This window comes from Gastrolobium bilobum, unplaced genomic scaffold (assembly GCF_033153095.1).
Source record: "Gastrolobium bilobum isolate Gb01-03AN ecotype WA unplaced genomic scaffold, APGP_CSIRO_Gbil_v1 utg15090, whole genome shotgun sequence".
NCBI classification, from domain to species: Eukaryota; Viridiplantae; Streptophyta; class Magnoliopsida; order Fabales; family Fabaceae; genus Gastrolobium; species Gastrolobium bilobum.
In genome coordinates, this window is record NW_026898506.1 from 84,872 (window position 1) to 138,268 (window position 53,397).

General features: G+C 35.4%; 2 protein-coding genes across 2 annotated transcripts; both read right to left on the reverse strand.

Annotated features, from left to right (window-relative positions):
- Positions 1-19,195: 19,195 nt before the first annotated feature.
- Positions 19,196-24,900, reverse strand: LOC133316939 (endo-1,4-beta-xylanase 1-like). Its single transcript, XM_061518735.1, has 8 exons — positions 24,791-24,900; positions 24,073-24,136; positions 23,074-23,441; positions 22,828-22,984; positions 22,236-22,588; positions 21,847-22,024; positions 21,125-21,661; positions 19,196-20,397 (listed from the first exon to the last, which is right to left on the reverse strand). Exons 3-8 carry the CDS (start codon positions 23,436-23,438, stop codon positions 19,282-19,284), a joined length of 2,706 nt encoding a protein of 901 aa, XP_061374719.1. The 5' UTR covers positions 23,439-23,441; positions 24,073-24,136; positions 24,791-24,900; the 3' UTR covers positions 19,196-19,281.
- A 2,811-nt stretch (positions 24,901-27,711) lies between these two features.
- LOC133316951 (RNA pseudouridine synthase 3, mitochondrial) lies at positions 27,712-42,957 on the reverse strand. The gene is made up of 10 exons (XM_061518752.1): positions 42,927-42,957; positions 42,423-42,747; positions 34,380-34,451; positions 34,059-34,217; positions 33,889-33,936; positions 33,721-33,801; positions 30,392-30,508; positions 30,171-30,272; positions 29,893-30,051; positions 27,712-28,336 (listed from the first exon to the last, which is right to left on the reverse strand). Exons 2-10 carry the CDS (start codon positions 42,735-42,737, stop codon positions 27,962-27,964), a joined length of 1,428 nt encoding a protein of 475 aa, XP_061374736.1. The 5' UTR covers positions 42,738-42,747; positions 42,927-42,957; the 3' UTR covers positions 27,712-27,961.
- Between the last annotated feature and the right edge of the window lie 10,440 nt (positions 42,958-53,397).

Consider the following 53,397-nt stretch of genomic DNA (forward strand, 5'->3'; position numbering starts at 1 on the left):
CAGCTGCAGCTCTCCTCGTCGACGACGTACAGTCTCTAGAGAAGTGGCCCTTCTTGCCACACTGGAAACAGATCAGCTGACCTAAAGCACAACTACCAGCATGCTCCTTTCTGCACCCCGCATATCTCGGAGTGGAAGGAGGCCTAGCTAAACTCCCCTGCTGTGAAGCAGTCCTCTTAAACTGACCAGGCGCCTGCCTAGTCGCCAACTGTTTACCTTTGCCCTTCCCAGCAAACTTCCTATCCTTCCATGAAGTAGGAGCAGGAGTGGAACTAACAGTCCCCTTGGTCTTGTCGACCTTGGCCCTCTTGGCCTTGCTCGCTATGTAGACATCCTCAATGTCCTTACACTGCTGAACCAGTGTACCAAAATCCCTCGAAGCAGCTCCAGCAATATGCTCAGCAATAACCTCACTAAGTCCTCTGCGGAACTTAGTAGCCAGAAACATCGGAGTAGGAGGAACCATCCGAAAGTGCGCAAACTTCACCAGCTCATTGAACTTGGCCAGGTACTCGTCAACAGACATCGAGCCCTGAACCAATCGATCAAACTCCCCCTGCTTCCTCTCCTGCGCATCGTAGGGAAAGTATCTGCCCAAGAAGCATTCCTCGAAGAATGGCCACGTCAAAACGCGACCCTGCTTCTCAAAAGCATGAGAGGTATTCGTCCACCACTCATGGGCATCGCCCTCCAGCATGTAAGTCGAGAACATCAGCTTCTGTGGGTCTGTACACTGCATGACCCGAAATATCTTATCCAGCGATTCCAGCCACCTCGCCGCAGCAATAGGGTCCAAAGACCCTTCAAACACAGGTGGCTTATGCTTCCTGAAAGCATTCAGCCGACGATCAATCACGTCATGATCATCCGCAGGCTCTACAAAAGTCTCCCTCGTCTCAGCGACATGAGCAGCACTGCCAATGTGACTCAGGCTCTCATCCTGAACACTAGGTGGAGGCGGCGGCAGCGGTGGCGGTGGTAACCGGCCTACAGCAGGACCAACCCTCATCTCCTCTAACATGACTCTCATCATCGTCATGTTCGCCAACCATATTTCCTCGAGGACATCCTCAGTGGTCCTCCGGTTCGCTTCACAAACCTCTTCTGCGGCTATCCGGTTCGCCTCGCGAACAACATCCATCATTGCCGCGTTGGCCAATCTAGTGGCCTCCTGATCGGCTAACCTAGCCGCCTGCATCTCAGCCAATGGAATCAGGATAGGATCGGGTTGATCCTCAGAAGTCTCTCGTGTTCTCCCGGACCTTACCGTGACTCTGCACAAGTTACACAAATTATGAGTTGATCAGGCCCACGCAATGTGATTACATATGCATTATCATAATAAAATTTGAGGGAGTAAACACACAAGACAGACACAACCAAACATCCTAATTATTGCAATACATACATGCTTTTCCCTCGAACCATTACTCTGATACCATAAATGTAACACCCCGTATATATCCGGTAATATTATCATACTATCGTATTAAGCTGCGCTTAATCAAAATTGCGGAATATCTTTTTCTTTTCAATTATGATGTTATTTTCATTACCAACTTGCTTATTAATCAATTAATAAAACATCGCCTGTATGCAATTGCAATAAAACAGCTAACTGAAATACCTCATTAATTAAGATAACATAATGTATGTCTCTAGTCGCGAAACTACAACACGTAGACCGGACCACTAGCAGTTTATACAACTCGACTCAAAAGTACTAACAACATAGTGGCATGGACAACTCCCATGCTCACCCAAATAAGGCAACAAAGCCCAACATAAGTCTCAACATCAACAACATAATAATAATGCGGAAAACATAAACAACATCCAGTCCAGTCATGCTAGCAAATAAGCAGTAATATTATAATCAGCTAAGCTCTAGCCTCCTGCCGCCAGAGGCATCAGTCACCATACTACCTGAACCTGAAATAAGCATTCCCCAAACGTGGGGTGAAATCTCTAAACAAGAAATCTTAGTAAGACAAGGGGCCCTCAAGGATCTTCCACCCCAAGCTCACTTATATGTGCAATATAAGTTTAAAAGCAGTTCATCAATATCATTTCTAAAACAGTGCAATGCAGCAGATAATCATGTCATGTGTGTCAATTCTATTCTACTGGCCAGAGAAATGCAGGATTTATATACATCTAATACCCACAAATAGTGCAAGATGCTACTTGCATCCACCCCGGATCACCGTCTTGTATGACGCCACATACTCAGGTTTACCGTCAAGATGGAATAACACATGCATATTAAAAGCCATTAACACATAAAGCTCAACAGCATTTCATATATCAAAAGCATGTAACACAGCATGCATATAACCATACCCCCATGGGACATGGCGGAACCACAACATGGCTAAACCGAGGACACGAAAGCTTACCTTGCAAGCTAAAACCCAAAGCCAAGAGTCCACAGCTCAAAGTTCAAACTCAGCAGATTCACGATCTGTTATGGACCAATAATATATCAATAGACATGCACCGCAAGCATATAATATTAAGACAACGCCTTTCCATTACGTTTTACGTCTTAAGGCTTCACACAAGTCATAAGCCCTTAATCACATGATTCTGACTCACATTAATTAATTACAGAAGTTCAACTTCCTCAAACTAGGGTCCACAAACCCATATATCCGTTCTGGATGAACAGTACGCTACTGTTCCTCACAAACCCAGAATATCCAGATATTCCTCGGGGACATATCCGGATATGCAATATCCGGATATCTCACAGGCAATATCCAGATATCCAATATCCGGATATGACTTTGTAAATATCCGGATATAAATATCCGGATATCCAGATCCCCATATCTGGATATTAATATCCGGATATTCCATAGGCAAATATCTGGATATTTCGCGACAGAATGCAGTTTATGCATTTCGCGAAGATATCCTTCCAAGGTTCCATTTTTAACACTTTCAGAAGCTTAAACATGCATCTTAAGGTTCATTGAGGTTCATATGACAGTTGGTTACTTGTTTAAATCATTAAACATGCCAAGACTTCATCTTTAAGCAACAAAACTCAATACCAAGGTTGGTACAACTTACCACAGTTAAAACTCAGCAAAATGGGTGCTCTTGGAGCTCACACTACAGCTCCAAGGTTCTGACTTCAAGGGTGCACGAGAATACTCCTCAAGCAAGGATCTTTCTTCACAAAGTTGGCTCCTTGGAGCTCCAACAACCAAGGAAGAAGCTCACACCCTCACACAAGGCCACTCAGCCCACAAACTGACTTCAAATAGCCCCTTAACTCAGTATCAAAGCTCTCTACACACTCTCAAAGGCCACTCACACAAGGCTCAAGTGTTTGGAGATGAAGAAACCAAGCAAAAGTGACACTTGATCTCCAAAATGGTGAAGAAAACTCAATGAAACAGTAGCAAGAACAGACCAGCCACCCAACTCACGTAGAGAAACTGAATGCCTAGGGTTTTGTGCCTTAACAAGCCTATTTATAGCCACTTAACCAATTAACACACAGTATTAACTTTAATTGCTACACTTAGCATTTTAATCCCAAACTTTGGATTCGTAACCTACTCAATTTTACAAGAATTACCATATTTTTCTTATAATTTTCGGAGCACCTTTCCGGTACGCGCTTTTCATAGCCAGTATCAGTTTCTGGCACCAGTTCTCATTATTTTGACCTGAAACTCGTTTTACAAGTCCTACATATTATTCTAGTAATTATCATGCACTTATAATAATTTTTCGGGATAATTTTTTGGTACGCATTTATACTGACTAGCAGAATCGGTATCTGCACTTTTCTTCCGAAAAGAGTCTTTCAGCATTCTTAATCAGTTATATAATTATTAATTATTAAAGCCTCATAATAATTATTAGGGTCAATTATGAAATTATTTCCTAAATTCACATAATTAACTGATTAATTTCCTCAATTAATGGTGCGAGTTCTTACAATCATCATCACCACATCCACCACCAGTATCCCGACATGACCACCGCCACAATCATCGCCATCGCCGTTGTACCACCAATGTCGTCGTCACAACCACCACCACCACCACGACGATGCCATCGCCACCACTTCCACCATGCCATCGTCATCACCACCATTATCACCGCCGCTACCAACATCACCGTCACAACCACCACTACCATCGCTGCAGTCATTGCCATCACTACCACCACCATGCCCATCACCACATCATCGCCATTGCCACCACGCCACCGTCACCAACCACCACCGCCATTATCGCAGCCACTGTCGTCACAACCACCACCACGCCACCATCACCGCCACCAACCACAACCACCATCGTCGCAGCCACTGCCATCACCACCGAAACTATCACCTCCACCACCACCATTACCACCATCATTGCTGCAACCACTGCCGTCACTACCACCCCCACCACCACCACTGTCATCACCACTGCCACTACCACTGCCACCACTACCACTGCTACCATCATTGCCGCAACCACTGTTGTCACTACCACCCCCACCACCACCATCACCGCAACCACTGCCGTCACCACCACCACCATGTCATCACCAACACCACCACCACCACCACCACCGCCACCATCGCCGCAGCCACTGCCGTCAGTACCACCACTACCGCCGCCACCACCATCGCCGCCTTATGGAAAGGAGAGTGACGATCCAAAAAGTAATTATGCTTAATAGGAATTATTTTTTATTATATTATTTGTTGTGTTATCAAACGCAATTCTCATTCTCAAAATAAAAATAGAACATGTTATCAAACACATTTTTTTCCTCAGAAACTGTTCCAAGGCACATAAATAGAAAAGAATTGTTTCTTTTCAGAAACAGTGCCAGGGAACATAATGGTTGTCATGCACACCCTTAGTGTGTTGAGTCAAGGAATGGATTCCTTTGACAAGATGACGCAGGGAGACACCCTTGCAGAGTACAGAGCTCTGATAAATAGAAAAATATATGCTTATGAAATTGTCTTGGCATATGATGTTATATATATGTATATATATTTGTGATGTTACATTTTTTAAAAATATTATGATATTAACTTTATTCATTTTAAACAATGGATGATTTTTTCATTCTAAGTTATGGCTGGAAACATTACACTTCTATGAACCTTTTAAATTATTATCTTCACCTAGATAAAAATCTCATAGAGTGTGTGTTTTCAAATGTGGATGATAGAGCCTAAAGTATATGTTGTGTGTGTGTGCAAGAAAGAAGTATTAACTAATAAAGTCTAAATTTTTATTTAGTTATGAAATTTTGTATTAAACCATAATTATATTTTGGTTGAAGTATTTGTATATTGTAAGAGTTTACTAATACCCTATGTTGATTTAATTGCTTGTACTTTGATGTTCTGGAATAAAGTCAATTTCAATAAGACTTACATTTCAAGTCTTCTGTGTAATATAAGTATAATTAGAGTTCAAAATACATATATAACGTTACTCGGTGAATAATCAAAGGATGTTATAGTTATATTCGTGTATATGTTGGATACAATCTTGCTTTTGTTATCTACAGTCTTGTATCAGTTGGTTGTTCAAAATAGCATCCACATTCGTGGAGGTGGGGAAATTTGATAGAAAAAATGACTTCAACATACGGAGAAAAAAAATGAAGGTTGTTCTCATTCACCAAAATTGTGAAAAAGCTCTTGGTGAAGAGATGAAGAGAAAGACTTCCCTATTTCCCTTACCCCTGGTGAGAAGACTGATATGCTAGAAACATTATATAGGATGCTCATCCTTCACTTGTTTGATAAAGTTTTAAGACAAGTTAATGATGAAACACTCCCTCTTAGGGTTTGGATGAAACTTGAATTTATGTTTTTGACTAAATCCCTTTCAAATAAAATTTACCTAAAAGAAAAATAAATTGGCTTTAAGATGGAATCTAGGAAGTCTTTAGATGAAAGCTTGAATGAATTTAAAAAGATAAATATTAGCCTAGCCACATAAATGAAAAGGTCTAATGTAAAAACTAGGTTATTATCCTTCTTAATGCCTTGCCTGAATCCTTTAAGGATGTAAAGACTATCATCAAGTATGGCAAGGAGTCATTAGAACTTGAGGATGTGCTAGGTTCCCTAAAGTCAAAGGAATTAGAACATGGGAAGAAAGGTTGAACATTAAGGGTAAACATGGGAAGAAAGGTTAATTTAATAAATAAAAACTACAATCAAAATTAAAGCAAGGTGACTTGCTGACTGCATCACAACAGAGACATGTGAAGAAAAATTGTCTTGATAAAGGAAAAATTAAATCCTCTAACTTCAATGGGAATAAGATTGAATATACTAATGTTTTCAGTGGTTATGTTGTTGGCACTATCATGTGCCTCTCATGAAGATAAATAAATGTTGGATTCTAGTTGAACCTTGAATTTGACACCTAAGAGAGATTACCTTTGAGGCTATAAACCCCTAGAAGGTGGTAGGGTCTTCATGGGAAATGACCAAACCTATAAGGTGGTTGGTGTAGGAGCTATAAAATTGAAATTAGGTGATGGTTTTGTTAAAGTCTTAAAAAATATGAGGCATGTCCCTAACCTTAGGCATAATCTAATATCCATTGGGATGTTAGATTTGACTGGTTTGTCTTTTAAGAGCCAAAAAATGTTCCTTAGAGAATAAGTGAATATCATATAAGTGGGAGAGCCCATGAACCCGATATCTTAAGATTTTGGGTTAAGTCCACTTGTTGTAGTTGGGCTAGCTTATTCTATTGGTAGTGGTCCCAACCGATGGCTCCCCTAGCTTGTTTGATAATGGTATAAGAGTTAGGTTTAGCATGTACTAGCCATATATTTTGGCTAGAAGTTTCGTTGAGGGGAGCATATATGAGCTTCATTGAAGAAAAGATTGTTGGGATATTCAAGTGCGATGGAATCCGACATTAGTTGTTAATGGATTAAGTAAAGATTATATAAGTGAGATGACTCGTGAATTCAATATCTTGGGTTGAGATGTAGTGTCGAGTACCCTTGTTGTTATTGGGCTAACTTAACCTATTAATAATAGTCCATTGCCATGGGCTCGATCCTTTGATTTGCGTAACACGTGGATTATGAAAATAAATAAATATATGTTGCTATTAAAGAAACAAAATAATATCAATAATTCCCAATGTAGAAGATATATAACGTGCTTAATTAATAACGAGAGTTTTAAATACTTTGGTTGATTATTAGGTGAACGGAAATAAAATTTAAAAAGTACCAATTTTCTAACTATTAAGGTTTAATATAATTAATAAGAGATAATGATTAAAATAAAAATTGCATTGTAAATGAGGAAAAAAAATTAAAAGTTGTAGTTAATGTTAATTTTTATGAGCTGTTAGATGAAAGAGTTCGTCTTTTACAAACAAATTGCACAACTTCTCAAAATTAATAAACTATATGCAATTTAATTTCCATAATTTAAAATTGTCGTGATTTTTATTTATGAATAAATACGCACAAATCATTAATTGAACAAGAGCTCATCAGTCGTTATTTAAATTTATTCCTTTTAAATTATTAATCTGTTGATTAAGTTATAATATTATCAACAATATGAAAGACATTTATGACAATGTAAAATATATGGGATTGACGACTAAAATTGAGCTTGTATCTTATTTTGACATAAAATAATTTATTCTTACAATATATATATATATATATATATATATATATATATATATATATATATATATATATATATATATTATTATTGAGCTGATTGTCTCTTATGTTTTTATAAATCTTAATCCATAATATTTCAACTACTTACTGAAGAAAAGAAATATCATATCATGGTGACAACTAGTGTGTCAAACCAAAGTATCCTGATTAATTGATCATAAAGGCAGGATCTCAGATCAACTTCTATTTAATAATTAATGCATGTCATTGATCTCAATTCTTATTAACTTTCAAGTAAAATAGCCAGGTCCTAGTCCTAGGACTAGAGCCATGAAGCTCAAAAGATGGTATCATGGTTCTTCCTTTACAACTTTCTGATTGTAGTTTTTTTATTATAAGTTTTTGAAAAGTAATATAATAATGCCTTCAAAATATTAGTGCGCTGCTTTTGTATATATATGACCCTTCAAAGTTCAGACACTTATACATTATGCATACTGAAAGCCATTAAATAATGAGATGATTCTGTGCATTGGCATGTGACTATAAGAAGTTATAATATATACCCAAAAAAAAACTATAAAAGGATGAATTGGAAAGAATCTCCTTTCCTTGATTGACCATCATAATAATGGAAGCAACTATGCTGATAATTGCACTCACTGCCAATTGTTCGATTTTCATAAATATCCGATCTGATTGATGCATAAACATTTTTAAGGGATCGCATGATTTAATAATGCCCGATTCTATTTTGATTAGTAGTTAATCTCCTTGTATGTTCGCCACTTGTCATCTTGAAGATAAATATTGTAGATTGAAGTCATAGATGCGTTGACCCATGATCAAAATACAGCTATAATATATTAAACACTCTCCTGGAGGCTACTTTTGGAAAGACAAAGCATTGCTTTTTATATGTGTTAAAAATAATATAATATAAAATAATAAAAAAATCTCCACCTAATAATCCAAGTGTTTGGAATGAATTAATTCATTGGGATTAGAATTTTACGATTACAGTTCGATTCTTAATAAAAATTCTTTAACATAACACCTTAAACTTTTTTAGTTGAATTGTAAAAAAAAATTATATTGATGTTTGATAGTTGTGTGATAATTATCTGACTACTATTGTTCTTCTCAAAATTAAAAGTTAACAATTGAAATATTTTTTTTTTAAATTCATATATTAAAATTATTTTTCTTCATGTAGCTACAATTTTTTAAAAATAAACTCACCAAAAAAGAAAAGATAGGACATTATATTATGACCGCAAACACACGTTTTTTTCAACGAGTAATATTATATATTTTTAGAGCGGGGTTATATTGATAAACTTTTTTTTACAAATTTACAAACTACACTATGTGTGACTCTTAATAGGGGTGTAAATATAGGTTATGACACGTGAGTCGACCCGCGACACGACACAAAAATTCGTGTTCGTAAAAAAATTCGTGTCGTGTTCGTGTTAGGAAAATTGACACGTAAAACATTCATGTCGTGTTCGTGTTGAGGTATTCGTGTTCGTGTCGACCCATATTCTTTTTAAATTATTTTTTATTTTTATTTTTTTTTAATTTTTTTAATTTTTTTAATTTTGAACCATTTTTTTTAATTTTTTTGTCAATTACCGTTTTGACCCTTATTTTGCGTGTTATTCGTATCATGTCAACCCGCAAAAAATCAGGGTTGTGCCAGTGTTGAAGATTTTGACACGAATAAAAATTCGTGTCGTGTTAGTGTTGATGTATTCATGTTGTGTCAAATTTGTGTCGTGTCAACCCGTTTTGACACCCCTAACTGGTAACACTCTACTCAAGAGTGTGTTACAGGTCAGACATAGTATAATTTGTAAGTGTTTGTAAACAAAAAATTTGTAAATATAACTTTCCTCATATTTTTAAGAGTAAAATTCATTTTGGATCCCTAACAAAAAATACGGTCCCACTTTAGTCTCTAAAAAAAAAAAAATAGTCTCGTGTATCTATGAAATTCAAAGTGGACCCATTTTAGTACTCTTGAGGGACTAATATGGGTTTTTTTGAATTTGTGAGATCATAATTTTAACTAAATAGATCCACTTGTAAGGGACGAATACGGGACCGTATTTTTTATTAAGATCCAAAAAAAAAAATGCTTTACTCTAATTTTAATTTAAAAAAGATGGCAACATTATATTTTTATAAACAGATTCTCTTTAACAACTATTTATATTTGCATAAGCAGTTTAGTCTCCGAATATAAAGACCCATGAGAAAATCTGGACATAGGGGAGGGAAAGAGATAATTATAAAATCAGAATCATGAAAAACCGTACGTTTAAAAACTGTGTTTGAACTTGAGACCAAGCCTGAAACAAGACAGCAGAGACACAGAGCTTCGTGAATCTCTGTATTGAATACTACCTACGCTGCGTTGAACTCAGAGTTGTTTTTTTCTCCACTTTTCTATATGAGGGTGATTACCACCACTACCAGATATCATCATACTTCTGAATCAGATACACTTCACTGATAAGCACTTTGAGTTACAGTTCTGAGTCTTTTTCTGACCTTCACTGTCACAGGACCCATGCTACAAATATAAAATGTTTTTTTTTCTGAGTAGGGGACCCACCAACGGTGTCGTTTCGAGGAGGACGCGCGGGAACATCGCGGGAGCTGTTTCCCAATGCATTTGATTTGTTACCTCTTTTTTTCCTCTTGTTATTGATTTCCAGGTTGTCCACGTATTTGTACATAGTTGATGTATTTGTTTTAGAAAAATAATTCATTTATAATTTTTTTTTTATAAATTTATGCAAATTGTACTATATTTTTTTGGAAGAAGACAGTGTGATTAGTGTTCTTCCGAGAGAAGCTAGTGTAATTTGTAAGAATTTATAAATAAAAAAATTTGTAAATATAACCTATCCCTTTGTTTTTTTGTTTCGGTGATTTCAATTTAAATGATTCAAAACATTTTTGGGATATCTCACACCTTAATTACTACTACTTAATTAGACCAAAGGCCTCAATGGAATCCTATCAAACTTCATCTCCAATTTGAGAGTGCTATTTTTATCAATGTCATATTAAAATAAACTGCTATGATACGATATAAATAATTTATAAGAAAATTAATATGATCAATTTCATATTTACGTATTAATATGTAATATTATATGAATTTTTTCATATTAACTTTTATCATTTTGAACATAATATAAATTTAAAAAAAAATCAATCTGAATATAAATTTCTCATATCATATTTATATGGTATCGAAAATTGTTACCCTAATTTGATGAATGGCCTTTAGTTTGAATTTTGTTTGTTTATCTGATATAATTTTAGAGATTATTCTTTCTCATATTATAAAGATAATTTTATTTTTTATACATATATAAAAATATGTAAGACTCTTTTTTTTTTTTTTATATGATCTCATATAAATTTTATATATTTATAGAAAATAATTATATTTCTTACAACGTACAAAAAAATTAATCCCACGTACTCAAGGGATTCAAAACATTTTTGGGATATTTCTCACCTTGATTAGTACTATTTAATTAGAACAGAGGGCCCAATGCCATCCAATCAAACTTTAACTCCAATCTGACAGAGACCCATTTCTGTTTTGTGAAAGCAATATAAAGAGTAGGGGGCAAACCCAAGCGATAGAGGTCTCTGGCAAGAGTCACTAATCACTATATGCCCATGTGAGTAGTGGGGTCCAATGAAGGGTGAGAAGAGAACCAAAGCCAAAGATGGGAATGGGACTACCCAAACGGGCCCAATGGTCATGTTTGCAATTGTAATCATTGTCATATTTAATCAATCAACGGTAGCAATAGCATATTTACGGGAGTGGATCTTTTCATGTGAAAAAGTTATCATGTGGTCATATTATTTGATCATAATCATTTATTGATGATGAAATAAAAGAGAGAAAAGTATATAATTTTTAAATGAATAATTATGATCAAATAACATGATAACATGACAACTTTTTCATATGAGAGGATCCACTCCTCCTATCTACATAAACATTGCATGTATTCTATAGTCAGACTAGTCATTACTCGTTAGTAGATAAAAATAGATAGTGGGAGGCTGTCATGTTGATGTGAGTGGGTGTCTGTGTTCTGTGGATAGTGTCTCACTGTAAGAGTCTGGAATCTGGGCCATCATAACTGTTGGATTTGATGGCTACTTAATTTAATAATGGACCTTCTCTTCTCATAAATAAAAACAAAGTTCTTTCCCTTTGCCTTTATGTCTCGAACCTCAAACTATGCTCTTCCAGTAATAATATTTTGACATTAAACTCTTGAATCTTGCTCGATTCTAAATAGGTACGTAATGTGAGTGACCTAAGATACATTACATTATCTATTCCTAGCAGCGGCGGAGCCGAGAAATAAATTCGGTCGGTGTCAAAAAATCTAACCAGATAAAATTCAGTCAGTATTAAGATTATATTATTTTAAAAAATTCGACCAGTATTAAAATTATACCTTAACTTTTAAATAAAATAGTATTATTTTTAAAAATTAACTGATACCATGACACCAGCTGGTTACCAAGTGGCGTTATTTCTAGACTTTTTTATATATCTGATAAATTTTTATCGGAGTTGAGTTTTGAGAGGCCAAAAATTCTCTCAGTTCCCTCCTAAGAAACGAACCCCTGAAAAATATCAGATAATGTTCCAATGAGCATCAACCTCGTTGATAGGATTGATCATTTTACCCTAGTTTTGAATTTTTATTATTATTTTGTCCCTTTTCAAATTATATACTAATTTATCACTTTTTAAATGATATTATTACTTGATTTTATTGTGGCAACATTGAGAAAGGAGGTTCTTGTCCTCCTCTCCATGAGTTTTTATTGGGTTCGTCCATTACTCGAGAATAGGCAAAGACTGTTGGGGAGAATGAATGTTCTCACGTGAAGTTTTCATGTAAATAAAAAAGTAAGTACAAATATGTTGCGCGGGATCCATGAAAATTGATTGGCCTCTATGGCTCTATCTAGGGGTGGAAGTGGGCTGGGCTGGGCCAAACTTGCTTTGAAAAGTTCAAGCTTACGTCAAAAAATTTCAATTTAACTTGGTCCAAACCTAGTACAAGTCTAACTGTTAGCCTGGCTTGACCCGTTTATAAAAAAACAAATAGTCTGGCCTAACCCGTTAGCCTATTAATTTTTAAATTCTAAGCAGAACCATGAATCAACTTTACAAAATATTCAAATTCTGTTGTGTAAAGAACCTTGGGATACACCACCCCAAAAGCTAGCTCGGAGCTAGCTTTTGGGGTGGTGACCTCAAGGTTCTTTACATGGTATCAGAGCTTGAGGTTCGATCCTCACCGCCCCCCACTTTAAAGTGGAAGCACAAAAAGTAAACCAAAGATTGGGCCTGTTGCATAATCCACGCTTCAAGCCAAGAGGGCTCTTGCGTGAGGGAGCGTGTTGAAATATATAGTCCCACTTGGGCACTCCGACCCTTTGAGCTAGCTTTTGGGGTGGTGTATCCCAAGGTTCTTTACATGTTGCTAAATCAAAAATCATAATTTCAACGTCCAAATAGAATAATAAATCACAACAAAACTTATACAATATATATGCATTTAAGTCATTTTTAAAAGCAAAATGCTCAAACTAAATAATATATATTTTATCAGATCCAACAAACAAATCCATACTATGTAAATTAAAATTATTACATGAATCCAACAAACACATCATAATGCTTTTAGTAAGTATAACCTCTCCCAAAAAACTTTTAATATATTCATATACATAATCTAACATAATGAGATGTTGGTTCCTCCTATATATAAGAAATAAAGTCATATTTCTATTAAAATATAATCGAATATACTTAAGTTATAAATAATTGCAATTGATTAAATTTATACCTTTTGTTTTTTCTTTAAGGCATACTTACTCTATTTTATTTAATTTAAAATAAATATTACAATATAGGTCAGACTGGAGGCTTATAGGTCAGACTTTGTGAAAGTGGGTCTACGGCCTTTTTATTAAATGAGTTTTTTCAAGATCTTAGTCCGACCTATTTTACGGAATATATTAGGTCAGGTCTGACCTGACGTAGGCCAAGCCGTAGGCCCCTGTAGACCGGTCCGACCCAGTTTCACCCCTACCTCAATCGTATTCTATATCTACCTTTTCAAATAAAAAATTAATATCAAAAGAACGATTATGGTGAATATAGAAAGTTAGTGTGAATACTTGGATTTATCCGCGGAACATTTAAAAAAAAGAAATTAAAAACATTTATTTATAGTTTCTCTAGCTTACTTGAAAGAGTTGTTCTCGACCATTTTATGCAGGTCATGCCAAGTGCAAACCATTACACTAAATAAAATCAATATGTACTATAATTATTCAAGCGCTTTTAAAAAGTATGGATGAAATCCTCGCAAAACTCGTGAGATTTTTTTACTCCTTTCCAAGATGTAAGATTCATACATGCAAATTTGGGAAAATAAAAACATTCACACGTTCGGGTATTTTTTTTTTTTTGTTGGACGTGCGTTGAATCACTGAAGTCAAAGTACATTTTAGCAGGTAAGTTTCATCATTCATTTATTGAATACATAATAGAAATCGGATGAAGTTCTCATTCTAAAAATAGAAGAATAAAAAATAAAAAATAAGAGATAAAGAGATAAAGGCCCTTGAAATAATACGGATGTATCTTAAAGATATACGATGAGATCATGATTGTAAAAACTCTAACTTATTACATGACTATTTTCTAAATTAAATTGTTCATAGTCTAGAGTCACTAATAAATGGCAATGGTCGTATCAATTAGACTAGCATGGCACTGGGTTAATTATATGGAGATGTAAGGTATATACCTCATGAGTGTAGGCATGAGACATCTTAACTTATGTTATGGGTGGATTCATAGTAGAACAAGTCCCACTGAACTGACTCGCTGAGAGATTTCATATAAAAATTTAAAGATGCATCACTAGATATGTAATGTCTCACATTATTTAGTAGTGCAGATTATCCTCAGACTTGAGGTTGTCATCATACACTATGTCTGAGGGTCATACTTTGTGGTACAACTCTATCCGTCTGAGAAATAAGGAGAACATTGTATAGTTACAAGTACAATCTGAGTACACGAGTATAGATAAACAAGCCGAAATAATTCATCTTCCCCTATAAGGGATTAGTTATCCACAAGATCAGTGGGACTTGAATGACTTCCATATAACTCGAGAATCTATGCATAGTGAGAGATCATGAAGGATTGATGGATCTATCTAGAGTTTATAGAGGAAGACTCCCTATCCTAGAAAAAAACTACTTTTAGTCACCAAAGAGTTGGTATTACTTCTTTGCTCTTGACTGAAAGGTGGATGAATGAGATGAAAGGATGGATCATCACGGTAACTAAATTAGCAAGATAGATCACTTGATCAACTCAATTAGTTTTAAGGCCACAAAGCATTGCTAGTACTTTGAGTGGTCATTAGACAAGTTGGGCTTGATAAAGAGTTTAGGAAGGCACAAGCTTGACTTTGTAAGTGATTGATTGGGTCTAATAGGTAACACTCCAATACCACCTCAATATTAATGACAATACCTAACATGAATTCGGGCCTTAATTGACATATGAGATAAAATTGATATAGAGCATTTTGAATTTTGGCCTTAGTCTTGAAAGCCCATTGGCCTGACGGGCTGACCCATGGATCTGATGGGTCAAGCGTGTGAGCCAGTGGGCTAAGCCTACACTTGGGCCATCATATGTGACTTGGCATTTTTGGATATGATCCAATTATATTAAATGGATGCTTAGACTTGGCCCATTCTCATTTAATTAGAAAAAAGGTTGATTAGTATGAACTAATTAGGCTCAAGCTTGATCCATTTTGGTTAATGAGAATGTGAGACAATTAGTTGGGCTCTGTCATGGTCTTATCCAATTGCACAGTCACTTAAGCTAGGGTTAAGTGAATGATGATTCACCCAAACCCTAGGTATATGAGGCGCACAAGGTTTCTATAGAAACCCTAATTGCTAAATGTTGTTGAGCCTCCCAACCTCTCTTATTGTTTGTTGCGCCTCCTTCTCCATGCTCTGTTTCTCAACCCAAACATACTTGAGCTCCTACCTTGTTCTATAGCCTAGCAAGCACTCAAGGTTGGAGGGAGTCAAGAAGAAGAAGACTTCTTCATTGCCATTACGGAGATAGTGTAGATTACCGTTAGAGGGGCTTGGAGAGATTTCAACCCTACAAGTGAAGAGTTCGTCATAGTTGTTGCAGGGAAAGTATGCATGGATCACCGTTAAAGCATGTTGGAGAGATTCAACCTTATTCTTGTGCAAACCTAACTAAGTGATTGAAGTGCCAAATGTATAGTTTTAATCATCCTCCTCAATTTTATTTTGAGAACGATGCATATGTATGATGTAAAGGCAAGTTCTTTCCGTTGTGTATGTCATGAATTTTGTTTTTACATCATGCTTGCCGACCTTTGATAAGGCAACGCCTTTTCACTCTTCACACTATAGTCTCGAGAATTCAACTTTAAAATGAGATATGATCATTTTACAGTTGTATAAGTTATATTCTGAATTATAGTTGTTGATCTAAAGGCTCTAATTTATTAGTTTTTTTTAGCTATTGAATACAAGTGGATCATGTCATGTGAGAGCATCACAACTAATCATGAAGAAATTAACATTGATGAGAGATGAGAGCAGAAAATGTTGAGATAGAGAGTGATAAAATTATCATCGTTGATTTGATCATGCATGATTATATAATCCTCTCACGCAATAGCGGATTCAAGAAATTTTATTTATGTCTGCACATTTAGTGGTGTGTTGCCCCCCAATTTTTTTTTTTAAAACAAAGTTTTAAATACATTAAAAAATAAAAGAATATAAACAAGAAGGGTTTATATCCTCATGTTACGTAAACCAAATTTTTTGTCATGTTAAGAAAAAATAAGACCAATTTATTGAATAATGTGCCATATCAATTTCTTTAATATTAATTTGTTTTTTTCTTAACATGATAAAAAATTTAGTTTATATAACATAAGGGATATAATCCCCAAACAAGAAAAGAAAAGAAAATTTTAATTTAACATAAAAAAAATAGTAATCAACTGAATGATATAAAAACACCAAAACATAAGCAGTGTTTCTTCTTGTACATCTACTAAAATAACTCCTTATATTTTTAATTAATTAAAAAATATATCTCTTCTTTACTAAAAAAAATGTATCTTCAAATTTATATTTGCACTTGCCCATATTGACAATTGAACAGGTCCGTCGCTGCTCTCACGCAACATAATCATATATTAAATAATTGACTACCCAGGATACCAAAAATAAAATAAAATAATTGACTACCCAAAACTTTTGCTTACGTATTGCTTATCCTTATCCTTCATGCTTACATAGAGTAAGAGTGTGACAAATTTAGAAATATGTCCATAAGCTAAAATTGGCCAGCCAGAATTATTTTACACCACCATACGTGGGGGGGACAATGTGCTTAATTTCTCTCTTCTTCACTTGGTATGAGGACAATATTCACACATAAAAATATCAATATTATAAATAAAGTAATTTTGATTTATAACTGAGACACAATATTTTTATATTATCATCTAACATATATCATTATAAATCTAATTTCTACGTTAAAAATATCAAGCAAACAGTGAGAATAAATATTTATAGATTACAAAATTATATGAGAACTATAAAAATGTATAACTAAAATTTTTATTGTGTGGGCGTATCATGTTGGTCCATCCATTGGGTTGATAATTTACATGAGAGTAATATTCCCAAAATAATTTACTAGAACATTGATGGATTTGGAGAGTATTTATTATGGCAGAATACTTTTCTTTGGGCTTCATGTACAATTCAACGATGTGGAGAATCTTGGTCCAATGTGTTGATTTATGAACATGTGTACATGCTTTCAAATTGCAACTTTGTTGAAAATGGAGCGAGCATTTTTTATGTACGGGTAACATAGTTGTACGATATTAGCCCACTTCTATGGTCCAGCATAAGCAGTGTTCTTTTTTTTTTTTTTTTTGTAATAACATAAGCAGTGTTCTTGTTCATTGCTCATCACTGATCTTAAAACGCTATTGCTGGTATTGCTGATTTCGCACCCCATTACCATTTCCATTTCTATTTACAAATTTTAATCGTTATTAATTTAACATTTTGAAATATCCTTCAGTAATTCTAAAATTATATTGATTCTGAATGATTTATTAAAATTTGAATTTTTTAAATTGAGAGATGCATTTAAAAAAAAAAAAATGTAGTTTTATAACCATATATAATTTTTTTTTAACAATTTCATAATTTTTAATACACGTGTGTCTATTTTATTACGATTATAACGGTTAATTTTTTAATAAATAATTATAATTTCACATTTTTCTACACAAATCAAAAATATTTTATCATGTTTTGTGTTGTTTTTAGGCATTGCATGCTATTCAATCATTGGTATTACAACAGAAAATTGGAAAACAGCTACCAGTAGGCTTATAGCATTTAGCTGTTCATTCTTGGCTTATGCTGTCAATAGTGTCTCCGAACATAAAATTACTCCAACTCTCAGTAATTTATTTTATAAAAATTATTATAATTAAAATAAATCTGTTCAAAAATAGAAATGTGTGTTTACACTAGTTTATTTTATAGTTAAATTAACTTATAATTAAAAATTTATTAAGAGTGTTTTTTTTTTAATAATAAAAGAGTACTTATTTCTCTAAAATAATCAAAATCGATCAAACGCAACTTAAGATGTCACCATAATTACTAGGAGAGAGAATATAATTAGATTATGAGCTTAAAATATAGGTTAGAATTCCTAATAAAAATAGATCCCTTAATCAAAGGTAAATTAGAAAGTCAAAACTAAAAGTTATTAGATATAAAAATAAATACCAACGGGAGTTGGCTCAAGTGGTAAGGTACTTGGGTTCGCTTAAGCAAGGACTCGAGTTTGAGACCTTGTGTATGCAGAAAATCCTCGCTAGGAGACTCACCTGCCAATGCTAGGTAACCTACCCGGGTTGGATTGGACTTCGCCCCGGAAACCAGTGGAGCAATCCAAAAAAAATAAATAAGCAACCCAATGTGTATAACTCAATTGGTAATACAGACTAAATAGGAGGAGAGAGAACCTGAATTCGATTTCCACTGAATACGTCTTTGAGAGGCGATGAATTTTAATTGACTAAGCCAACTCAAAGAGTTAAAACCTGTGAGGATACCCAGGGACCGGCTAACTTCAAAGAAATAATTATGGCCGAAAAAAAAAAGAAGCAATTTAGAGTGCAAATAGCCTATCTTTCATATTTTTGTTTTTGGTTAAAACACCCTTATATATTTCCTTTTTCCCTGTCTGGTTAATCTTGAGAGTATAAACTTTGAAATTAAAAGCAACTAATAAAATATCAGAATGAGCCAACAACTGATTTTATTTATTTGCCAGAAAGGCAGAGCCCAGTAAAGATAACAACACTATACATCATCACCTTTGTATTTCAGCAAACCCAAGGATATAATAAAATGACACCCCATAAAGAAAGATGCTTATAAATCGATGGATAAAACCAGTGGCGAGTCACCTTTGTCAAGTACAAATGTTTTAGAAACTTTCTTGGATGGGGTGACAACTTCCACGTTGTATGTTCCATGAAAGCCTCTGAGGTTGAATTGACCTTGCTCATCAACATGACCATGGCTATGAGACAGCCACTCTTGTTTTAGAGCTAGGAATCTTTTCCCAGCTTCATTGATGTCACCTTCTGCATTCACCAAGTGTGAATTGTCCCTGCTCATAAACAACTCCCAAAATCCCCACAGCATTATGCCTTCTACAGCAGGGTGAGCCAAAGCTTCACGCAGCATAACTTCAAGATCATCTGCTCTCACATATTCATTGATGGAAGACACATCAAGCTCAGTAAACCATATAGGTAGACCAAGAATACCCAATTTATCAAGGGCAGAACAAACAATAGGCCCCACTGGACTGTCTATGTGACCTTGAATTCCAATTCCTCCAACTGGGGCACCTTGCTCTTGCAAATCAAGAATGTGTTGAATGTATTTTTCAGGACATGATCTTGTGTCACATCCATCTTCAACATGATAATCATTCACAAAAAGTGTAGCAGATTGATCTAGTTGGTTTGCAGTCTTGAACATGTTTGCCCTGATATCCTTACCTAGTCTATCTTGGTAAAATGAACCATGCAGCATTTCATTGTTGACATCATAGTGTCTGAACTTTCCCTTGTAGCGATTCAGCAGGCCGGTTAAGCGGTTTTGGACAGCCGTCATCAGATCATTTTTATTCAGTGATTTAATCCATTGCTGAACTGTTCCATCCACTTCCCAGAAGATACAATGACCACGAGTTTCTATCTTGTTCTTGGCACACAAGTTTAGCAGATCATCAGCATCTTTGTAATTGAAATTCCCTTGTTGTGGCTCAGTCCAATACCACTTTAACTCGTTTCCAAATACAGCCCAGTTAAAATGTTTCACAATGAAGTTAACAAAATCTTCATTGTCAATGTTTGTTCTACTGATACATGATCCAATAGGGAAATCGTTCTGTATTTGTCTAACTTGCACCGAGGTGTTAAGGTAGCTGCTAGAGTCCAGCCCAGAGAATTTCAGGACAACATCACGCTTACGGATCTACAGTGCAGCAAGTGGAAATAAATTAAAAAATATATAAATAATGCAAAGCATTACACATCCTATCAATGAAGAATGGGTATACAAAAAAGAATAGGCATTACAGTATGAAAACACATAGCTTCATTTAACTTTTTTTTTCTGCTATGGAAGATTTTTTGTTCATAAGAAAAATTATGCTTTCTAGTGATCTTTTGCAGATGCTAGAGACAGGACAATTCATGAAATAAGTTAACTGGAAGATCATATAGGACATATAAAATAGGAAGGAGGTAGACATGTATCATACTTCAATCTATTGGACATGATAATGGTAAGATTTTTAATCTATATTCTGAGACCATGCCGGGATTTTGAATCCAGAGAAACAGTCTCTTTGCAAAAGTGCAAAGGTAAGTCTGCACATAAGAATTTCCTTCATTACTACTCTTGCTAGTCGGGGTTTCATAGGAAGTGATTTATAATCTGGTACCATGCATTGCATCCTAATCATTTTAACCATTGGAAATCTTATCAGTTATGTTCTAAAGTCGGCATATTAATTGTTCTTTCTACATTTTTTTTTCTCTTTTACCCTTTGGTGTTGGGGGGATGGGCCAGGGGGTTACCCAAATGTTACTCATTCAAACCAGTTTAAGTGCAAGACATTTTGGGAACTTTCCATGTGTTTCAGAAGGCATGCTGTTTCATTAATTATAATATGATACTGAAGAAAACTAGATGTCACCTTGTCTGTCTGCCGCTTTAAATATTTAAATCTTTCATTTCTATCAACAGGAAAAATTTGAAGTCCAGCAACCATTAAGTCCAAACCAGAAGCAGGACCTTGGACATAAACCATAACCTTTGATGGCTGCTTTTCAATTCTAAAGGATCCACCAATTTCATGCCATCTGTCATCAGAAACCTCAGCTTGTCCTCCATTGACCCACTGGTTGTCAACACCAAGGGCAACATTCACATTCTGTGGCCCAGTTGATCCTGAACCAATCCGAACCCAAGCAGATACCTGATAAGTCAAAAAGAGTTTCAATTTCTCAGTGATCGTCTGAGCAGGGCCCATCCATGTTTGTGTTCGATTGGTTACAAGGATGTAGCGCCCGCTTAGGAGTTCATAAGGCCCAAGAGAATCTCTTGCCATTGGTGGAATTATATGAGGTGAACCAGTTCTAACGCTTAATGTGCAATTACCAAGGGAAAACCATCCTTTGGTGTCAGCAGCCAGATTGCTATTCTCAATTATATTAACCCCAAAAGCAACATTCTGCAAAACAAAATCAATTGTTTGGTGCTTGAAACATACAGAATTGGTAGTAGAACCAAAGTACATTAAGGTAACAATTTAGCTCTTAAACAATGCTTGTGAAAAACAAAAATTCAGGATATCACAAACATTAACATTATTAAAGTAATTTACAAAGGAAAAAAAAAAGGTTCTAAAAGTCCAACCTTTACATCCGGTGGTGTTGAAGGAGGTGTTTTCGCTGCATGCTTTACGACCAAAGTATTGACAAGAATGTCAGTGCCTGGAGAGGGACCCTCTAAATAAATGACCACTTTTGATGGGGAACCATTTAGAAGGAATTTTCCCTGCATTGTAACCCAATCTTTATCTGTTGCCTGCACCCTTCAGAACACACCAACTTTGTTCAGCAATTAAAAGAAATGTTAAAAGAGTTTCTAATATCACTAATGCTTAAAGTTCATGGTTGAATAATACTACATAGCAAGTTTCATTTTGTTCCATCAATCAAGATTCAAGAATAATAAACAGGAAAGTCATGTGCCTCAAAGAGTCTATTGGAAATACAGTAATAGAAAATAAGAGAGAGACTAACTTTGCAATGCCTATATACTGCTCTCGAAGATCTGGTGTTTGGACCCACAAAGTAGCACGTACATCAGCAGTAGTGACATTATTCCCAAATATTCGAACTAAAGCAGTGACCTCATAGGCCAGCTTGCGCTGCACACGTCCAGTGATCTCCTGTTGAATTCCATTCCAGCTTTGTGTACGTTCTGTTGCAGATGCAAAGAATTTTCCAGACTTCGGAACAATTTTTCCATCTCCCATGGAATCATGCAACATAATCTTGCAGCCTCTACCAGACCAATTATTCAGGCCATCCTCAAATTGGGGGTTAATTATGATGTTGTCATCTCCAATGGAAGCACATCCTGTGCTTGTGGTCTTTTGAAACAAGAGGACAAGGTATCATGAATTAGTGTGTTAAAAAAATACAGATTTTACAAGACAATTAAAGAATGAAACTAACACAGATTTATTGTAACTTCAATCTACCCATTGAAGAAGCAATAACCAATGCACAAGTATGAGCTTGATGTTCAATAAACAATATTAGACTTTGCCAATTTGTAGAATTGGACAAAGAAATAACAATATTTAAAATACATAATTACATGATATACATTATTATTTGGACTGGAACAGATGACCTCTACTGATCGAATAAGCAGGTCAACTCCAGGAGCAGGTCCTTCCAAATAAAATACAACCCGATCAGGCATAGTTGACAATGAAAATGTCCCTTCCAACTTTTCCCAGTTACCCTTTATAACAGAAGTTCTGTTGAAAATAATGGTAAACATGTAAGAGCATCTTCCTCAATTTGTTTAAAACAAGGAAAAAGATACAATGAAACTAATATTATATACCTTCCAATGAACAAGTAACTAGTAGCAGAATCATGATATTCTAGTTTCAAAGTAGCTAGAACATCAGTAGATCCCTGAGAAAGCCCAGATACTCCAACAAAAGCTGAAACCATGTAAGTGGAACTAGTGGAAATTCTGTCTGTGATATCTTGCTCGAGACCTTGCCAGCATTCCTTTCGGTTTGTGATAACAGCATAATTGCCATTTGACTCCATTGAAATTCCTCTTTGAGTACCTTCTTCAGCTGAAATAACATAGCCATTGCAGTAATTGAGATGCCAAGAGTTCAGCCCACCAGAGAAGTCATGATTAAGTAAAATATTAGTAGCCTTGCTCCCACTTGAACCAGAGATGTTTTCCGCCATGATCTGTCAAAGAAAACAATCAGAGCTAAATACGAAGAAGAAATTCCGTGCCAGGTTGATACAGCTTGATGTTTTCTTTGAATGTATGTTCAACATATTGGTAATAACTCCCCCAATTCTGATTTTCCACAAACAGCGCAGGAGGAGGAGGAGGCGAGAATTCAACAGTCCTAATTTTTTTTAACATAAGGATCGCTTAAACTAATGTCTCATTTACTATATACTACTTCTACCATCTTAATTGGTTGCAGCATTGGTTTCTGTTAACTTGCATCTAACCAATTATACTTGGCATAATTTATACATATTGTTAAATCTAACACAAGAAACTCAACAAAAGTAAGTAGCAGTAACCTTAGATACAATCCAGACCAAAAATTAAAATCTGCAATGAAGATTGAAAAGGATTTCTGAGAGGCTTGATATCAGACTCCATACATTATGAGGCCACCAAATTGTGCATCATAAGATGTGAATCTCTTTGTGAAAGTTAAAATGAGCTAAATTAGGGGTGCTAAAGCACGTGTCTGAAAAATACCAAACGCATGATCTATACATCACTAAAGAATTATGACTAAATTTAGTGTAAAAACATTTTAAAAGAGAAAAGAAATAACCCATCAGGGTAAGGTACCTGAGGCTGAGAGTGTTTGTGCTTCCAGTGGGAGTGAAACTTGGAGACTCTGCTTGTGAAGTACCTGGCAGAGAATTTCTTCATTATATACACACTCACATAGCAAATTTGCAAGTGAAGGCTACGGAAAAGTGTGGAGTGGGGGTAACCAGCAAATTTCCTTCACACTCACCCTTTATTATCCAAACTTCGGGATCAAATGAATATTATAACCAATTATCATTAACGACCCTTTCAAATAACAACAATACCAAAAAGAAAACAAAAGGATTTTTATTTTTCCTTCTCCTGTCTCTGTACTTTTTGCTTTGTCTTGCAAGTTAGTAATGCTTGAATTCGAATGGAAGCCTAAGTAAGGATCACAGGCTAAGGATGGATGTTTCGGTTCCTTAATTTAACATCAAATATTTGATCCATTTTGATGAGACTTATATTGCACGATTTTGCAGAGTTAGGTGGAGATGGCTTTTCCATCAGTTCGTATAATGGCATTTGACAAGTAAATTACACGTCTATTTTCCAACGTGTATATATATATATATAGTAACATACTAACTGGAATTGAATTACAAACATTCAAGACACAAACAAAAGTTCGTACATTTGTATATTTTGAATTAAGCATACGATAGTAAAATAAGAATAAAATGGTCGAACATATAACAAAGATTGTCACCAATAGTAATGGAGAAAATCAGCGAACCGAAGTGGCTGTTACCTAAATCAGAATCAACTACTTGTGTGTCTCTCTGTCTGTGGTCTTGTCCAACAGAAAAAACCACCGGTTGGATCCATTTTAAGGTGGTGCGGAAGTGAAAGACACATCATCATCGTACTATGACTATGGTATTGGTCCACGGAATGTACAAAAATAACAAAACTGCGTTCCTTGTTTTCAGGAGATTGTGATTTGGGAGAACCAGACAAGTGAAGCTCCCAATGACACTCGACTCGAGAAGCATTTGGGATCGAGTGGGCGAATAGGCCCAAACCTTATTGGGCTTGATGAGCATTATAGGTGGGCCTTGCGCTTATTGGGCTTTTGAATACCCCGTGCTTGAGAAATTGATTAATAGATAAAATGTGGACGCCGAAGGAACCGCTTTTTCTTGTTTTACTTAAAAATGAAAAGATTGTTTTAGGGGCTTAAGATTTCCGCAAAAACTCAAATATCTATTTAAAAGGATAGGTAATTTACCTATCATTTTTTTTGTCTACCTTTTCTACCACCCTCCAATACCGTTAGATCAGAATCTCAAGAAGAGAGAGACAGATAAATGTTAGATAAGATTCTGATCTAATGATGTCTTAGAGTGGTAGGCAAAGGTAGGCAGAAAAAATGGTAGGTAGAATAACATATCCCCTATTTAAATAAGGGTTCTCTTTTTCTGCAGTTACTGCAGATAAGTTATCTGCAGTAAGCTCAATACGATGTCGTTTTGGGGCGAAAATCATGATATTTTTATAATTTTAATTTATTTCAGGGTTATTATAGTCTTTATAATTATAATTTTTTAATTTTTCAATTCCAAAACAATGTCATTTTGAAAATAAATGCAGATAACTTATCTGCAGTAACTGTAGGAATATTTTTCTCTTTAAATAATTAAAAAAGGGATATGCTATTCTATCTACTTTTTTGTTGTTTACCTTTGTCTACCACTTTCCAATACCGTTAGATCAGAATCTAAAGAGGAAAGAGAAAGATAAATGTTAATTAAGATATTTTTGCCTACCACTCTCCAACACCGATAGATCAGAATCTTAATTAACATTTATCTTTCTCTCTCCTCTTTAGATTCTGATCTAACGGTATTGGAGAGTGGTAAACAAGTTATTCTCCCTACTCTTATTTTGCCTACCTTTGTCTACCCCTCTCAACACCGTTAGATTACAATCTCATCCAATGATAGAGATTTACGATATAAAATCAATCCTTTTACCCATTCCTCTCTCCACTGCCCCTCACCCTTTCTCTTTCCTCCCCTTTTTTTTCTTCCTCGCTGCGGCATCAGAATACTGAAACGATCTTGCAGTTTCTATACACCAAAGCAATTCTAAAGGGCGTCAAGCTTCGCTAATCCAATCACCCTTTACTTGTAATTGACAATCTGTTGCTAATTGAATTTTTATAAAATATTATGTTATATACAAAATAAGGGTCAGATTCATGGCTTCATCCCATATCATTGCTTTTTGTGAGGTATGAATTAATAGAACTTAACAATTACGAATAAATATATATTGAAATGTTTCATTTATGAACCAGGATCGTCCAATTTATCCCAAAAAAAAAAAGGATGACCAAATCCAGATTTGAGGTTCCAAACCATTCTTAGTCATTCATACCCCCAATCTAATTTATCGTGTTTCCTTTTGATTTTGAATCTGTCAATTACAAGTGTTTCAAGAAGGATGATTGCAAATTTCAAAAAAAGAAAAAAGAAGGATGATTGCTGGGGAGTGGATCCTCTCATGTGCTAATTAACATGACAATGTCATGTGGGATAATCATAACCATACACGGGTGAGTTAATGATGATAAGGGAGGAGAGAGAAAAAATATAAGTATAAGAAGTTACACAATCATCACCGTTGATTTAATTATTAATGATTAAGATCCTCCCACATAAGATGATCATGTTAAATTACACATGAGAGGATCCATTTCCATGATTGTTGCGGTCGAGGAAGAGAGAACAGGGAGGAGAGAGAAAGGGCGAGAGGCAGTGGGAGAGAGGAAGGGATAAAAGGGTTGATTTTAAACCGTAAATCTTTATCGTTGGATGAGATTGTAATCTAATGATGTTGAAAGAGCTAGACAAATGTAGGTAAAATAAGAGTAAGCAGAATAACATATCCCAAATTTAATAGCGTGAGTATCATGATAAATTTATCTAAACTTTGTATGAGTTTCTAAGAATATTACAAAGAAACAAGTTATGAGAACAAAATTCACATGAGAAAAGATTTGCAAATACTGCTTCAAAAAATATCAGAAAGCATGAGAAACAAAGAAGACCACTCTAAAGAAGAAGCTTAGAAGACTAAAGCCATGTAGTTAAGAAGAGAAACTCAGAAGATTTGTCCATAAGGTCATACGACTCTATTAGTAAACTAAGAAACTCAGAAGACTCCTTCGACAAGTTAAGAAGAGAAACTCAGTATGACAAATTAAACAAGCTTAAAAGAGTAACCCTCTTGAGCCCTTTGTATAGGACAAAATAATGGCTAATCTTCTCTGAAAAAGCTGAAAGATGTACCAGTTTGTTATAAATGGTCAAAATGAGTCTTTAGAATGTGGCTGCAATTTTATTGGTTTTTATTTTGTATTTGCTCTTTTTACAGAGGCCATTATGATTCGTGGGAAAATTTCTAACAAACGAGCCAATTTGTTGTAGTGAAATGGTTTCCACCAATCAACTGCTTGAGTCAGGTAGGTGATGGATCTGCAAGAGAAAACATGGCCCTAAAATCAATCGCTGGAAAAAGCAAGGGCTCTTTAGAGCCTAGGTAAATGCATCATAACTTTGAAGGGGGTAAAGTCGCCTCTTTATACGTCAAAACCATAATCCATAGGTATAATGTTAGAGTAATATGTCAGATGTTGCCGCTTAAAGTCTAGAAGATGGACAAATAAATAACATTGAATACATAGGAAATTCCCAAAAGCAGATATCTTCAATCCACGTCAAAAAGGTGAAAATTTTGACAAATCAGAGCAGCTTCAATCATATATTAATGCTACATTGAAACTACACATACACCTATCATACTGTAATATTAGAAACCTTGAATCCCAGAACATACCTGCCTAAACTTTTAAATACTAGTTGACATCTATTTCTTTTTCCGTGAGTTAGTAAACCAAATCCATCTTGCAATTTTCTCAGACTAAATATGATGACATGAGATTCCAACTAATTCTCATATGTGAAGGCATTGTTGCCACAAAGCGAAGAATATCAGGCTGCTCGCTAAGTGATGGGTGCGGTTCTTGTGAACTCTTTTTCAGAACATGCAGAAACTTGGCAATGTTGGGGAGCACAAGTTCTCTGCAGTGAAGATGCAACAGAGGGACTTTGGATAAAACGCTTCCTTTCTGAACATCTAGGCCTTCTGGTCTCCGCAACTTGTATGGTTTTCCAGTTGTTGGCTCAATATCGACACGTGGCATTTGTTTCCATCGGCTGTGCACAAACCAGCCATACTTATAGTCACCCACTATTGGTGTGCCAAGTGCTTCAGCACAATGAACACGCAACTGAAAAAGGGAACAGAAATCACATCAAACCAATACATAATCGCTTGAGAGCTGAGACTTCATTTTTTACCCAGGTAAAGAAATCAGCATCCACTTAACAGATAACTGAGAAGAATATAAGTAATATAAAAAGCCTGAATCATGCCAAATATTTCAATCCCAATTGTCCTGTGCCAGGTGAATTATAGCATTTGACAATTATAAAGTCCCTTGGATTTTTTTTCTCATAGTACATATAATAAGGAACATGCAATTAACTGGAGGCTAATCTGAATAATCATAATGCCATATGGTACAAGTTGATATGAATTTATAACAACGATAATATATTCCCATGTTACATGTAAATATAAATAAAAAACATATCAGTCATGGCCTCCAGAACCAAATCCAACAAATCATATTGAAGTATATCTGATAAAATCTAATCTTTTACCAGAAAGTAGGAACAGGAATCAGTTCATCTTTAATGAAAGACGAAGGAAAGGATAAAGGAGGAAATTAGGCATCTTTTAGATATCAAGACTTTTAGCTTTCGGATGAAGAACAAGAGAGAGAGAGAGAGATGGCTAAATATCATAAACATCATCATCAATATTATTTATATCCCAAACAAATTGGGGTTGGCAGTAAAAGCAAGAAGAGATCGAGGGTATATAGTAAATAATTATAATTGATAGAATGTAATATGTTACAATACCATAACCTACTACTCCTATTTATACTAATAAATAGGTGCAAGCCCAGGCCCACTAAGGAAACAAATCAGGAAATATAACAAAATCGAAAATTATTCATGAATTGCTTCCTAAATTAGAGAATTGATTCCACAAAATATTCTTCTTTTTCTTTTCATGGATGAAAGTTTAGATTAGGGAAAGTCTCATCTCATGCTTGCCGAGAAAGACCATTAATCTCAGCGAGAATTTATAGCAGGATTATATATCCCCTACTAATTGATTGCCTTGGAATCCGATGAGACCTTGGGATGCACCACCCCAAAAGCTAGCTCAAAGGGTGAGAGTGCCCAAGGCCTTATAAACCCCACATTAGTTGCTCATACAACCAATGTGGGACTCCAAGTCCCATACCTTGCAAATGGAACCCCAACATTCCACCACGCTTCCCTAGTGCGTGCCCTCACGCACAACTCCACGTGATGGATACTCTAATACCATTTGATGAGACCTTGGAATGCACCACTCCAAAAACTAGCTCAAAGGATGGGAGTGCCCAAGGCCTTATAAACTCCACATTAGTTGCCCATACAACCAATGTGGAACTCCAAGTCTCATACCTTGCAAATGGAACCCCAACAGAATCAAATCAAGTTCTGGCTTTCTGGGAACTGAAGGTCGACTAGATTAGCCAAACCCACATTGGCAATTCCACAACGTATTCTAAATATATTCTAAGATAATCTAAAGGTATCTTAAATATATTCTAATAGATATGAACATATCATGCCTATTCTCTTCTTTATCTCTCTGTCTCTCACTCCCTCTCTACCAGCAGATTTCAGTTGAATAGAGAATACACAGCTGCATCCAAGATACCTGATGCTTCCGGTAAGTAAGTGGACGCAGCTCAACCCATGAGCATCCATTTATCTTTGGGCCAAGCACCCGATACTCAGTTACGGCCTCTTGGCGAGGCTCTATACTTGAATGGTGAGCTAGTATTACCCTCTCGGTCTTCCCATCATTCAGAAGAACCTGAAATAGGAAGGCACAAACAATCAATTAAAACACTGGAAGATAGCAATCACATTAAATATGATATCATTGGAAGCACACACATAGAGAAGAAACTAAAAATGCAAAAGAGCATAAACCTTTGAAAGGGGAGCATGAATTATGCCTTCCTTCTCATTAGGAGTTCCGATGACTAATGCCCAATACCTCTGATATGTAGCTTCACATGCATCATTCCAAGCCTAAAATAGCCCAATGAATGTTAAAGTTCAAACGGAAGTATTAAGTTGTTGATGGAGTTAGTATTCACTAACTAAACACTAGGTACAGAAAATAGAAGTTCATTGCTTCATTTAGATACCTTACTAGAAGATTTTGAATTGTTTATGTTACTGAACAACCATTGAAGGTGAGATACACTATCATTTGTTCTCCCCAGTAAAAGGATGCCACTGCTCTCTCTGTCAAGACGGTGGACCTGAAAAAACCAACAACATTAATTAACTTGTCTTGTATTTTCAATAAGCATCAACAATTCCTATAAAACAGTTTCAGAGTCCAAGTAAGATTAGGAAAGCAAAGCAGAGTTAAAGAATAATTATGTCATTCGTGATTCAACATGTTATGATGGAAAAAAATCAGTTCAAATAAGAAATATTAAGCAATCAAACTTCAAATTTTAAAAGTCTTTGATTAGTGCATGAAATAATTAAATTTAGCGAAAAATTTGGATAGGATCCAATCGGATCTCCCCCCTTGCTATCAATATCAACGTAATTTTAACACTCCTAGTCTCCAGAAAATTACAATATCATACAATTATCATTAAATTCCTACTAATTCCAAAGCTAAAACTGAAACATCTACCTTTTTTTTATTTTACTCACAGTGAATTGAAAATAGAGAAATAAAAATGAAAAAGAAATGAAGGTTATAATTCTAAACTAACTGAAATCATTCCGATTTTTGAAGCATTAAAAGTTAATAAAAAAACTAAGTATTTACAGAAACTGATTCATCTGAGGCACAGGCCAATCACTCAATAAATTTGGTGCTTACTCTTATGAATTAATGAAAGGCCTTTGGTTTGATACATAAAAAATTGTTCATTGTTTTTTTAACGGATTGGTTCGATAATAAATATTCTCTTTTTTATCAATTCTTTAGTTTTCTTCAATCCTTTAAGATTGAAATCCTTATGACTCTAAATCACCATAATAAACCAAATCACCCCATATTCCGGCAAGAGAGAGATAAATAGAGAAAAGAGAACAGCTCAAACCCTAGCTATCAAGAAGCAATCAACACTTTTGACTAGAAAAAAATAATGTTTCTTCCCTATTTAGCTCCAGTTATCACGTTATTTTGAAGCCAAGTCAAAACCATCACCTTCACAAACATGAATTCACAATAAACAGAAGAAACATGGTTGATCAAGGTTCTATAGCCTTTTAGATGCTGGAAAGTAGAGGTACACATATGACATATCGTTAGACTTCTGATGGGATCAAGACCATAAGTAGGATTACATTACACACTCATGCAAGCTGTTAGAGATATACAACAAGTGTTACAAGCGTACTTTACGACACCGTTGGTTGCTGTAGTCAGTTCAGTAGAGCACTGTTTGTAACAGAATCTGTTGTACTGTCAGTTGAGACATCAACTGTCTTAACATACTCTAGTAGAGTTCAAAACAAAAGTCAATTGTAGAGTTCTGTTTCTCTCTGCTCTCTATCTCTCCTTTTCTTTCATCTCCTTTCAGTTTCTCACCTTATAACACGGTATTTAGAGTTTGCTTATCCAACCCTTTCCAAAACTCAGGGAACACTCACCGTCCCACCCCCTTGGTTTATGCTTCAATCCCTACCTCAGCTCCAGTAACATTTTCTCACTCAGTTTCCAATAAATTAGATGATAATAATTTCTCATATCAAAACAATAGAGGCAGTCATCAATGGGCACAGACTTCATCATTTTGTGGTCAATCTAGAGATTCTGAACCGGTTTCTCACCAAGGATGATTGAGACAGTGGAAAAACCAGTGACAACTACATACATTAGGAACAACAGGATCAGCTCCTCCTTTCATGGCTCCTTCCCCCCCTAAAAGAATCGTTGCTTACTCTAGTAGTAGGTTGAATTCATTCAATGCAACTGTAGGATGAAATCCTTAGTTACTTCAACTCTCAGACTCAAGCTAAAATAAGGCAGTTCAGATCTGAATTCTGCAACATGAAGAAAGGCGCAAAATCCATCTCCGAATACTTCCGTGGATCAAGGCATAATTGATTCCCTAATCTTCATTCCTTTTTCGGTTACTCCACAAGAAGATTTGGATGTGATCTTGGAGGGTTTACCGGAGGAATACGAAACCTATGTCGTCTCCAACAATAGTTACCTTGATCCCTACATTGTAAGCAAAATCGAGTTTTTGCTGCTCCCTCATGATGCTGGTGGGGAGAAACACAACCAAAAACTCTCAGATGCATTCTTAGTAAATGTTTCTTTAAAGCCTTTGGATCCCAAACCAGTTGCCTCCAATCATAGTGTTTCATCTTCCTCATAACCAGCTCACCCTTCGACAAATAATCCAGATCGCTCCATGACCCTGCTTCATCGAGTTAGAACTATCTCACTTCTCCTCCTCAGGAGCATAATTATCAGTTTCAACAGCATTTTCAGTTTGCTACCAACCTCTCCCCCTATGGATTTCACCCACCAACTGTCTTACCAGACTCTATGTATTGTAGAGCTCAAAACAAGTGTCAATTGAAGAATAGAAAACTCAGTTTCTCAGAGAATACAGCTTGTTTCTCTCTACTCTCTATATCATTTTCTTTCACTTTCTCTCAGTTTCTCGCCATATAACACTAGGAACTCTAACTATTAATGTAACTTTAGCTGACACACTGCTCACATATAGATGATGGCAAAGGTGGCATCCTGCAGTACTACCGAATGGGGGTATGCTAGTTTATTCCACTAATATATTAAATTCAAAAAGAGGTTTCAGATATGTTGAGTTTATTAATTTCAAGAATTTTTCGTCTCGACATGTAAGATTGGATTTATACACTAATTATCACAATAACAACAAAAGCCTTTTCCTACTAGGTGGGGTAGGCTATATGAATCAAACAATTCCATTATGTTTGGCACTTTGGCTACATTAATCTCTGTTCAATTACTCTTTCACGTGGTCTCATAGCATGACTCATGAGCTTAAGCCATATGTAGTTAGCACGCATTTGTTTATCTCACTTGTTCTTATAAATAGGAATCAAATTGCTTCTCCTCCATTCATCTATCATTTTCTTATATCTCATTAAACATCTTTGTGAGCCAAGTTATATCTTTGTCCACCAAACACTTTCAAACTTCAATAGGTAATTTATCTAGTCTAATTGCTTTGCCCTTGTCTGTCCTCTCCATCGAATCTTATGCCAATTTTTGGGAAGAGTAACATAAGCCATCCAGCTTCCTACAAGATAACAGAATGTGCAGGCCTCAATGCCTTTTTTCAAATGAGAGACTAGGACAAGGAGCTATGAAATTGACCTAACCTTTCAGAGTGACCATGGATTTTAATAAGATTTGTGAACAGATATCCGTTTTTTGCTTGGAGATTCATTTACTGTCAAGTGCAAACCAAAATGTTTCATTGTATGTACAAGAAGAGTAGCTTACCAGTTTAGGACCCTCATCATAATCATAGGACAGTGCTGCAGCTGCCAATGCATCCATGCTATTATGAACTGGCAGATTCCCCTAACAAGGTCATCAGCAAGAAATCAAAATCCCAGAATAAACTAAAACTAGGTGAATTTCTGAACATGTGAAAGAATAGATATTAACCTTAACCGGCAATTTTGGAGGTTTATTCAGCACTATAATAGCCGAGTCCTGAAATCAATACATTGAACACAATATGCAATAAATAACAAAATTGCCGCACAACTGAACAATAAGAATAGTAACATAAAACTGTGAAATAAAATAAATTTGGCATTAGATGAAAGACATGCCTTGTAAATCACAAGCCTTTGCAGATACTTAATTTCGTCAGCATTTGGATATAGTGTTCCACTTGGAATTGCATCATATCTTTTGGAAATCCTAGTCTCAGCAATTGATACAGGGACATGAACTCTTGCCCCATGTTTCATCACTTCATTAGGTTTAATCTGTAGTTAAGCTGTATAGTTGTAGTATTATTAAATCTAAAACAAATAATAAGCAATTGACTAAAACTTATTGTTAAACTCACACAGACAAAAAGTAAAATATTCAAAGCAAAGCTTGTATAGAAAACGGCAAATTAACAGGGTACATGTAAACATGAATACCTTCCGCATAGGTTTCAGCAGCTCTTCCTTCTGAGTGAAAGAATCATCAGAAAATAGGTCCTCCATTTGGACCTGGAATAGGAAATTATCAATGAAGCCTGTACGTACACTTTTCAATTAATATAACTATATCTGACCATTAACCATGATATAAATATTATCTGACACATAATGTAGATCCTACTATCTTGTTCCAACACCAGAAGGCTGAAGTAATTAGAACTTTATGAGCATTTCCCTCGTATAGTAGTATGCCAAGAGAATATTCAAAAAAATCATCTATATAATTAAATGAATTTCCTTGGCAAATGAGTTCTTCTAAGTGCCTCCAGGACCATCCCATTTAAGTAAATTCTCTGAGCTTCTCAAAAGATAATGTGAAAGGAATTACATTAATTGGAATTTGGAAAGAACCAAGCCCTTAAGTTAAAACACAACTTGAATATGAACAGAAAGTCGTGAACCACAAAAAGTTTTAAGTTAATTTACTAGTACAAGAAGGACAAGTTCAAGCACAATAATTTATAGGAAACAAAAACTTCATGTACTAGTTCTTTGTTTTTTGGCTTATATTGGAGGTGTAAGCACCTAGGTAGGAGGCGAATATGTGTCCATGTAGAGAATTGAGCCTACAATAAGGAAGATATTATAGAATAGTTTATCCTATCCTCTTTTCATCAGCTGTTTGGTGAGCCTATAGGATAGGATAAAGTTATCAGGTTGGCTCATTTTATCCTATTCAGAGCTTGATAAGTTATTATCCTAAGGGGACCCTTGGGTTACAATCCAAGAGGATAGGATAAAGAAAAAAAAAAAATTATTTTATTCCATCCTAACCCTCTCCATCCTCTTCTCCTTTTCCCCCTCTCTCACTTTACCAATGTATCACCGATAACCTTGCCACTGCCGGTCTGGCCAACCCCACCTTGACCATGAGCGAAGTCCACACCGGCGATGCCACTCCTGCGACCAAGGGCAAGAGAGACAGCTTATCTGTGATGACGGAAAATGAGGGTTTTAGTTCAAGGTGGATTTAGAAACGAGGGTCTTTGTTAGAAACGTGCTACCGTTTGCAAGCCTTTCATTACGGTATCCGAGTTCACCGTCTCAACCAAGAACCCTTTTGCATAGAAATGTTGGCATCACCTCCAAGCTTCTCAGGTTGTATGCATCGTGTGGGTTTCTTGATGAGGCCCCACGACCTGTTCGATCAAATGGCTAACAAGGATATATCTGCATTTCCCTGAAATTCAATTATCTTAATATCAGGATATGCCCAAGTGGGTGACTATGATGACGCCATTGTACTATACTTCCATATGGTGGAAGAGGGTGTTGAACCTTACTTGTTCACGTTCCCTCGAGTTCTGAAAGCTTGTGGGGGAATTAGGTCAGGTCCTCCTCATCTGACGTCGTTTGTCCCTGACGGCTTGCGCGAGGCAACTGTCGATGTGTGCATTCACCGTCGTCACGGCGGCGACATTGAAATCTCGGCAAACAGGACAAATAATCTCTAAGAGCATGCTTATTTCTTTTTCTTAAATAAATTAAAATAGGAATTAATGTGTAAATAAATTAAAAATTAATTTTTAAAATCAAATAAAAAATTATATAAAAATATATTATTGAGGATATTTTTGTCTATTTAAAACATATCTTGATGTAATTTGATTCACACCAAACACATGATAGGATACTATTATCCTATCAGGATTTTTATCTGGTGCACATCAAACACAGGATAAGATATGAGCTTATTAGACTCATATCATATCCCACCATTATCCAATCCACTTATCTTATCCGTCCTTATCCTATCATATGCACCAAACGAGCCCTTCGTGTACTAGTTCTTTGTTTTTTGGCTTATATTGGAGGTATAAGCACCTAGGTAGGGGGCGAATATGTGTCCATGTAGAGAATTGAGCCTACAATATTATCATCACACTCTAGTCCTGAAAGACTTGAGCAAGTGCCAATTGAACTACAATGTAGCAGTTTGCTACAGTAATTAAGGAGGAGGAAGAGGAGTGAGAAGAATGAGCAGAAAGAGAGTAGTTTTGTGGTATAAATTCTCATACCATTTTCTCATTAATTGATGCAATATATAACAACTGATGGGAATTCAAATATTAAATGGAATAACTAATCTAATCACTAGACAATCCTAATATAATTAAAATAGATACTAAGATAAGCTATCTAATAACAAAGATAAACATGAAATAACTAATCTGGATAACAAGATAACCTCACTAAAATAAGATAAATATCCTAATCTAAATGCTCATGCTTTATTGGGCTTGGATAGTCACTAGGCTTCAGCCAGTCTTATAGTCTTCCAAATATCTTGGTGGCTTGGTGATCCTATGAGGCCTTATGTGACATTGGGTCACAACATTCGCCGGCCCATCAAGCAAAGACTTGTCCACAAGCTTTGAATTTGAATAATCCAAATGGTCATCATTATTGTCGTTGGATGGAACATGCTGATAGGTATCCAATGTGTCAGGTTGCATTAAAGGAGTTGGTGGGAGAAAATGACTTTGATTGGATGATGGTGCAGGTGAATTAATAAAAATATTGTGTTCACTATCCACTGCACGTGAACTTGCAGTCCGTGGAGTTGTTGTGCACGTCCCAATACACGGTTTGGTCAGAGAAATTAATTGAGTTGAACGTTCACATGGGTTGGCAACCACTTGCGTTTCCTCATGTCCTATTACAGAATCCGATGTGTGCACTTTGTCTTTTGTTATTTGCTCTTCCATTTCTATTTCCCCACAAACTTGTATTGGTATATCAACGTCTCCCTTTTCTAAAGACGCTTCATTTTCTTCGATAATGTCTGAGAGTGTAATGCCATCAGCTGCCAAAGTTCCATGACTGATCAAGTTGTCCCTTGAATGTTCCTTGTTAGCATGAGCTGCCATCGCGGATACGTATTGTTGTGGTGGGTAATCTGTTAGCGCACAGTTTCCTCGCGTCTCTTGAGCGATGTCCACGCACACTTCATCTTCCCAAGTAGCGTCTTCCGGGGGAAGGTCAGACCACTGTACCAGTACCTGAGGGATAGTGCGGCCACGACGAAGAACAGAGCGACTAGAGACAATAGTGACCGGAGTGTGCTTGGGGTGGTTGGACTCATCATTGGTGGGAAGGTTGTGAATAGTATATTTTCCGGATATATGGAAGGGACAGAGTAATGAGATATGGAATACCGGATGGATCTTGGCCTCAGGAGGCAGACGAAGGCGATAGGATACATTACCCACCTTTTCCAACACCTCATACGGTCCAAAGAAACGGGGCGCCAATTTGTTGGATGATCTGCGAGCTAGTTATAGTTGGCGGTATGGACGGAGGTAGAGTAGGACCCGGTCGCCTGGTTCAAAGGTATAATTTTTCCTTTTTTTGTCAGCTTGTGTCTTCATTACTGCTTGAGCTTTCTTTAAATTTTCCTTTAGTTCTTGTAGGATGATGGTGCGCTTGGATAGCTCAGTGTCGACTGCCTCTACCGTGGTGAGACCCATGGAATACTGTAAAAGACAAGGGGAGGACGACCGAATGTAGCTTCAAATGGGGAGGTGCCAATGGAGCGGTGGAACGCTGTGTTATAATGGTATTTTGCCCAAGGTAAGAACTTGACCCAATCTTTTGGGTTGTCGAACACAAATGAACGAAGGTACTGTTCAAGGGTTCTGTTGACGCGTTCTGTTTGTCCATCTGTTTCAGGATGATAGGATGAACTACAACTGAGAGTGGTGCCATGGAGACGAAATAGTGTCCTCCAAAATGTGCTGAGGAATAGCGGGTCTCTGTCCGAGATGATGGATTTAGGTGGACCATGAAGTTTACCAACGCTGTCCCAAAATGCCGAAGCGACCTTAGATGCCGTGAACTTGGGTGGTAGCGGCACAAAGTGTGCTCCTTTGGTGAGCCTATCTACCACAACATATATCATTGTGTATCCTTTGGAAGGTGGAAGGTGTGTTACGAAGTCCATTGTCAGATCAGCCCAAATTTTATCTGGTGGCGATAGTGGTTGTAACAGACCCAAAGGTAAGTGGTTTGGCGGTTTAGTTCTTTGACAGATATCACAGGTCTTGATGAATTCAATAACATCCATGCGCATGGTTTTCCAGGTGTAAAATCGGGATAAACGAGCCAAGGTGCGATGTACTCCGGCGTGTCCACCTACAGGAGAAGAATGGAACTCTTGGAGCAGAGGGATAATCATGGAGGATTTAGTAGGGATGTATAGTCTTTTTTTATGAAAAAGTAAACCATTTTTTTCATTCCAGTCCCCTTTTTGTTCTTTGGATGACTGTAACTCCCCCATAATACCCATAGCATACTGGTCATGCTGTAATTCATTTTGTATAACACTCATATAAGTTGATGAAGGCCCTGATAGGGCTGCCATGAGAGGGACTGTAGGCTCCTTCTCCCCAGGCAGTTGCCGAGAAAGGGCATCGGCTACTGTATTAGATTTGCCTGATTTGAACTTAATTGAGTATGCATATCCCAGAAGTTTGGGTAAGAACTGCTGTTGTTCTGGGGTTTGTATTACTTGAGTCATCAGGTGGTGCAAGCTTTTATGGTTTGTTCTAATAATGAATGGAGACCCCAAAAGATATTGACGCCATTTAGCGACACTGCTGGTGATCGCATACATCTCGCGGACATATGTAGATTGAGCTTGCATGCGTTTTGATAATTTTTGACTGTAGTAAGCCATTGGTTTGCCTTCTTGCATCAGTACTGCACCAATGCCAACGCCAAATGCGTCTGTCTTGATTTCAAAGGGTTTGGAAAAATCTGGGATAGCAAGTATTGGAGTCGTTGTTAGTTTATCTTTTAGGCTTGCAAAGGCGTCTTGTGCTGTGTCTGTCCACGTGAATTCCTTTTGAGATAACAAATCGGTCATAGGTGCTGCTAGTCTTGCATAGTGGTGAATGAATTTTCTGTAATATCCAGATAATCCAAGGAAGGCTCTAACTTGGGTGATGGACGTTGGGGTTGGCCAATTCTTAACTGCCTCTACTTTGGATGGATCTGGGGAAACTCCTGCTGCTGATACAATATGACCCAAGAAATGAATTGAAGTTGTCGCAAAGCAGCACTTAGAACGTTTGGCATAAAGAGAATGAGTGCGCAGTGTGGAGAAGACGCGATGCAGATGGTCCAAGTGTGCCGTCATAGAGGGGCTATAGACCAATATATCATCAAAAAATATAACAACGAAGCGTCGGAGATAATCAGCAAAAACTTCGTTCATTGTGGCTTGGAATGTGGAAGGGGCGTTGGACAATCCAAATGGCATAACCAAAAACTCATAATGCCCTTGGTGCGTACGAAAGGCTGTCTTGTGAATATCAGCGGGGTTCATGCGGATTTGATGAAACCCGGATCTGAGATCAAGTTTAGAAAAGACAGTTGCTCCGTGTAATTCATCCAAAAGTTCGTCTACTGTAGGCATTGGGAAGTGGTCACGGACTGTGATTGAATTGAGTGTGCGATAATCTACACAAAATCGCCATGTCCGATCTTTCTTTTTAATCAGCAACACCGGTGAGCTATATGCAGATTGGCTAGTGCGAATGAACCCCGATGCAAGTAACTCTCTCACCATCTTTCCAATTTCATTTTTTTGAAATTGTGGGTATCTGTAGGGTTTAACCTGTACTGGTTTGGAGTTGGGTAAAAGTGGAATGTGGTGATTGGTGGGTCGATTTGGTGGAAGGGATGATGGGGTTGAGAAAATGTCTGGAAATTGGTAAAGTAACTGCTGAATTTCTGGAATTGGATGATTGTCTGTTGTATTATTGGGTGTGTTGTTGACTGCCAAACACATAAAATAAGCAGAAACTGAGTTAACTTTAACCATTCTATTGAGTTGGGAAGAAGTTACCGTGCTAAGTTGTGGTTGCCAGTCTCCCTGAATTGGAATTGCGGCATCTGGAGGACCGAAGGACATTGTCATGTGGGCATAATCAGTTATCACTGGTCCTAGTGTGGCCAACCATTGTACCCCAAGAACGATGTCTGCTCCTTTTAGATCAAGTAAAAACAGGTCCATCGCAAAATTGTGAGTCTGTAAGGACAGAGGGACTCCATAGCATACTGCTTTGCACTCAAGATTCTCTCCATTGCCAACCTGGACCACAAATGGATTGATAGTCTGCATTGTCAGAGCAAGGAAGGAAGCCATTCGTTCTGTTATAAAGTTATGTGTACTGCCACCATCAATTAAGACTTGTACTGGTTTTCCCTCTATGTAGCCTGTAAGGCGAAATGATTTGGCAGAGTGGTGACCAAAAAAGGCATTGAGACTAATCTCTGGAATTGGGTCCATGAGTATATTTGGGTCTGGATCTGGTGGAGTGGGTATGTCTGATGAATCCTCATCTGTGCCCTCCAAGTATAACAATGAGGCTTTCCCTTTGCATTTGTGGCCAAAAACATATTTTTCATCACAATTATAGCAAAGGTTTTTGTCATGACGCTCTTGCATTTCAGCTTGTGTGAGTCGCTTGATAGGGATAGATGGCTGCTGTGTTTGAGGCTTTGATGGGGTAAGGGCTAATGGTGCTGTATAGGGTTTTGGGGACCACTGTTTGAAATTTTTAAGATCTGTATGTTGATCTTCGTATAGTTTAGCTAGTCCGAATGCCTCATGGTGGTCGCGGGGACGATGAGTTAAAACAGCCCGTTTAATGTGTGGTTTAAGGCTAGATATGAAAATACTACGACGGAGCGTAGGTGATAAACCTGGTACTTTGCTTACGAGGGCTTCATAAGCAGATTGATAAGCCAGTGCTGATCCTGTCTGTTGTAGTTTCACAAGGGATCCAGCAGAATCATCAAAGTCAGATGGCCCAAATCGGTGATGTAATGCCATGATGAAGGAATCCCAATCTGGAAGTAACCCATCATTGAACATTCCTTGAAACCAACGTGATGCAGGGAGGTCTAAATGAAAGGAAGCCATCATTAATCGGTCAATTGCAGCAACGTTGTTGTATTGGAAAAAACGGTTGACCTTAAAAATCCAATCTGAAGGATCACCATCAGAAAAACGTGGGAACTCCAATTTGATTGGTCTATTCCTTGAGTTGTCACCTGTATGGCGTGGGCCTGCCCCAAGTATTCCGCTGTTAGCATTGTGTGAAAAGTTAGGTGAACCTTGTTGGACCTCAATTAGACGTGCTAAATCCTGTCGGATCAGCGTGAGTTGATTATTGTGTGATTCCTGATGCTGGTTTTGGGATTCTTGTATTTGGATATGTGACTCCTGAATTGTAAGGTATTGTTGTTCCCTAGCCAATTCAGCAGCGTGGAATTGTTGTTCTAGTGTTTCAAGGCGTTGGGTTAAATCACGAATACGTGTGTTTTCTGCCATGGAGGGTTGAGGACATAGAATGAAAGCACCAGTGTAGCAATTTGCTACAGTAATTAAGGAGGAGGAAGAGGAGTGAGAAGAATGAGCAGAAAGAGAGTAGTTTTGTGGTATAAATTCTCATACCGTTTTCTCATTAATTGATGCAATATATAACAACTGATGGGAATTCAAATATTAAATGGAATAACTAATCTAATCACCATAATATAATTAAAATAGATACTAAGATAAGCTATCTAATAACAAAGATAAACATGAAATAACTAATCTGGATAACAAAATAACCTCACTAAAATAAGATAAATATCCTAATCTAAATGCTCATGCTTTATTGGGCTTGGATAGTCACTAGGCTTCAGCCAGTCTTATAGTCTTCCAAATATCTTGGTGGCTTGGTGATCCTATGAGGCCTTATGTGACATTGGGTCACAACATACAAGCTCATTGGCTTTCACTATTCATTCTTACCATGTCCTCCACATTCCTCAGGGGCATGGAGATTCAACCTCTTAAGTCTTATCAATTGACTGCTAGAAACAGTCTCAATTAAAATAACACAACCAATCTAAGGCAAGGTAAACAATTAAACCCAAAAGTACTTAAAAAAAGAAGAAGACAATATAGTAGTAGATACTTACAAGACCCTCCCTGAAATGAGACTCAATAACTGAACCCGAAGTGCCCTTGAAGTAATTCTTAATCCAATTGACAGCAGTGACATGATGAGCATTGATTGAGTTCTTGGCAGGTAAAAGGTGACCAGGGAAAGGAGGCAATGATAGTAGCTGTCTAGGTTTTGGTCCTTCTTTGGGTGCATCCAAGCGTGCAATGTTGTTGGATACTCTGATAACAGGTTTAACAGAAACAGGTCTTGGAGGACGAATTCTGGAGTAGTGTCTCACTACTAGCAACAGCCATGAGCAGCTCTTATTATTATTATTATTGCTCAACATGATTGAACATCTGTAACCCCATCAAAAGAACAGCACTTAGTTCATTAGCAGAAACAAATGGGTTTTTGCTTTTTTATTCAAGGTGGAAAATTTTCCAATCATTGTCACAGTTGCAGTCAGAGAAAGGGTAAAAGTTCTTGAACCAGAAAAAAAAAAAAAAAAAAAAAAAAAAAAAACGAAGGAACTCACCGCCACCGGTGAGTCTTCACTCTTAAACGACAACAAGGGAAACGGTTGCGAAGGCGTGCTGCAGGCCTGCAGTGCAACTTGTTCCTTGTAATAGGGCTGGACACAATACGGTTCGCGATAAAAATCGAACTGATTTTATTTTACAAAACAAAATTGGAACCGGTTCAAATTTGACTGTGTTTTGATTTTTTTTTTCTTAAAATTATTTTATAAAATAATTAATGAAATATGTATTTTTATAATTTTTATAAAGTTAAAATATAAAATAAAAATAGGAAAAAATATTTCTCTAATCACCGGAGATAAAATTATCTTTAATGAGCTCAAAACGACGTCGTTTTGAGGTTATAAGATTAAAAAATTATAATGAGTAAATACTAATATAACTCTGCAATATATTATAATTACAAAAATACCTTAATTTTCACCACAAAACGACGTCGTTTTGAGCTCACTAAAGATAACTTATCCAACTCAGATATATTTTTAAAATTTAATTTTAAAAAATAAAAATCTGTTATGATTTTTAAGATTATTTTTATAAAACAGATCTTATTAAAAAAAAATTTATTCTGAAAAAGAATTGGGCTTGCTTGATTAGTGTTTTATAAAACAATTTTTTGTTTTTAAAAATAAAAAAATAAAAAAACTTGTTTGATTGAAAGAGTTTTGTAAAATTAATTTTGAAAACAGCTGTTTTTAGAATTGAAAATGCAAAACAACTCAGACTGGTCTTCGTTCTCGTTTTCAATTTTTGTTTCGAAAATAGTCAAAACACGGAGAACAACTTATTTTCATTAACAACACTTCTGTAATTATCAATAACAAAACTGAAAGGTATCGTTGCATCTTTAAAATTTTTTCAAAACCCATTCTTCTTTCTCACCTAGCAAGCAGCACCCCATCGATCATCATTGAACAGTGTAAAGGAATCATCGTGCGTCAGTGGTTTGGCTTGATTAAACTTGGATTTTCTTTAAGTTGCACCTTTTGTTGTTCTTTTTATCAGATCTCACAGTGAGTTTATATTTTGGCTTGATTAAGGTGTTGTTTTGCAAGTTTTCATCCTAAATTTGTGTGCATTTTTAGTTTGGGTATAAGTGGTTTTGATTATTATTATTATTAATAATTTTGTATTGAAGGGGTAGCGGTGTTTGATCAAATGCGTTTGTATCGAAGGGATATTGATCTAACGTGTTTTTTATTTTTTTGTTCTAAAAACATGTTTTTGAAACAAATTTACCAAGCGGATTTTTTTATTCTTTAACTTTTAAAATTGTTTCCAAAATAAATTTATCAAACAGATTTTTTTCTTTTTTTATTCTGAAAATCAATTCTTAAAAACTATTCTATAAAACAATTTTAAGAACAAAAAAATTAAAACACAATCAAACACACCCATTATTTTTTAAAATAGAATTCAAATATAACTGATTTTGATTCAATTCGAAACCAGTACAAACCTCAAACATCACTTCTATGAATATGGGCTACGGGCCATGACTGATCCCATTTGACTCTTATAAGAGTGAAGCTCTTAAAAAATATTTTTGATTTTTTCCCATATAAACGAAATTCCGGTTCAATTTAGATTGGTTATTAATTAATTTTTAGAATTTTTTTTATATTTCCTATATTTATTATAAACTTTCTATTATTCTCTAAGTCAAAGTTAGTTTCTTTTGGATTTGGACTACGCAATTGATCATTAATTTAAATTTATATTTTGATGAATTTTTTTAACTTGCATTTAGTGTATTTTGATAAATTAATTTGGATTTATTTTGATATACTTTGACAAAATTAAATTTGTATATTTTCATTAATTTATATATTAAAAGATTAAAAAAAAGTGTCTGTCCTTTAAAAGGACACAAATTTAAATACTTTTAAAAGAATGATAGACAGAAAGATGTGAGACCCATATTTTTATATTTATTTATTGTCTTTATTTTTTTAGTGCGATCCACACTTCTTTGTATCTATCTCTCTCTTAAAAAGATTTAGGTTTATATCCTTTAAAAGAACACACTTTTTCCTAAAAGATTTTTAATAAAAAAGTAAAAAAAATCAATCTGATTCAAGTCAATTTAGATTTATTTCCATTTACATTTTTAACCAAATTATTAATTATTTTCCCTCCAACAATCCTAGAAAACAGTTTGATTCCTCAGCGTGGGGTCTCGGAGGACGTTGTAAGCATGTGACTCCAAATGCAGCGTAAACACGTGATGTTTGCAGACATGGTCACATACACATGCTCGTTCATGCATAAAGTGTGCTATTTATCATGCCGAAAGATGAATAATAATTAGTATAGTCAATCTAGCATTCTATTATATGGTCTTTGTTGTACAATTATATATATAAAACCTTGCCGTGTGAATGGAGTTCTGATACTCAATTTTACACAAACGGTATTTCTGTTATACGTGGACAAAAGAAATGTTATAAAAATTGTATGAAAAAATTATATATTCATCAAACTTTCAAATTCGAAGGGGGTAATTAAATTATGAATATTCTCCCAGACATGTTGGTCAATACGCGTCGTTGTTTAAAACTATTTATTGAAATATATGCAGACGGATTTTTTTTGGAAATCTTATAATGAAAATTAATGACTCATTTTAGCCTAAAACATAATTATTAATTTGTTTATAAATGGTTGGTATTGTTTTATGGGAAAAATGTTTATCCTTTTTTAAATGATAGTCATTTTAATTAGAACTGGTATTTTTTTATTTAAAATTTAAATTAAAAAAATCACTTACTTTCTCCCGTATGATTTTTATGTGCATCTGTTTTTCTTATTTAAAATGATATTATTATATGTCTTTCAAAAGGACAAACATCAAACTCTTATTTTATACGAGGTCATGTGAATTTAACGTTTTAATTTTCTAATATATTTTTTTATCTATTTAGTATATAAAAAGAAGATCAATGCAATGCACCATATGGAAGTACAAGATGCTCGCTTTTTCACCTTTTTGTTTCTCATTAATTATTTAATAACCATTTTTTCCCTTATTGCAAACTATATAACAATCTGTTCCTCTTTAATTGATTAAATCAAAAATTTAATCGATTAAATGGTCAAATGAAGATTTAATCGATTAAATCTTCAACTTAATCAATTAAATCTTCCTCTTTATCAGAAGAACAACCTTATGTATGGGAGATTTAGTCGATTAAATAGGGAGATTTAATCGACTAAATCTTCAAGTCAACGATTTTTGTCTATTTTGATCATTTAATCGATTAAATTTTTGATTTAATCGATTAAAGATGGGCAGATTGGTAGATAGTTCTGAATAACGGGCAAAATGGTTATTAAATAATTAATGAGGGGCAAAAGGGTGAAAAAATCACAAGATGCTACACCCTTTCGGCGATTTAAAGACGTTCTCCATGAATTGCTTCTAGTTTCATAAATTATACCATCCACATAGAATGGAGGAGCACAATTTCTAGTGAGACGAAGCCAGCAATTTCTTCTCAAATGAAATGAGCCAGCACGACCTTCCAGTGGTACTATCCAAACCAATGGAGTTAAAAAAAATAAAGAAGCTCACAAACTAAAAGTGAAATAAAAAATAAAGGAAAACATAAAATTGTCTTCAAAATTTATTTGACAAAAGGAAAATCCTCATAAGAGATGTATCGAAGAGAACTCACAAGGTATTTGTAAAAATGATTTCTTCGGGGTTCTTATCATGGACGCCAACAGAGCTTGATTCAAGATTGAGATATTGTGCACAAAAGTTGCCAAAAAGAGATAAAGAAATGAGAAGCGGTTGGGGCAGGCTGCAAGGCATGGGGTAGGAGCTCAAAGGATGACTATTAAGGTTAATTATGACTGAGCCTTGTTAGGGAGGGGTAATATAACAATGATCAAGTCATAATGAAATGTAAAATAAAAATCTAAATTCTAAGTGTTAAAAATTGTTGTTTGATCCTCCATGATTATAATGGAGAATTTAATCTTCGTGACTGGTTGAACAAGAAATGTCCAACCTCATTGATGAAGGTTGGTGTTTTCATTTATAGAGTTTCGATTGGAATAGTTGGTATGGATTTAGATCCTCTATTGTGGAAAAATGGTCATGTAGTTATGTTATTTGATCACAACTACTCATTTAAAAATTATACATTTTTCTCTCTTTTATCTCATCATCAATGAGTGATTGTGATTAAATAACATGATCACATGACCACTTTTCCACATAAGAGGATCTATTCCCAGTTGGTATAGGGAAAACTAGAATCATTGTGCCAATGATTTGATATCAAGGGTTGCGTGTGTGGACATTTGCAGGGTGGAAGAATTGAGAAAGTTCTAGGTGTAATGTGCCCTAGTGAATAAGCGGTGAATGTGTGTAATCTAAAGTGAAAATCTCCTTGTTGTGACAATTATAAAAGTGGCGTGCCCAAAGCGCGTGGTTCTATAGGTGTCAATAACTGATCATGTGCTTATGGGATGCCATAGCCTCCTTAAATGTTCAAGACTCAACTTCTAATATACATGTTAGAAAATTGGGCCCCGAGGATGAGTCATTCTTTTCCTTTTATTATGTCTAGGCTCCTCCTCTATAAGATTTGTGTCAACCATAGCATCCCAATATCTTTTATTATTCTTGTCAATATTCACACTTGACTCACGTACTCTGTATACGAAAATATTTTGTTAAGTAACGTAATGTCCCTTGATTCAATAATCATATTAATATGTATGTTAGAGACCTTAGACTTACGAAAAAAAATCGATATGCACTATTATTAAGAGCATATCCAATAAATACAAAGTCAATGGTTTTTGGTCAAAATTTTAACCCTTTAAGATTTCGAAATCACGACTTTTTTTCGGTAAACAAAAAAATTCACGACTTTAGTCCAACACCCCCATACTTTTAATTGTTCGACTTATGGTTGTTTTTTCTTTTCCATTATTCATAGGGTATCATTGCATCTTACTATGAGAAAATTTATTTCTCATAAAATTGGTCGTTGAAATTTCTTCTTGTAACATCTCGTTCTAGAATTGGTTTGTTAACATTGCATATGATATTAAACATAGTTACAATAACAAAAATTGAATTAAAATTACAAATCAATTTTTCTTTTACTTTCTTGCATAAACATTGATTTTGTACTTGCATAATTCAAAAACTTAATTGCCCCTTATACATAATGTGGAAACATCTTACATTGACTTAACATCATTAACCATAGAGCCTCCGTAAGCCACCATGGTATAAAACTCATTTTTTTTAATTCTGGGCAGCGTGCTAAATTACTTTGTTTCGCGCGTTGTAGTGTGTGTTAGCGCCTTCATCAAATATTTTTCTTTATAATACTGCACTTTAGTGCTCTGCACCCAAAGGTGCCAGTTTTCATTATTCTCTTATGTGCTTTAGTGTGTTCATGTGCATTTTAGCGCTCTGTTTGAACCCATTTAAAGCACGTTCCCTATAACACAAATGTGTTTATTTCGGGTCACAAGCTTTCTAAGGGCATTTTGATTCCATCTACAATACCTAGTAGACTTGTTTAGCACTTCTAAGGCCAACAAACATAAGCACCCGAAATCTCCTTGCATTTTCTCTTATAATGCATATAACTTAAGCTCCATGCCATCTCATTTTGTATTACTTGTATTACAAGCTACTTCCTTAACTTATACTTTTCATACACACTTTCATTCATGCATTATTCCTTGGATGACTTACCCATTTTTCTATTTAGGCCTATCACCACATAACTTGTGCCTCAATCTAACACAACCATTTACATACATGCAACATTTTCATGCTATGGTTCTCATTTATAAAAAGATATCAATCTTTCTCTTTCTTATGTTCATCTAATCAAATCACCTAGCTATATATTTCCTTAGGCTTTCGTCAATATTTCATGACTTTCATCCTTGTGAACATCTCATTTCTGTAACATGTAGTTCATCATAAAGGTCCATTTACATAAACATATTCTTATGGACATAAACATCATCTAATCTCCAGATTACATAATCCATGTCAATGTTATCTAAACAAATTACAACGTAGGATTATACAAAATACATTTAGCCAACATCTAGGCCTCAAAATATACAACTTGTGTGAATGCTCAAAATAAATCTGTGTACATGATATCTACATAAAAATATAAACAAAAAATCCACATGTCAACTGGTATGCTCTACACTGGCCTCTTGCCAAGTGAAACTCCTTCACCATCTATGGATGTACCTGAAATGTATTCTCTAAGCACGGGGTGAGATCAAAATCTCAGTAAACTAAATGTCCATTTGGTGGATATGATAGGATAAAAGAGTATGATAAGGATAAGAAATGATATAGACATGATAAGCTCATATCCTATCATGTGTTTAATGTGCACCAGATAAACAAACTGATAGGATTATGTTATCTTATCATGTGTTTTAGGTGAATCAAATATCATTAGGATATGATATATGTAGACTAAAATGCCCTTTTAATATAATATTATAAAATTTTAAAAAAAAATTAAAAAATTTCAAATTTATTTATACAAATTTTAAACAAAATAAGAGGCCATAACAACATTCAAACTCTTGTAGCACAGACCCAAATTACACAAATCTCTTAGCAAGAGGAACTGAGAAACGATGAAAAATACATCATCACATAGAGATAGAAGCATGCTTGAATCATAAGGCTCAAGTAACATGTTGATCATAAAAGTCCACTATATCACATCTCTATGTGGCATAACATTGAACAGCTCGTGAGCTACAAATAAATTTCCTACTTTCTCACAACCCATAATCATGGCATTCCAAGAAACCATATTTTTGTGTTGCATCTCCAATTAAATACTCCTCGAGCCAGATGAACTATACCTCGCTGTCCATACATACCAGTCAAGTTATTTCCCAGGTAAACATCAATTTGCACCTTGTTTTCCATAATGTACTTCACCATGGTATCAACAACATCCCACTCACCCAAAAAAGAGCATGCCAAGACATATACAAGGTCTGAGTCTGTGTGAAGAGTTTTGTAGGGTCGTATAGGAAAAAATAAAAATAGCTTTTTATTATCATATCCTACCACTTTCTAACCCAAGCCCCCTTGGGATAAGTTATCAGGCTTTGGGTAGGATAACAAAAGCCAACCATAACTTTATCATATCCTACTGACACACCAAACAACTGATAGATACAGAATATGATAAATTATCCTATCCTACCCTCTTTATTAGGTGCACCAAACGGGCCCTAAGGGTCCTTGGAGGATCACTCCACAATATAGTTCACTTACTGTGCATACATAATAACTGAACATAGCATACATACATCATATCTTTTCTAATGGAACTTCCAAGAGAGCTCTGCTATGTCTCTCAGGTATCTGTACCCCACAGAACTCTATTATGTCCAAGGGAAGTTCCTACACATCATACTATCACGAGACTTCTGCTACGTCTCTGGTATGGTCTTTTTATAAGACTTCTGCTACGTCTCATACGAATAAAATCCCAAGGACTTCTGCTACGTGCAAGAAAAGTCTATACATGCACTGCTTTCAAGAGACTTCTACCACGTCTCTTAGGCATCAAGCCCCAAGGACTTCTGTTACATCCAAGGAAAGCAATTGCATACATACATAAATCTATTGGCTAGAGATACATATCATACATAATTTCACATAATCTGTCATTCATTAAAATGCATCACACCATGTCATGCAACTACCATGCACAATGCAACATTGCAACCATTATTCCAACGGAGCATGGTGGAACACACATGGGGACTAACCTCAAGGTCCAGAAGTTTAATTCTAGTGAACTTTTGAAATTTTCTCTTTTTTACTTCAAAAGCCTCAATCACACCACATCACACAAGGCAACCTATGGCAAAATGTGGAAATATGATTGCTAAATCATACAACACATGAAATCCCAAGCTATTGGCTTGAAATTTATCTATAATCTCATGTTCATCACTTACCCTCTTTGGAAAAAATTCAAGAAACTTGATATTGAACAAATGTTGATTCCAATGAGTATTCCTAAACCACAATACCACAAGGATAAACTCTACAATAACAGCAACATACAACCAACCATCACAATCCATCAAAAGTCATAATTTTTGTGGTATTATTCACCAAAAACCTAACATTTTCCAATCTCAATGAAAACTTGAAAAGAGTTGTGTTTTCTTACCACAATCCACCTTAGAATGAAGGAAGAAAGGTTTCCCAAGCCTCAATGGACTCAAACACTTTCAAATCCAAGAAACCACAAATTCTTCAAAACTTTGAGAGATGAAACCTTTCTCCACCAAGCTCTAAACTCGAGAATGAAGTATGGGTTTTACTAGGGATGAGATTCTAAGCAACTTTGTAGTTGGAAGTTTTTGATTTCATGCACTCTTGCTCCAACTAGGTTTTCAAGCTTTTCTCTAATGGTTATTTTTCTCTCTTTGGTAGATGAAGGTTGATGGTGAGGTAGGTGTGTGAGGGAGAATGAAATATTTTAAGTGTTTTAATCACTTAAGTCTTAGTTGAACTTGGTTAACTATCTAAACTTAGTAACTTATACATTTAACCTCTCTTTCATAATCTTTTCTAGCCAATACTTAGTATTTCTCAACATGTGTTTCTATCTCATAATTTTTATAAATTAATCTCTCACTAATTTATTTGTAAGTTTCAGGTAAATTTTACATATATGTATTTTTACCCCAAACCTCTATATAATTGCACTTTTGTCTGAAAAGTGACTTAATTATCATAATTGGATTTATGATCTAATTATTATCTAATAACTCTTATGAAAAATTTCTAATTTCTCATTTACTGATTTAGGTTATTATACTTTCCCCTATATTTTGAGGTAAATCAAAATTAATTGGCATAGCATTTACCATTTCTTTTAACATTCAATTTTCATCTCTGCAATCTCATTTGATTGCGATGCATCAAGAACATCCTTTTGTGAATAATACCAAACTCAAGGCAAAATTGCTCAAAGAACCATCAAAATCTCTCATTTGGTTTTCTCGTTATGGCTTTATCTTTGACTTAAAATTATTTGACTATAACAAATATACCAAATAATAAATTTCAATTTAACCATGAAGATATTACATAATTATCATATCATTCATAGCATCAAAATATGGGTAATTGAACTACAATCATACAATTTAGAGTTAAACCAACTCAAAGATTTGACCATTTTGGTTGTCAATAAATCTATCATTATTTGAGTCTAAATAATAAACAATTTAAGATTTCGCTCTCAATCTTAATCCCATCAGCACCACAACATGTGTTTTTGTTAATGCAACTTGTTTGAAAAACAAAACTTGGGGAGGAGGTGTTGTTTTTTGTCTTTGCTTTATCTATGTCATTACATTTACCTTGAGTAACCATCACTAAGATAACACATTCAAGTTCAAATAACACCAAATAATGCACTAGACATAAAACTGGTATATTCATCATTATCACAAATTATTATATGGCATTGCATTCAATAACAATTACTTCTTTTAGTTTCAAACTATGTTTCATGTAAAACCAATTATAATTGCATGCATTACCATATTTGGTTACAATAACCATTATTGTATCATTCCATAACAGACACAATTGCATTTCAATCCAACAACTTACTCTTAAACTTTTGGGTCAAAGTATTTTTTACACGATATTGTAGTCTATGACCAAGTAGTCACGAGTTCGATCCTCAATGTTTATAAATAATTTAATATTATGGAGTTTTCTTTGCTTAGGTATGTGAGCCTATGCATTGTCTACCCTTCAAAGCCCAATGATCTCTTTTATGAGAAGGCATGCTAGAGAAATATGATATGAAACCATTAAAGTGGTCTTCGTCTAATAGCTTAAGCTCAAGTTGTTGGATTGAAATGATTGTCGTAGTCTTCGAGTCATTATTGACTTAATGCATTTCACAATCGTATCCAACATAAATTGGAAGACACATTCACATTTATAGAAACATGAAATATGCAAGTATCAACAAAACTTTTAAATTTCAATTAACACAACTGTTTACTTTACATCATATGTCTTCACATTTTTCAAATTTGAAGACATCATTTTGTATTCTAAAATATATTCGTACGAAATATACCCCCATGCATTGAATACAATGCACAATCAATTTTGGCATTTAATTCAAATCTCAAAAACATATCCTTAATAAATGTTGTTCACTATACAATCATATATATAAATCACAAATTAACAGGTATCAAATGCCATTACATTCCATCAAGTTTCACATGTTTCCCACAACACCTATTCATTATGCACAACCATGTCTATCATTGATGCCTATGGTCACACTACAAGAAACATGACATTATGGCACGCTCATTTAGCCACGGCTACATAAATCATACGGGTTCTATACCAAATCCTTTCCCTATTTTTCATGACCTTCAATA

Coding starts and splice junctions, on each gene's coding strand:
- LOC133316939 (XM_061518735.1), bottom strand. CDS start 23,438: ATGGCGGAAAACATCTCTGGTTCAAGTGGGAGCAAGGCTACTAATATT. Junction 22,985..23,073: donor AGTTACTTGTTCATTGGAAG/GTATATAATATT, acceptor TATTTTCAACAG/AACTTCTGTTATAAAGGGTA. Junction 20,398..21,124: donor TAAAGCGGCAGACAGACAAG/GTGACATCTAGT, acceptor GCTGCACTGTAG/ATCCGTAAGCGTGATGTTGT.
- LOC133316951 (XM_061518752.1), bottom strand. CDS start 42,737: ATGTTGAGCAATAATAATAATAATAAGAGCTGCTCATGGCTGTTGCTA. Junction 33,937..34,058: donor AAAGGCTTGTGATTTACAAG/GCATGTCTTTCA, acceptor TATTGATTTCAG/GACTCGGCTATTATAGTGCT. Junction 30,052..30,170: donor TTCATGCTCCCCTTTCAAAG/GTTTATGCTCTT, acceptor TTCCTATTTCAG/GTTCTTCTGAATGATGGGAA.